Raw genomic sequence first — 72,089 nt, forward strand, 5'->3', positions numbered from 1 at the left:
GTCTAGAAAGGGGACCATCCCAATGGGAGAGGTCAGATAAGACTCCCCAGAAAAAGTAACGTCAATATTAGGACCAATAAGGTAAGAGGCAGTTTGATCAGCCAGAATAGGAAGAAGTTTCCTGGGAAAGACAGCAGCCAATGAAAAGGCTCTGAAGGCACAAGAATCTCTAAAGGGAATCCAGTTTGGCCACAAAAAGCATGGGCAGAAAGAAGGGCGACTGCTGCAACCTGGTGGCAGTCATGCCACTTGTAGACTGTGTTGAATATTTGGACTTCCCTAGCTCAGTCAGGCTTTATTGGGTGGCTGCACGTGACTGTGCAGGTTGCATACTGCAAGGGTGCCTGGCCAAGTGAATGGATGGGCCTTGAGATCCTACCCCCTGGCCTCTGCATCCACCAAGTGGTGTGTCCTGGCACAGGACTACACGGATCTCCCAAGAGAGGCCACCTTGATCACATATTAACAAGGTATCATCTACTGGCCATGCCCTAGAATTGTATTAGCCCGGAAAGTACCATTTCAAATGGCCTGTGCAGTTCTAGCCTTCTACAAGCTCTTGGAAGAAGTGAGCGGTTGTATTATGGTGGGGGACATTGAGGAAATGAATCCAAAGTCAGCACAGCATTCACCAAGTCAGCACTCTGTCTGCACCACCTAGCTGTCTCTGCCTCCCCAGAGTTTCCTGAACCCTTCTGAGTTCCACGGAGAGGGCATAGAGGATGTGTCACTTGGGAACAGACTGGCTATGGAAGCCAGTTAGGGCTGCCCTGGGCAGACAGTTTTGTGGGTTGCACTGGCTTGAAGCCCGATGCTGTCATTTATTTAGAGTCCTGCCCAGGGAGAGAGAGCCCCCAGGGAAGAGGCATTGTTTGCACAAAGTGTCTGTCATTGCCTGAGGCCTGCAGCTCACCTGGACTCTGTCCCCAGCTGGCTGGGGGTTGCAGTCTCAGTACAGGGAGAGAAAGAGGACACTGTCAGACCCCATCCATCAGGATGTCATGGGGGCACTGCAGGCACAGGTGGCCCAGGGCTCTGCCTGCAGCCCAGGTACTCAGAGACAAAAGATGGCTTCTTCTTGTCTCTTACTCCATGATCTTGCCTGGCCACAGCCCAGTGCCAGCCTCTGTCCCCATCAACATCACAGCACTTGTAACATATCCGAAAGCTCAAACTTCCAGCCCCCACTGGCAGCCTAAGCACGTCAGAATTGCTTGGTCTGGTTGCTGGCGCGACCATAGTAATGACAATTTGCATCAATTGAATCTACCAAGTGTGGGGCACTGTACCAGGTGTGAAAAGTCAGGAAGGCTTCCAGGAACAAGCCGACAGAGCCTTGCCCTTGGGGCATGGCTGGAAAAATGTGTGACATTTAGCAGATATGTAATATGTGGGGCCTCAATTGCCTTAACTTTAAAAAAGAAAAAAAAGGAACTTTTTGTAAGGGATATTGGGGAGAAATAAGTGAGATAGATGTGGAAATGATATGGTACTGAGTCCTCAATAAATACAGACTGTCACTACCAACTCCTGTGAACTGGGTATCACTTGCACTCCAGGTACCGAGCTACAGAACTTACAAACTATGCCATTCGATGCTCGGCACCTCCAGACCAGGCGTGATGCATCATCTCACCTCGGTGGAGAAGGAAGCACAAGCGGAGAAAATGGAAAGCCAGATGTGTGCAGCTCTAATGTTACGCTGTACTGTCCACGAGAGCTGGGAGCCCACAGCCTCTATCTGGGTTCCGAGGCAGCATTGTTTTTCACCCCGTTTGATGTAGCAACCCCAGCGAGAGGACCTCCAGAGTGAAGAAGAGGGCCCAATCACTTTGGACTTTCCAATGAGTATCTACAGCGAGAGTTGTTACTCTGAAAGGATTTTAGTCCCTGTACATCATTCACCTTGCCCACATCTGAACCAATAAACAAGTAAGGAAAAGTCTGGAAGTGGGAAAATCTGGGATTCAGAGTCAAATTCTGGGGCCCCTCCCTGTTAGTCATATGACACTGAGCAATATATTCTTACTTTATCTGTTAAGCAGGCTAACATTATAACTGCATTCTCAAAGTTGCTCTAGGAAGAATGAGTTTAAATATTGTCTGTGAAAATGAGCTTCTCTACAATACAATTCAATTGTGGGCAATTTTCATTAAGGGGTCTGTCATGGTTTATGTTGGTGGCCCCCAGGCCTCATACGTTTGCACTGTGCATTTGTGATGGGTTCATTGTCTAGTGCTTGGATTGATGGTGTCAGCGCTACACCTGCCTAGGGGAGGAACCAGCACACAGTGTAATGGCTGGAAGAAGGCATGTCTCTCTCTTATTTCCGCCTTGCTGTTTGCAGCCGCCATGAACTGCGGCCCTGCCATGCCACCCTGCCTCGGAGCCGACTGAATATGGACTGAAACCTCCAAAAACTGTAAGAAATAAACCTTTCCTTTCCCAACTTTGGGCATCAGATATTTTGTCTCAGGGATAAGTAAAAAGTAACCAAGACAAGTCACTTTTTAGAACAAATAAGTTAACACTGCATGAGGACCATATTTTAATGTAACCTGATTATCGCATCACTCCTATGTCTTAGGCACATATTCAGATTCAAGGAGGTGACAAGGAAAAGGAATGCAATGCCTTTTAGTGTTGTATAGGTCACAGGACTGGGTTGAACGTGCGACAGAATTTCCTTGCAGAGTGTTGCACAGAACTTTTAAAATGAGAATGAGAAGGTGGTTGATAGGCAGATTAGTATGTCAGAGTATTGCAGACAAAAGACACGTTGGGCAAAAGTGGAGGCAGAAAAACAGGACCAAACAGAGCCCAGAGGGGTAAAGGCACAGAATACAAGGGGCAGACTTGGAAGCTGGTGCAGTTTGTACTGACATGGGACCAACAGAGAAACTGAGTCTCAGGGTAGCTGTAGAAATCACACACTGCAAGTGAGCAGTCACTGAGAGGTCTGGTTTTCAAGTGCATGCCCCTAACAGTCCAGGGTCCAGTCTCAGAGAGTGGCTGTGGTCATGAAACCAAGAATGAGAGCTGAGGAGAGCAGGGTACTTCATGAAATAAGAAAACCAAGAAGATGGGGAACTCAAGTGGACAAGCCCACTGATGAGAACCGATCACCTCAAGTCTGACTCAGCCTTTCCCGGCCTTCATGTTCAAAGCCCTGTCCAGCACACCTGGGCAGTGTCCCCGGCTTCTGCACACACAGTCTAGTGGGAGCAGCCTGGAAAAGGGTCAGGGAACAGATACCAGTACTGCAGTGATATCTGGTTAGGGCCCAGCTCCCTGTGAGTGGTTGAGCCTGGGCCACTGTGGCTACATGTCCAGATAGTCCCTCACTCTTACCCTTGAGACGGTAGCCCTCGTGGAAATGCCTCTGTGTTTCTGCTGTTCAGGATAAAAGATGTGCCACCCTGCAGGGCATCTATGCACTTTTCCAAAGGATGGGCCGAATTTGTCTCCTTCTTACACGGCAAGGGAGTGTTCAGACAAGCGGACCTTGATGAGAAGAATACAGGCTTTGGAGACAAACCAATGGGGATTTTATTGCTTGCTGAGTCACTGACAAACTGTGTGACCTGAAGAAAATTCCTTCACTTCTCTGGTCCTCTACTTCCTCATCTGTAAAATTAGTGCTAATGATGCCCATCATGAAGAATAGAAAACTTCAAGATAAAAATGTAAGGGGCAAAGGTCTTTGCACAGTCCTCTGTACCTTCCAGTCCACACTCCTAAGCCTTCTACTCAGATCAGTGTTTAGAAAAACTCCTCAGGAGCACTTATTCTTTGCCCAGAGCACCAGTCTGGATACAGACCTGCGATCCCAGTGCTTGCCTCTAAAGGCCCAGGAAAATGGAGAGTTCTCCCAGCTGTCTCCAAAGACCGCAGCTTCATCTCCAGCTCCCAGAAAAACTGATGTGGGTGAGACCCTGGCCCACAGCCTCATTGCCTATCAGGAAAGTGCTGCAAGATTCATGGTGGAAATCCATGTGGGATGCTGCAAGAGAAAGGCAAGCCGGAGAGCAAGAAAGTACAGGTGCCCGGGGACAGAGCAGCTGCAGGGAGTGGTTACAGACCGGTCCGTGTTAACAGAGACACAAGTAGGTCTCTGCACACACCGGCCGGCCGGCCAGCCAGCGGGGAGCAAGCCACATCTACTATCAACAAGGGCCCTTACCTGCAGTGCTCACGGACCTGCAAGAGAACTGTGTGTAGTGGTTAACTAACTGGCCTAGTGCCATTCAACATCCCAGACTTTAAAAATGAAGCCAGTATTTGTGTGGGGTCTTGAAAGACAGATAGGATTCCCACAGGCAGGGAAGGAGCCCCTGACCTTCTGGGCTGGGGCTTAGCCTACGCAGAGGGGTAAGGTGAGCAGAGACACAGAGGGTCAGAGATCCCCAGGTGTCATATAAGGTGGCCTCTGCAGAGCACACATCTTGGTAGGGAATGCGCACACTTTAGGAACAATTTAAGACAATGAAGCTCGGAGAATAAGGCTTGTAAAATCTGGTGACCAAAGAGTCTCTTCTGGGGAAACGGTTGAGATTCTCCACGCCTGCCCTTCTGCGGACTCCTCCTGCTAAGATCTGGTCTCCACGCCCACCTGACTTCACCCTCGCACTCATAGCCCGGTCCAGCATTGCCAGGGTCCTTGCTCCACACGGGGCTCTTACTGCCCTCCTCCCTGCGTGTCCCCAAGCCTCGCTTCCACTCCTCTCTTCTGGCTGAGCTTGCCATCTCTTTCTTCATTTACAAAATGCAACTGGTCCCAAATGTATCCCAAGATTGTTTCGGGGTTCAAAACATGACTCGTTCTCGTAGTCCAGAATATCGCGCACCTGCTGCATCTCAGCACTTGCTAATCTCAGGGACCCCACCGCAAACAACATGGACTCTTCGAGTTCAGGGAGTTCTCATGTCTTTGGGAAAGGTCCACTTGAGCATATTGATAACTTCCACCTTGTAGTGCAGGATCAGGAGACGTTTCCTCGGGGAAGTGACACCAACACTAAGATTTGAAGAATAAGGAGGACTCAGGGAAGGGGAAGGCTGCTCAAGGTGGGAGACTTAGGATTTTCAAAGGCTGATGGCGGTGAAGACCATGAGTTGGAAGAAACTCAGCTGCGTATGGGTGAAGTATAGAGTCACGGGGGCAGGGAGCCAGGGAACCCGACGTGAGCCACGGTGGAAAGCGGGGGCCACACTCCAAAGGCCCCTGCTTCCATACACAGCAGACTCCTCGGGCGGGCTGGCAAAGCCTTTGGATTTCTTCCCAGCAGAGTGCCTTTAAATGCATAAAATACGATACATAGAATTACACAGGAAATAAATTTTATTGAAGTGCAGTTATGAAAATATTTTTTAAAAACTAATTTGAGATATAGTAATATATGAGGTTTTTATTAATGCATTAAATAATAACTACTAGTGGCAGGTCTAATTACATGATTTTGAAGTAGTGTGAGAGAAAACAATATTTCAAGGTAACTGTAATATGATATAAGAATACCTGTAATTTTTATTGGTGACAAAGTCACAGTTACTCCCCCAAATTGCTATGGATTAGATGCTATGGATGCTGGCTACATTCATAATTAAAGGAAATATGAAACTTCAGATAGAGATTGGTTAAGAGGAAGCTGTTTTTCTCATCTGTGTTTATATTTCTTTATTTTAAGGACTTGTTAAAGAGTGTGTACTTGATTTTGAGCCTTTACAAGGTCCCTATCATGACCATAACCCTTGTCCTAAGCATTATCTCCTAAAATCTGCCCACCAGACCACTCTTTTACAGCTGTGTCAGCCCCTTTACTGAATCCTGAACACATCAAGCATGTTGCCTCAGGGCCTTTGCTCATGCTCTGATTTGGTTACTGTTCCTCCCTCTGTTTCTCCATTCTTTCAGAACTAGTGCAAATGTCACCTAAACTGAGAACCTTCCCTGGCCATCCTATTAAGTAACAACATCCCCATCCACTGCTTTATGTTTCTCAGTCACCTGTAGACAATCGAATGACTGTATGATTTTGTGTGTAGTCTTTCTCTCATCGCATCCACATTAGTACAGGCTGTGCCTACCAGGACTACAGAGAGTTTCCTCCTAGGAAACTGCTAGTTCCTAACCTCTTCCACTTGCCCAAATCTTACAAAGGCTACACGAAGCTCACCAGCTCCATGAAGTCCTCCCCGCGACCCCAGTCTCTTGTAAGGGGCCTTGTTCAGAAAGACAAGGCTGCTGAGGATGGAAACCTGGAAGACCTGCCTGGTACTTCTGCATCCTGCTGTGCCCTGGAGCGAGCACTTGTGAAGAGGTCAAAATTCAGAGCAGCAGGCCCAGAAGGTTGCGTGCATGGATGCAGACCCCTCTGTAGTACACTGAATGGTGGTTCCCCCAAAATATATGCCACACCACAATACCTACAGCTTCTGAATGTGAACTTATTTGGAGAAAGGGTGTTTGCAGATATACAGTGATTCTGCAACTTACAAACACTCAAGTTGCAAACCCTCACAGGTGTACTGTAGATAGCACTGACTTTGCTGAGTACAGGTGAATGGGATTTACAAATGTTCTCCTGGAATGGAACTTGTTCACAATTTGGGGACTTACTCTAATCAAGCTAAGGAAGCTGAGAAGAGGAGGCATCCTGGATTATCAGTGTGAGTTTCGTTCACCATCACAGTGTCCTCATAGGAAAGATGAAGGGAGGAGACACAAACACACACAGGTGAGAGCCATGCGAAGATGGAGCAGAAACCAGAATGGTGATGCCACAAGCCAAGAATGCAGGAGTTATCAGTAGTGGAAGACACAGGGAGAGAATTCTGCCTTAGAGCCCTCAGACAGAGCATGGTCCTGGCAAATCTTGGATTTTTAATCTCCAAAATTATGAGAGATTAATTGTCTCCAAAATTTAAGCCACCCATTTGTGGTTCTTTATTATAGCAGTCATAGGAAACTAGGGAACTAAATCTAGTTTCTGTGAGGTGAACACGGACCAAAACCTGGAGCTCTTGTTTCCCCCTGGAAAAAAGTGGAAATTCAGATTGTGATGTGAAATCTCCTGATTTGTAAGAGCAGCAGTCTGGGTTATTGAAACCATAGCAGCCAATTCTAGCTTGTAATAAATACTTTATTGCAAGGTCTTTGATGAGATCACAGAATTGGAAACAATGCCAAATAAAACTGAAAAATAGACAGACCCAAGGGGTGCTGGGCTTCCATCCCCTGGCCACACTGGCCACACTGACATCCCTTCAGGACACTGATGCCACGGCATGCATGGCCACATCTGTGACAGCCACTGAACATTAACACTGAGGTCACACAAAAGACTTGTGGCCAAGTGGGCTTCAGTCCTAGCAGACAGCCTCAAGCTGAGCTCTGCACCAACAGGATGAGCACGTCAGGGGCGGGCGGTCTGTAATGAGGTGCTGGGACTCCAGGTGACACAGACACTTCAGTGTGCTGCTCGGGACCTGCACTGTCCCCCACAGGCCAGCACATAATGCTGTAAGAATGACTACCCTCCTGGGGGAGATGGCAGCTGACATTTCTCTTCCCTCCCCTTCCTTCCCTTCCACCTTTTTCTTTCCTTTCTTTTTCTCTTTTCTATTTTATCTCAACTCATTCCATTCCATTCTATTTCATTCCACCTTTATTCTGAGCGATGTCTTTGTATGAAAGTAAGAGAAAATTACTGGTCGTAAATTGAAAGACTTAGAAAACGCACTGCTTAAGAGCTGGGACCATAGTTCCTGTGCCCGGCAAGCACAGGATCCTGAGCTCCACCCTTAGCACCTAAATAAATAAATAAAGCTCCTTAAGAATTTACCTAGGGCCAAGAGTGGTGGTAGACACACTTAACTTCAGCACTAACGGAGGCTAAGGCAGGGGAATTGCAAATTCAAGTCCCACTTAGGGGACTTAGCACCTTGGAGAAGCCCTACCTCAAAATAAAGCATAAATTTAGACAAAAACTGGAGACGTAGCTCCGTGCAAAGGTCCTGAGTTCAATTCATAGTACTGAAAACATAGATTTTTCTCCCAAATAAAAATTTAAGAATAGGCTATATGGGGTTCCTTCCAAGCTGATTTTAAGACCCACCAAGGAATCATAAACCACAGCTTCAAAAGCACTGCACCAATGCAACCAATTCAATTTAAAAATTTAAAAAAGAGGAAATCAACTGTATTCAGTACAAATGAAGAATGTCCTCAAGCTGAATATACCCATGGACTGCCAGTAGATGGTTTTTTCATTAAAAACACGATACACTGATGAATAGACTGACTGAACTGCGGTGGGGAGAATGTGGGAGGAGCCTCCTCAGCTCAGATTTTTCATGACAGCATTAACTCTAAGCATCTAATCCAGGGGCTGGCACACAATAGGTGCTCAATGAACTCTTCAGTGCAGTTAACAACTGATGGTTTTCTTCAGGTCCCTTGTGCCTGGCCGGGCCCCTGGGATACAGGGTGTGGCAGTGGCGATCAAGGGATCCACGCTCACATGTGACCAGGTGTTCCGGCCTTCCTCATAGCTCTCCTGTCTGCCTGTACCTTTCAGGGTCCGCATGACCATTCAATCAACACCCAGACAGGTGATGCTGTGTTTTCACATCTACAGCTTGGCCATCCACCCTCTCTCACCTCTAGCCTGGCTGTGCTTTGTCTTAACCTGCCAGAGCACACAAAATAAGGCTGTGAAGTTATAGGGTGCAAAGAGGGCAGACATGGAAAAGGAGGAGAGGAAAGATGTGGCCTCTAAGGTCTTCGTTAATTGAACTCATCAGCTAAAATCATTTGTAGAAATAAAAAAAGACAAGAAAAGAAGAGTGCAGAGGAACTGATCATATGCAGGAGAAATAACTCAGATGTGAAAATCCTTCAGACTAGGAGATTGCACTATTTATTCACCCAAGTGTCCTGCTGTGTCTCTGAAATGCGGTGATTTAATGAGGTGCTGCAAAGGTATTTGTTATTAAGAAATTCTGTCTCTGCTTATTCTCCTCCACGTGATTAGGACGGAGCCCAGCGGAAGCTCCTAACCAGCACGCTATTAAAGATTTAGGAGGCTGCTGCTCTCCCCCTGCCCCCTCTCACAAACGCCTTTTGAAATGGTTCCAAAATTAAATATTGTACAAGCCGATCAGCCTTGTTTAACGCAGATGCTGAGTGAGATTTAAAAAGAAATTAGAAGAGCATTTGTGTTAACAGATGTTCCTCCTTCTCTCTCTTGGAGTTGGGTTGATTGGGACTGGGTCCCTCCCGAACCATGCAGGAACCAAAAGGGATGAGCCCCAAGTTGGTGGAGAGAGGAGCGAGGAGGCCAGAGCATCCTGGGAGGGACAGCTCTGTCTCTCTGTTAGTGAGGCCCGGGGACCCTGGAAGGAAGCTGTGGGCCTGGTGGGCTCTTCCCCAAGGCTCCCGGATCTTGCTGGAGCGTCTCCCGTTAGCAGGTGTTCACTGGAAATCTGCAGCCATGCTAACACCATTACTCCTAGTAGTAGGGAATCAGCAAAAAACAAGCAGGTTTCTCTCCCTAGACTCTCTAGGCCGTCAGCCCCAGCCGTCAGCAAGTCCTCCTGAGACCTCCAGTCCAGTCCCTTCATCCAGACAAGACCAGCTCTGACCCAGCTCCTCCACAGGTTGGGCACCCCACTTCCCTGTCCTTCCACCATTCCTTCCCTTAACTCTAGCTCTGATGTCTACTGGGGCTAACTGTTGATAAGATCCGATATGTAAATCGTTCTTGAGTAGATTTTTTCCCCTGCTGAATCAAAATCAATGATGCCACCTTTCCTATGGATGAAATCACTGGAGTTGGGTACCTTGTCCTGCTGTGCAGAGGGACCTCATGGCCACCTCAGTAGCTGCAGTAGGAGTAGAGCCAGATCTGGGATCCTTGAAACTCATCAAACGGCCCCAAGTGACAGGCTTCAAGTGTTGTGATGGTCTTTGTGGATTTATTCTTGCTTGTTGGTGGTGAGACACAAGAATCAGAGTGACTTTTTCATGATCCCCTAGAGCATCACGGACAGAATCAGATGAGGAGCTGCCTCCCAGGAGTCCAGCTAAATTTTTTTTCTGTCTATAACTTCATCCACAAAATGTATTCAGGCTCTAAGCAAGGCACTGAGGATTCAGGAGGAACAAATTGGAGTTTCATGGAGGCCCCCGTCTGTCAGAGGACACACACAGTGGACCTGTTATTGCAGATAAGTAAATATCACCCAGAGGACTTCCAAGAGGAGGTATGGGGGCTTGGGGACACACGAGAACAGAAATGATCCCAAGGTAAGGCCACTGCTTAATGGGTTTTACCATTGCCAACCTACCAAATACAGATATCGGAGCTCCTGAATTCCTCCTGCCACCCTTGCCCCATTAACTGTTGGACACCGCCCTTCTTGCCAAATCTCCAGCTCAGCACACAGATGACAGAAAGGTAACCCCAATCCTCAGTCATGACCAGCATGAGCCATTTCTTCTGCGGTCTCACTGTTGCATATACATGCCAGAAGCAATCAAAAACGAGAACCAGGTCACTTCCTAAAGTGCAATCCCGGCAACAGCCACGGCCAGACACCACAAAGAACACTGCAAACTAGATAGTGAGGCTAGAGGTCTTCCCTGGAGGCCAACAAGGTCCTCCTAGAGTCTTCTTTTGCCTCTACTACTGAGCCCTAGCAAATTTCAGTAAAAGTGTCCAAGCAAGCAGGTATTACTTAGCAATATGACTTCCAAACCTCCACCTGTGGTTTCTCCCTCTAGATCACCTCTTCCCTTCAATCTCTCTTTTCTTCAAAGACCTCCTCTGTAAGGTCTTCCACAATCCTCCACCCTGGCAAAATAAACAACCTTCGCGGCCACCAGCACTTACAGGTGTGTGTTGCCCTTCACGCCTTCTGTCTTGCCTTAGTTAGTGGCTGATGCATCTACATTCCTCTCTAGACTGTAAGAAGGGCACTGTGTCCTATTCTTGTATCTTCCTTAAACTAAAGCCTTTCATGGTGCTTTGAAAATATGGATTCAAAGCCTTTAGCTAGAGAAACGATAGCCACACACATGGAATAGAGTCATTTCATATATCTACGTCAGAGAGGCAAAATAGCTTTAGCCTAGGAGTCAGAGAGGTGGGTACTGACCCCAGCTCAGGCATTCTGGGCGAACTGGACCTCTGTGTGGTCATCTACAAAAGCAGGTGGCTGGATTCAACTATCCCTAGACTGCTTCTCCAGCTCCCACATTTTATTTCTCTCTTTCCAAGCCTCTTACTCCTGCAGGCACTCAAAGAGGCAGCCCTGGCTGCACATGACTCCAAGATCTGGTGCAAGAGCAAACTCACTGTTTCGTGCCTTTTCACCCAGGGATGGAGCTGGCAAAGTAACGCCCCAAGAGTAGACGTCCTCCTGCTGTTCTTAAAAAATATATCTTGCACACACAGACACACATAGACACACTGGTGCATATATCTAATCACCTCTACCTTTGTCTACCCTCTGATCTATGAAATCCAGGAAGCCTCAGGGGCTACACCAACAATCTCTGCAGAGTATACTGAAATGTAGTAGGACCAGAACCCTCCAGGATTACATTCTTGAAAATCCCATAGTGCCAACTCTTCCAGAGCTAAGGTTTCCTGCCTTTATCTAAAGGAAGACAAAAACATGGAAGCTTGTTTTTCTCTAATGAAGACCTCCTGCTTCAGCTGCCCTCTGTGCTGAGAATTCCTAGAAATGAAGACTGGGTGGTATGGTGTTGGCAACCAGTCTAGAAACAAACTCTGTACAGCTAAGGCTGCTAGCTGCTTGCTAATAGCTTCTGTCTCTTGTTTTTCTGAAGAGCAAAATTCTGACTTTTAATGAAGTATCTACATCAAAAATGACATTTTCTAGTCTTCCTTTTGACTAATGTGGTCATAGATTACAATATGGCTGTTATGGTTTGAAAACTAGTGGTCAACTTAATGCCAGCTGGATTACATCAGCATGCATTGAGAGAAGATGCTCCACCTGAGGACGGTTGCCAGGATAAATAGGTGGAGAAGAAGGGAGATGTGGAGAGGGATTGAGGCGTTATGGAGGCATTGTGGATTCTCCTACGAGTTGCTGTCTGAGTTGTTGGTTCTCCTGGAGAAGCTCTGGTCTTCACATCGAGCATTGCTTCCTGGGTCCGGAGGGGAAGACATGTGCTGCCTGGTCTCCAGGATGAACTTGTCACGCTGCTTCCTGGCTCGTACCGGACTGTGCTTGTCGTCGGAGGAGCTCGGGGCCTCTGTGTCGCTGAGGACAACTGTGGTGCCTTTCAGGACAGCCCCGCTCTTTGTTGTGAGTGTGACTTCTCGGCTGCAGTGTAGAACTCTCATCCCACCAGCACAGCTCCTTCATCCTGCTGGCATAGACTTTCTGGCTTCCACCGCTGACCCTTGGATCTTCCCGGCACGAATCCGTAAAAGAGACTGGCGTGAGTCCTTCTTGTGGGCTCTGGACTTCCAGTTGGACTCATGGAGGCATTGTGCTGAGTTCTGGGTTTTTATCTGGACTCACGTGGGACATTGCCGTGGGTTTAGACTCTTGACTAATAATTAATCTATGTTGTTGGTGTTGCGGATAGATTTCCTGCATTCTCCTGTATTAACTTCCGGTGACCATTATAAAAATATTATAAACTCCATGTTCTCATCTGAATTGTTCTCTGTGTACAACCCCTGACTACAACAGTGGCCAATAAGACAGAAGTATTATGTGAGACCTCTAAAAAAATTATTTGAAAGGAAGAATCCCTTACTTATAACTGCTAGATGCAAGAGCTGGCACTGCAGCAACCATCTTGGACCATGAGGCAAACATGGGAAGAAAGACCACATGACAAAATGACATGGCAGAAAGTGTTTTTGGCCATGGCAGAGTGATCCCTAACACTCTGAAGCTGCCATATTGTCTTCCTATTTATTTTACACCAGCATGGTCTTCCCTATTACTTATGATTTACCTCACATCTGTTTGCTTATTTTTGATTAATTTTCATCAGAGAGAAGTTTTAAATTTGTTAAGCCATGTTTTTTTGGGGGACAGGGCACTATGGTACAGCAAAACCAAGTCCTAATTGATACTGCAAATGGAATGGGCTGGCCTGGAGGTTCTTGGCTCTGCCATTAGAGAGCTGGCTATGACCTTGGACCAGATTCTTAACTTTCCAGCCTGACTTTCATTATCTAGAAAATGAGCCCAGGTGGAAGGGGGATGAATTACAGTCTCAAAAATGCCTTCAATTTCTCACGCACATACCTTTTTTAAAGTTCAAGGTATCAGTGTGACTTGGGATTGACCAGGTGAAGACTCCCGTGCTGGAGTGACCAGTGAGGGCATTTCCCATCACCAGGCCCCCCATGAATACTGCCAGGGCAAGAGGGCACCAAGTCCACTCCAGAAACCCAAGACTGCAAACTTCAGAGTCAGACACTGGACTTCAAGTGCCTGAGCCACTGTCTGCAGACTCCAGCACCCTGGACAAGTCCTCATCCTTAGCCTTAAAATGGGACAAATTACACACATCTCAGGGATGTCTGGGTAAACCCATAAACATGCAAACACCAAGCTCTCCTGGGCACCACAGTCACAGCACTGATCTGTTTAGTATGTGCCAGAGCAAACTGGAAGCCTAGGAAAAGGCCAGACACACTCAGCAAATGTCCTCCATCTTCATGGGTCCCCAGGAAGGGTACGACTGTCCCCACTGGGCCCACCCTAAACCACATTAATAAAGACAGCCCAAGTTTCATTTCTCTCCATAATGGAAATGAAAGAGCGAATCATACAGAAAGAGAGATAAAATTGAAGACCTGAGATTTGGGTTTGTGAGCACTTCGGCAAGAAAACAAATATCTTTATTGGCTCTGGACAGTCTGCCAATCAGCCACGAAATTACCAGCTTCTCTCTCCTCCCAGAAGGGCCTCCACGGCTGCACACAAAAGCTGCCAATGGAACCTCGGGACTAGCGAATAAAAGCCCCTCTCTGCCGAGCACGCGGATTTGCAATGCATGGCTTTTGCATAATTTCCAACTCTGCAGCCACACAAAAGCGTTTCTGTTGCTATCTGCGAGTTTAATAATTTCTATTTCCTCCATCTTGCATTCGTAATGCACCCGCCCAACCCGTGCATGGGCTGGGTGCTGGCCTCGGGCCTCAGGCATGACAGCTGCCTTCTCAGGAGCCCCGGCTGGAAAACCATTTATTAGACAGTGTTAGCCTCCTCCAAGGACACAGCCACAGGAAGCGGGCTGTCTGACCTGCTCTTGTGCCTACCTTGCCCTCCACAGCCTTTCTCTCGGTTTCATTAATTAATTTATTCCATGCGGCACCTACTACATTGTGGGCATTGTTCTGGGCATCCTAAGACCCCCTTCTTCATCGCCAATTGCACAGTACCGACAGGGTGATTTATACACAGTCATCTGCTTAACAATGGCGACACGTCCTGAGAAACGCTTCATCGGGCCGTCTCGTCATTGTGCTTATTGTAGAGTAGATTTCATGCAAACTCAGATGGTTATGAAGTCACCAGACATTATGATCTCCTGTCACAGTTGTAGACGCCTGTCATCACTGACTGAAACCCCATAGGCCGTACGTACCAACACACCGTGACATAGTGCAACCAAGTTTCAGTTTGCAAAGTGCACTTGACCGTAAGTCTTGGTGTGTCCTTTTGGATTCATCCTTGTTACCTGTAGGACTTGATGGTATCTGAACATAATATGTGTTCAATTAAAATTGATGAATGTTGAGTGAAAAAGTAAATGAGTGCCCAGACCTAAAAGTGTGATGAAAAGCAACTTGGTTCTATTTAATGAAGAGGGGAGCGAAGAAGAAAATTACATTCCATGAGCCCTAAAATCAAGTACCTGGAGCTGGCCCTGAAGGAATGTAAAAGTTTCATAGAGACAAAAGGCTGGAAAAAGAACTCTTCACAGAGCGAAGAGCTCCTGCAGAGGCAAGAAGATGGTGGAGAATTCAGGGGGCCATGAGGCTGCTGGAGTCTAGGCTTGGAAACCACAAAGCAGAGCACAAAATTAGGTAAGCACAGAGATCCCGGGCCTCTGTCGTGCCGGGCCGGGAGAAGAGAGTCAGACAAACCCATACCTCCAGCTCCAACACTGGTACCACTGAGCCCCGGTCTCCTCCTCCACAGGACACAGTTGGTGAGATGCCGACCGTCCAGATCGCTGGGAGGATGAGGGAAGACCCCCCACCCAGCGTGAAGAACAGCACCGTAGCAGATCCGTAGGTTTTGGGTGGAAGCCGGAACCTGCTTTCACCAGGAGCCTGACAATTCCGATTCAGGTGTGTGTTAGTCAAGGTTCCCCAGAGAAGCAGAACCAATAGGCTAGCGAGAGCTACACTGAAGGCGATTTATTATGAAGGACCAGCTCATGTGATTACAGGGCTGAGAAGTCTTGCCATCTGCCTTCTGTGCTGTGGGCCCCGAGAGCTGGCGGTGAAGCCCAGGCCAAGCCCCAAAGCCTGAAAACAGGGAAGCGGATGGGGAAGCCCCATTCTGAGCTCGGAGGCCTCAACATCATGAGGGCTGATGACGCTCAAGGCAGGAGAAAACAATATCCCATCTCACACAGAAAACAAAGTCACAGATTCACCTCGTCCTTTAGTAAAAGCCAGCAAGATCCACCAGCACATTCCAGCCCCCCAGGAAGGGCTGGCCCGGCCCACAGAGAGGCATCGGACACAAAGGCTCTGAGCAAATGCGTGCTGGGGGACACAGGAGAGGGAAGTTAGTGGGGGCCAAGCAACGGCTGCTGGACAGCTCGTCCAAGCAGAAAACCCACACTTTCTTTCTCTACTGACTCTTTGCAACAGCAAGAAGGGAGACCCCTCTTCTTCTCCTTTATCTTCTGGTCCCCTAGTTATACCACAGATCGTTTTCTGTAATCCCAGTGAGCTCTTTGTACCTTTACATCTCCTGCTGTATCTGTCCAAATGCTGAGCCCAGACTGAAACACGCAAAGTCAGATCTGGCAGGGACACTGTTCCTATCCTTATGGTACGGAAAAGACAACCAAGGCCCAGAAAGGTCGTGTGACCTGCCAGCATCACACACGGAATAGGAGGTGAAGGCCGTGGGCCCCGAGAACACCGTTTCTGGCTGTTCGTCTCTGCCTGTGTCCATTGGAAAGCTTTTGGCTGAGATTAAGAAAATGTTCACAAAGGGGCTTAAGAATGAGAACACTTATTACCTGGTTTAATAAAAAAAATAAAGCTTTGCTGCTTCAGTCAATACCAAGATCCTAACCCTTCCCTCCTGCTCTGCCATCCTGGGTGTGTTGGGCAGTTTCTCTAGGTTTGTTTCCTCCTGGTAGCAAAGTAGCTGCAGCTGCTCTGAACATCACTGTCTAACCCACTGATAGCATTCAAACTTAGAATGTCCTTCGCTTGTGCCTGTTTTAGGTGAGAACTCTTCCAAGACTCCTCTCCAGGCTCTGTAGTGCCCCACTGCTTAGAATTGCAAGTAGAAATCAATGTGATTGCAGGGCAGTAGGCAAGCTGGTCAGGATGAATGTCCTGCCATCAAAGGAGAAGCTGGGGACCGAGTAGGAGGCAGCTGGGCATGCTGCTCAGGTGTGATCCTGGATGCCAGCTTCCTGGGGACAAGGACACAGCTTTTCCAGGAACGCAGGGGTCTGGCAGTGGTTGTCACGGTCTCTTTTGCTTTGCTCCTTCTTTGCCAGCAGCCTGGGTGTAGAGCTGAATAGCCAGGAGGAAATGCTGGCCAGCCAATTAACTGAGCCACTGGCCCCTGGGCCAGTGGGAGCAAGTACCAAGCACCCTAAGTCTTAGCGCCCCAACAAGGAGAGAGGCGAAAAAATGCCACCATGAAGTCCATACGCTGGGATAATTATCCCTCTCTTCCAAGGCTGTAATTGGAATCCTGTGTGATAATGCAGAAAAAAGCACTTTTTTACAAGTGTGAGGAGGTGTTAATATCTTCACAATTCCACTTTCTTTTCTTCCTCTCCACCTCAAAAGTATCTGACTCCACACAGAAAGTTACACCCAGGACTTAGCCAGGCTGGCTCACGACCTGCAGGACCTCTGAGTGAGGAGAGGATTAATGAAGGCAAGCCGTGGGTCCTCTAAGTGTGTCTTAGTTGGCTCAGGCTGCCGTAACAAATGCCACAGACCGGGCTTAAAGCTTAAATAACAAGTCTATTGTCTCAGATTTCTAGAGGCTAGGGATGGAAGGTCCGAGGCCAAGGACTGCTCCCTAGGGAGGCTGTTTTTCTGGTTTACAGATGGTATAGATGGATCCTCCCACCGTGTCCTCGGTGAAGTTTCTTCTCTGTGCATGTGAGGGTGAAGGAGAAGGTGGGGGGAGAGACATCTGGCACCCTTTTTCTTTTTATAAGGTTGTTAGCAAATGCCCTATTTGCTAATACAGTCATATGGGGGGTTTATACATGAATTTTAGAGACGTGATTCAGTCCACAGCGTGAGAAAAGTGGCATGAAGGCCCATTCTAACGACTTTAATTCGATTGCCTCTAGAAATATCCTGTTTCCAAGTAAGGTTGCTTGGAATTCAATATATGAATGGGGGTGGGGTCAATTCAGTCCACGAGATCTAAGGACGGCTCTGGAATTGCCCTCTAGCCTTGAGACCTCAGACGCAGCCTGCCTTCCAATGACCTATGTGACAGCAGCAGGGCAGCACGGCACTGACACCTGAGCCAGCAGCACCCTCAGACTTCCCCGGCTCCTACTGTCACTCCCCAGGGCCCCCTATCCCCGGGTTCATGTATCAGCATTTGCTGTTGGCTTTGTTTCTGCCTAAACCACTTGCACACGGGTCCAGTGGCCATCCAGACTCCAGTTCCCGGTCTGCTAACCTTGACTTTCCCCACATCTCTGATTTTGTCACATTCATTAGGATAGATTAGATGGCACTACAGTTGCTATCACAAAACCTCCGTGACTTAAATCAGCCAGCCCATTTCTCACAATCCATATGGCCAAAGTTGCCGTCCATTGGCTTCTGATCCTCACAGTCATTCAAGGACCCTGAGTCACTTACATTTCATCTGATGACAGCGTCTCCAGTTGACAATTATCTGCAAGAGGATACGTGGAGAAATGTGCACCAACTCTTCAACATGCCACATCATCTCTGTCCATTCCACTGACCGGAACTAGCCCTATAGCTGTCCCACTCTTTCATGTGAACAGGAAAAAGAAAGACTTGAAAACATTGGTGGGCACCGATGATGTCTGTAGCTTAGACGTTTGTCTAAAATCTGAGCCTTCCCCAGAGAGAAGAGGTCTCATGTCCCTTCCTCGTCATGCCAGAAACAGAGTGTACACGTCCACATTCCCAGTAGAGGTGCCCAACAACATGCAGAGAGCCACCCACTGTCTCTGAGCCAATCGTTCCCACATTTATCGAATAATGAGGAGGGCTGGCTCTCCCTCCCCTCCGGAACCTGGAAGCTCCTCGATTTCCAGGAGAGAGGATTCCTCTGGCCTCTCTAGCACCCAGGAGCTCAGCGGTGGAGAAGACTAGCAGGAAACTGTCACTGCCTCCCACTTCCAAGGGAACATTGACAGAAACTCCTGGTTTTCCCTCCCACCGCAGACCTGGTCCCGCTTGGGTAAAGGGCCCAAAGATAAATAATTCAAGCCCAGACGCGCCACGGTGCTACTTTTGTTGCTGGGGGATTTAGAGCATGCATCACTCGTGCTCCTCTTGCTGCCGCAAGAAAAATTACAAATTGATCCACAGGACCTCTGCTCGTACTCCTCCTGGGCTGCCACTGCTTCTTCTCTCCATAAGGAACGCCTAAGCTGGTGATGTGCGATTAGGTCTGGTACGGGAGGAGGGGTGTGGCAGTGGTGAGGGGAGAGGATAGCGGGCAGTGGGAGGAGCAGGGTTGAAGGACTTGGACTTGACTACAGTGCAAAACGCTGAGCTGCCCAGCCATGAGCTACCACTGAGCAATAAAGCAAGTGCCTCACTGCTAAGTCTGCATTGTCTTCTGTTTCCTTTAAAGTAAGTTCTTTTTTGGGTACCAGGAATTGAACTCACGACCTTGCACTTATCAGCAGGCACTTGTGCTGCTGAGCTATATCCCCTGTCCAGGACAAAAATTAGTATTAGTTATAATTTCTCTAGCATTTATTTCATGCTAAGAACCGTTCTAAGTATTTTCCATGTAACTACTCATTTGAACCAGTTAGAATTAGGGTTGGCTTGGAGTGACAGCAAATTCAGAGTAACAACAGTTTACTCAAGACAGCTATTTTAGTTCCAGGCCTTGAGTTATTTAGGTTTGATGTGCACACGACAGAACCCAAGCTTCCTCTTATTGCTCTGCCTGCTTGGTCACAATTTCCAAAGTCCTTTGATGCGCGACTGTCCCAGCTCCAAACACAACATCTGAACTGCTGTAGTTGGAAACAAGCGAAGACTATGCTCTTCTCCTTAGGGACACTTCCTGCAAGATGCACGTGCATCTATTTGCGTTCCATTGGCTTGAACTTAGTCATGTGACCAGACTAGCAAGAGAAGGTGAGGCACATAGTCTTGACTCCAGACAGCCATACGCTCAACTAGCATTTGGGAATTCCCTTACCGCACAAGACAGAAAGAAAAGTGATGGGAACACGACGAGTGGCATCAATCATATCTTTCATTTTATGACAACTTTCAGAGGTAGTGCTGTTATTAAATACCTCTAACAGATCGGGTAACTGACGCACAAAATTTTTGCATGAAATTCCCTGCTCAGAATCATTCTTGTCTTTCAAGTTACATAAACATTAATGACAGTCTACCTTGTATTACTATTAAGTGTTTAACTATCAGCCACAAGGGAATACGAGCTCCTTGAGGGAAGGGCTATACATAGAATTCACCTCTCCCTAGTGTCTAATATTCTGCCTAGCATAAAGGGGATCTTCAGCAAATCAACATTTGTCGTGGCAAATCAAATGCATCTTTTCCTTTGCTATGTCGCCATCATCCTCATTATCAAAAACCTACCAATTAGCTGTTCTGTGCACTTAGCACTCATAACTCAGAATAAGCACACATTACCTCTAGCAGTCCAGAACTTCTAGTCTAAATCCAAGTGCATTTGAAACAGAAAGAAGAGCGTTCACCTCTCTCCGCATCCTCTTATCTGGAGCAGGGAGAGGAGCCCTCTGCAGGCTGGCTGTCTAACCAGGAGGAATGAATGCTCGCCTCCCTGGGGAGGGAACAGGCCTGCACCCAGGAATACAAAACTGCAGCTCAGCAAGCTTCCGAGACCCACCCCCACCCCGGAGCTGACGAAGCTGAGCAGTTCAGGCAGAGTTCATGTGAAGTGACTCGCTCCTGACCCCCCTCTCAGCCCACTCTTTGCGGCATTTGCAATTTCTCTGCTCCAGGGGTCAAGTCTCCAGTGTGCCCTCCCTGAGTAATTGTGAAATTATTATGGTTGGTGATTTTAATTTAAATTGGATGGAGAAATGTCATACTGCGGTCGACTCATTTGCTATGGATTTTCACTTAACCAAATTGATTAGTCAACCAACTAGACTTAACTTGAGAGTTGTAATCATTCATTATTAGATCTCATTTTCCCCAACACACCCAGATGATGTCAAGAAATTAAAACTGAAGCAAAACTTCAGCAGTGTCGTCTCATCAAGGAAGGGGGGTCTGCCTCAGAGTCGAGGCAGCTGTGAAAATCTGGGGAGCCACAAGGCCACTTCTTGGGCAAAATACCGCCTCAGAAGAATGGCCAGAAGGAATGAGGGGGGTCATTCATCAGCAGGAAGCCAGGTTCTCAGAAGCTGGTTGGTCCCTTAACCCTTCCCCACCACGGGTCTACTCAGCCTTCAAAGTCTTCTTAAAGTGACCTCTTTTCACAACTCCCACCTGTCCATTCCTATAACGATGCATCTCTGTTACAGATGTTGGAATACTTGCATCTAATTATTAAGCATCTTTTCTCTCTTAAATCATGAGTTTAAGGGTCAAGTTCACTACTATATTCTGCCTCATGTCACTGCACTCAGAACATGCTCAGACCCTCAGTGAATGTTTGCCACTGGATAGTGTGACTCAATCAATTGCCCAAGAAACAATCCTTTTTGCTAGTCGTGGGGATGCGTTTGAACGGCAAAGCAAGATTCATCACTATGGATTCTTAAACTGAGCCAGACAGAAACGGCTAGGTTGCCACTGTTTTGAATCAAACCTGGAGGTTCAGTGGGTGTTATACTGAGCCAAGACCCAGGCCCTTAGAAGGACCTTTTGATTTCATGCTGACCAAAAATTGTCACCGTCTTGAAATTCTTAACAATTATTGAAAAAGGAGACTTGCACTTTAATTTGACAGTGAGAAGCATCAAAAATCAGGTAGCTGTTCTCACACATGGTAGTGACTTGAAACCATTTCTTAGAAATGGTTAAAGACTTTTAGGATGTTTCCTGGAGGAACAAACCCTCAGCAGAGGCACCTTTTGCAGAAAGGTGGTCATGTGAGCAACGCACAAGGCTGCTTCTGCACTGTTGCAGGGGACAGACCCGGAGTCACTGTGGTAGAGCTCACTCGGGTTTGGTGCCGTGTTGATGAGCAGGTGGGCAAGTACTTTGCATTGACTGGAATCATTTGAAAAAGGCCCTTAGATTGGGATATGCAAGTTTTGGCCAGAGAAATTCAAATTAGGACCATGTTTGGCATAGGATACTTTACAGGTAGAGACTGAAGCATCAGGCTGAAGGACCCTATGCTTATTCCTTAGTCCATTTGTGCCACTATAGTAGGATCTCATAGGCCGGGTAATTTATAATAAATTTATTAACTTATGGTCTCATAGGATGAGAAGTCTAATATTAAGGTGCTGGCATCTGATGAGAGTCTTCTGGTTGCTTCCTAACAAGGAAAAGGCACAGCACAACAGAAGGGTAAACAGAGAAGGAGGAAGACACAGAAGAGAAGGAGACACAAAGACAGAGACACAGAAACACAGGGAGAGGAGGCCAATTCCCCCACCCCCATGAGACCCAGACACCTCTTAGACACCGCCTGATACCATTTGTAATGGGAATTAAATTTCAATGAGAGTTTTGGAGGGAGCAATCTAAATCACAGAAGTTTCCATGTCTAAGCAAGCTTATTTCTTTTTCTTTTTCGATGGTTTTAAAAATTGATTTATAGTAATTATATATTGCGTTTATGGAAAACAATACGACCATTTAATAAGTGAATACAACATGCAATGATCAAATCAGGGTGATCAGCCTTTCCATCTCCTTAAACATTTATCATTTCGTTGAACCAGGAACATGTAAGTCCTCTATTCCAGTGCTCTATAAATATTTGAAAAATTTCTATGAATCACAGTCACCTTATTGTGCTATAAAATATTAACTACATTTCAGTAGCTGTCATCTGAACTTCACACCTACTTTTTTCTGCCCCTGACACTTCCTGGCCTCTGGTGACCACTATTCTACTCTTTACTTCTGGAAAATAAATTTTCTAGCTTCCACACAAGGTCGGACATACAGTATTTGTCTTGCTGAGCCTGGCTTATTTTGCTTGATATAATGTCCTCCAGTCCACCCAGGGTTTCATCTCTTTTGATGGCTGAATAATATTCCATTGTGCTGATAGACCACATTTTCTTTATATGTTCTTTCATGATGGACACTTCAGTTGATTCTTTATCTTGGTTATGGTAAATATTAGGTAACCCCCTTTCTAAGGCAGAGAATTGCCAAGTCAAAAGGAGCAGAAAAGAAGGCAACATCTAGTGTCTGGGGTAAGCAGATACAGATCTCTAACCCTTGGATTATAACAGGTACAGCCAGAGGCAAAAAGTCAGGACTTCATGGTTGACCGTCTTTGCAAGGTTTTCTCAGCTATGTCCTATCATGTTATCTATGTAGGAGGTTTACCGCCATGGTCAGTGTTACTGGCTAGAGCTTTTCTACCCCACCCTGCCATTAAACACACCCCAAATAAATTTAATCACCCTCCTAGGTGTATCTTGGGCCTGAGAAGGGGCTAGCTAGGAGCCATTTTCCACGAGGGGCCCTCAAAGTTGTCTAAGTGGCTGTGGTCCAAAAAGATCTGGGGAATCTCAACACGTGAAAAATAAGTTCCAGACCAATTGCTTCCTTCCTGGCTCTTGGAATCATTTTTCCAGCCCTGCTGTCGGCACACCTCACGGGAGCTATTCATTAACAAGGGTGAGAAATGCCTAAATTACACCTCTGGTTCATGTCCAACTCATTCAGATGGTAAGAAAGTAAGATAACTCACTCCCGCATCATTTCGATTATTATCATCGAGTCATTTCCCCTCCGGCACAGAGAGCGCATTGATAAAAGAACCAAACCCACATCTCTCCCCCATCCCTGCATCCCACACCGCACCTCCAGGCCCCTCCTCTCATTCCAGTTTTCTTTCTAACGGCTCCTGTGTTTCCCCTTCCCACCTGGACACCTATCTTATCTGTCTCTGCCTTGTTACAAGATCAACAGCACTGAACCCTTTTCTTTGCATGGTCTTTCCCCCAGAGAAGAGCAGTTCCATGTTCCCCATTTGCTGGGGACTGGCGGGGCAGCTGGTGTCCGTCTCCTTTGCCCCCCACACCTCACCCCACTCCAACTTCAGATGAACTCTGAAAACAGCCGATGTTTCAGGCAAAGGCAGAGAAAGAGGAAGGGGAGCAGAACAAAGGCTTTATACAAACTCTTGCGTGCTAACATTTCCAAAAAGCTTTTAACAGAGACCATCATTTCCCTCCAAGAATCAATGCATTTTAATTCATACGGAGATATTTGTCTGCTGCTCCCTTCCTTCAAGGCGCAGAGACACGTTTAACAAAACAAGTCAGCCTCGCGTGGAGACAAACGCACTGCCTGCTCCCTGAAATTACTGGAAGTTCATTTTCAAAAGCCGTCCTGTTTTCTGGGAATCAATGCATATCAACTAAAATCAATAGCTTCTCCGTGCGGATGGGCTGAGACACCAAACCGATCTAGTGTTCCAGCACATTTATATCCAAATCTAGACATTCTCAACAAGTCAATGAATTTAAACGTCTGCCAGTGTCTTTTCACTTAAAACTAATCTGTTTGCTGATCGGACTGTATATTTCCAGAGTGCGTAGCGATATACTCTGTGTTTACCAGATCCAGTGTACATTAACTCAAATCAAAATATTTCCACTTAACTTGAAATCCAGTTTGTCCCAACTTCAGCAATGCCCCAGGGAATGGACTCCAGACCCGCTCCCCAAAGGAATGGGCTCCAGGGAATGGGCTTACTGGCATGAGTAATATTTTCTGGAAAAATTGGTGCCTGCTTCTATGGACCCTGAACTCCGTGATTAGAAAGGACACAGAAGCACTCATTGGATTTACCCTTCGGCCTCACAGACTCTAGGTTTTTGCTATGCTACTTCTCCAGAAATCACCTGTGAGGGTTCCCAAGTGGTCATTCATTCCTGCCTGGCATGATGCTTGATCAAGGACTGTTCTCTACCCTGCCATGTGTTGGGCACCTACTGGATGCAAGGCTGCATGGAGAACACAGAGGTAAAAAGCAGTTCCCACATTCTAGAAACATTTTATCTGGTGGGGTTTGGGGGTCCTCCACCCATGCTTAGAGGGTCAGTCAACAGATACTTGAGGAGCACCTATTTGTCCAGAAACTTTGCAAAGCACAGGAAAACCATGATGAACATAACAGACAAAGCCTTTTCTCTGTAATCCCTTACCCAAAGAGAAACATTCAATAAATCAGTGCAAGAAATTAATTGAGTGTATGTGTGTGTGTGTAAGAACTTCCAGGGGAAGATAAGGAGCCGGAAGAGCTAATAATAGCATCTAAATTGGAGGTGAGGCAGGAGACAGTGAGTCTATATCTGTGACGCACCAGAAACATGCCAGGACTTTCACCTCCAGTACAATTATTTCTTTGTGGGTGAAAAAACAATCTTAGAGGCTGTTGGACACTGTTACGGTTTGTGTCTAGATGTCCCCCCGCCACACAGCCTCATGCAGTCACTGGGAAGAACGCTTTTCAGAGGCAGCTGAATCTAGAGTTTGTGATTGATTCATTATCTAGTGCTCAGGTGTGAGTGTAGCACTCACACCTACATACAGTACAAGCAACAGAAAGAGACTTTTCTCTTGCTCCTCCCTTTTTGCTCTTGCAGTTCTTGGTGTTTTCTAACACATGAACTGTTGCCCTCCGCCATGAACCAGCCTGCCATGGAGCCAGCTGATTGCGGATTGACACCCTCCATAAACTGAGAGCTAGGTAAACCTTTCCTTCCTTAACTTTGGGTGTTGGGTATTTTGTTTTACTCTGTAAGATAACTGGCAAGGGGCATCCTTCCTCGGGGAGTGTATCAGCAAGTATCAGAGTCCTGACTCAAGCCCAGGACTATCAGACCCAAGGACTCCCATTGGCTAGCATGTCACCTGCTTCCCACATGCAAAACAAATCAACAGCACAAGTCCCAAGAAATAAGCCAGATTGCAAGAGCCTTGGGGTGCTCTCTGGGTTTAGAAGCAGATGAGAACTTGAGGGCTTGGGTTTGCAACAAGAAGACTTCCTGGAGAGGATGTTCTGGAACAAAATCAGAGCAATATTAGGAAGTTAAAAGCCCCGGGCAAGAGGCACAGATGGAGCACATGCACACAGGTGGGAGTAAATACTGCTATGGCCAGGGTCAAGCTGTGGTGCAGGTGAGGGACTCACAGGAGACAAACCTAGACAGCAAACTTGACCAGGTTCCAGAACATCTTGAATGTCCCGCTACAAATGTGTTTCTTTAATTGGATCTCGGGTCCCACAGCTAGTTCTTCAGAAGCAGAGGGGCAAAATAATCCTGCAGGCTCCTGAGCCAAGTCAATTCAGGCCTCCCTCGATGTAGCAGGGTCCTACTGCTCACCCTCCCCCGATGCTCCAGCTGGGGGATACTGGTGGTTGAGGAGGCTGGTCCCTAGCTCAACTCCCAACCTCAAGGCATCACCATGGAGACATTACACAGGCTGCCAGGCACACAAAAGGAGCTGTGAGACTCCCTAGCTCACCTGGGACCAGAGCTAAAGAGAAGGTGGTAAAAGTGTTTCATTTTCTCTCTTCTTGTTGCTCTCTCACAAAAAGAAGAAGCAATTTCCACAGGCAAACAAACCCCACCCCATGTCTGGAGAGAAGCCAGCACGCACATCCTTCCAGGGTGGCTCATCTCCCTCAGAGAGAAAGGGAAAGCCCTGGGTCTGGGCTCCACGGCAGGGAGTTCTGGAAGAGAACAAGAAGGGGTGGAGGGGGCAAAAGGAAATAGAGAGAGGCTAGCTACGAGCCCCACACACTTAACGTGAATGTGAGTCACAAGCTTCAGAGTCCGTCACTTTGGACTTCAGGAAGAGAACAACCTCTGTAGTTGACTATGTGATCCGGATCCCCTATATGGAGATAGCCATCTGGGTACACTGGGATATTTCAAACCCATCTCCACTCAATAGCTCCATCACTGATTAAGTATCAGTGGGCAGACAGCATCCACCCAGCAGCCAGGGTGTCCTGTGTGCCCGAGAAAGTGCCAGGCACATCCCCTGAATGATAAAGAGGGAAGAGAGAGGGACAGAGAAGCCAGGACATCCAAGGACAGGCAGGTCTGGGCCTGGATGTGGAAAGAAAGACTGTTGCTTCAGAGCTGGGAAATGAGGCTCTGGAGCAGCCCCAGCAGCAAGCAATCTTCGCACATGCACATGCATTGTCGTTCTCCTCTGCAAAGGGGTGAGAAGAGGGGCGGGGGAGGGGTGGTGCAGAGAGAGACAGAGCTGGAGAGGTGAGAAATCCAGCATCTTCAGACCTGCCCACACTGCTGGCTTCTCTGCTGTGTGCAATGCTTCATCTCACAGTCATTAGAGAGAACCCACAGGATGCACGGAAGCCGGACGCCCCAAAGGGTGGGAATGAAGAGGAAGGATGTGGACAGACCCACAAGCTCCTGAACATCCTGAGAGAGATGGGCACTGGCCTGGCACTGTCCCTGCCCCACCCCAAATCCCAGAATCATAGGAATGGCACAGGGGCTGGCACTATTGTTACTCCAAAGCCCCAGGAGCAACACTGGATAAGTCCCCGTGTCTCATCCAAAGTCTGTGACTCTTCCTCTGTCTTCTCCTGTAAGAAGCAGAGTCAACTTGCCCTCCAACTGGCCCAGCCTCATCTAGTTTATGAGCAAAGAGTTGTAAACTGGGAGGTGGGGGCCGGCGTACAGTCCCAGGAATAGTCTTGGTGGGAGAAACCCTTGCTACTACCAATAGGGGTCAGATCCTGACCGCACTCTACTTGGGTCCTGAAACTCCCCCATCCCACTTATGGTAAAATTCAAAGTGCTTGTAGCACTATAAAACCTGTGCATGCATGAGTAGGTGCTCACACACACACACACACACACACACACACACACACACACACAATCTCCATCTCATCTCTTGGAGACACTGCCTTCACCTGCCTTGGTCTGCTGGCCGGAGCCTCTGTAACTCTTCACTGAATGAGAGAAGCACCTCTAAGTCTGCTCCCTCAACTTCCACTCGAATTGAATAGCAACCACCCTTCCAAATGCCTCTTCAGGCACCAACCTTCCTGGGAAATTTCTTGTCCTTTGGATCCAGCTGAACCTGAACAGATGACAGTTGATTGCAGAATGAGGATTTACTCCTGGCAGGTCCAGAAAGTGTGAAATGGCATAGAATCCTCTTAATGCATCACCAGGTACAAGTGAAGACACACACGCACGCACCCGCACGCGTGCACAAGCGCATGCGGGCGTAACTTGTGTCCTCCCTGACTCACTGAGGTTTGAGGAAAAGAGCCACAGAGTCACTGCCCTCAAGATCCACAGCCTTCAGCCCCAGCGGTCACCTCCCTTACCTCTCCAGGCCAGAAGTTCCTGCTCATCTCCCCTGCTACCCAAATGGGGCGGTATCAGGTGTGCCCATTTCCTACATATCCCACTGAAGAACATCACTAAGCCCTCTCGGACTCCGGCTCACTTCTGCCTGTAACTGGTGATAGCGGAGCTGGGGATGCAAAAGAAGCAGGTACAAAACAGAGCGTGAAAGCAAACCATGCGGCAAAGCACCAAAGTGGCTGATCTGGGTAGACGCCTTTTACCAATTTACTCATAGTAAGCGCCATCGTGTTCAGGCCGCCGGCTCCCAGGCAGGCCTGCAGGGCTCACCCAGCCACCTCTCAACTAGGCTTGTGGGACCGAGGGCAAGGGCACTCATGTTTCAAGCCAACTGTGCAGGTGCCCACAATGCTATAAAGGTGGTTTGGAGCTGGGAGGCAGCCAGCGAGGCTGCCTGGCCGCGGTCGGCACTCCTGGCCCAGCTGGGCTGGCAAAGCATTATTTATAATTGAACTTACCGTGTGCAACTCTTACTGCTGCTGACGGTTAGAAGCATTTGATGTCGTGGAGCCTTTGGCGAAGGGAGAAGGGTGGGAGGGAAGAGGCAAAGGCGAGAGAAACAAAAGGAGCTTCGTAGCAGGACTTCAAAAAAGCCAAGTGTTTGAAAAGATCTCTGCTAAGGTTCTGACCTACTTTGCATGCAGATAAGCCATCTCCTTCGCTCTAAAAGAAAAAAATCCCGCATAAAGTGGCCATAGCTCTATTCAGGAAAGCCGGAGCTGCACTGCAGAGAGGAGTTTTAGTGCCGTAATCAGAGGCCATTTAGGAGCCATGATTTGGGTAATTATATAAGATTTCAACCTCTCTTCTTCCAGGGCCACGCGTAGCCATGGGAGATACAGCTGCCAGAACATGCTGGCTGGGGCTGGGAGCACCAGAGCCTTCGAGGTTTGCTGCAGGGAGCAAAGCTCTGCTCTGCAAGGAGGCCTGCCCGGCCCAAAGGCAGACTCTGGCTCCAGACTGCCTTCTCTCGTCTCTTGGGGTCCTCACTTAAACTCTGAGGGACCTACTTTTCACACCTTAAATGATAAATTAAGTCACAGCCATGAGTAGGCACCGCAAGCCCAGTGCCTGGCATACAGCAAGAGCTCAGTCTGGTGACTCTTTCCTCCAAGTTTTCTAGAATGAGCTGGGAGGAGGAATCCCTTCCTGTTCACAGATTCCTTGGACCAACCAATGGCAACTGACGTCTCCAGAACCCAATGACTAGAACATAAGCAAAATCAAGGCCTACTAGAGGAGAGGTCAGCTTCCCAGCTAGAGACAGCCAGCCTGAAGAAGACCGGGTGGGGGTCTGAAATCAGAGCTGTGGGTCACAGAGCAGCAGGCACAGGGCCTCAGGAAGGATCCTTATTCTTCAGATCGCGGGTGGCGACCATGGCCGTACTCCCCAGCCCAGCACTTCTGTGACAAGAGCCCCACTGGCCTAAAGGGTCAAGTCCCCTGAACTCAGCTGCTAACAGACACAAAAAGAGCTCCTTCCAGGACTGTCAGCAATGCTCATGAAAAAATGAGATGAGTTGGGATAGTGATTAGAAGGAATTTAAGGCAGATAAATTGCTGGAAAGTTGGGCTATGGATTGAATGTCATAAAAGTAATGCATCACATTAAATGTTATTATTAAACTTCATAAAAATCCTATGAGATGGGTACCACTAGGAATATTACCATTCCCATTTTACAGATGAATGGACTGAGGTTGTGAGAGAGTCAACTGTTTGGAGTCCCACAGCTAATCAAGGGGTCTGCATCTGAGTCAAGAGCCTGGGCTCCCAGAGACTTTGTATGACCTTTAAATCACTGCTTTCATTCAACAAATATGTGAAAATCACCCTCTGGGGGGTGCCAGGCATTAGAGATGAAGTGATAAATGTAAACAACTAGAAAAATCTGCCCTCATGGAACCTTGGTGGGTATTAGGGCTTCGTCACTACCCCTCTCTGTCTACGTCCCAACACTGTGTGGGATTCCTTTAGGAAGGTCCTGGCAGGGTGCAAATCATGTAACCTCAGTCCAGTTCAAGAACTGAATCCTAATCATTTCATAAATTCCAAACAAGGATGGAATTAATTGTGGGTTACTCTGAATGCAAAGAAGTCTCCACAGCTCGCTAGGCCCTGGCAGGTAAGGGTCTTAGCATTAGAATTTCCAGGGACTCCCTAGTGGTCATCCCAATTCAGGCAGCACTAACCCAAAAGAATCCTCCCATGTCTCAGCTGAAGGTGAGTAAAGACCTCCCAAGATAAGAAATGCATGTGCTTTTTGATCCCAAGTTTCTTCAAGGAATGACCATATAAAATCTGCACAAAGGCATTTGTATAAAGATGCATGACCAAGCATTGCTTATAACAATAAACTAGTGAAACTTATAAGTATCTACAGATGAAGGAATCATGAAGTGACACCACAGCGTGGTCGTACTGCAAAATACTACATGGCCATGAAAAAAGAATGGGGAGGGGCACAGAAACTGACATGAAACGTCTACAAGACCCCTTCATTTTTAGAAAGTAAGCCACAAAACAATGTGTTTGTACAGTTCACATTTAAATTAAACAAAAGCATGTCTAGAAATAGGGGAGGCAGACACAATTTCAATTAAAATGTAGACACCCTCACTTAGACACAGAGCTTGCTGCAGAAGAGTAAATGCAGAGCATTTGGGCTGCTATTCTGCTGGTCTGGGTGTCTCTCCTAAGGATGGTGGAGAAGGTTCAGAAAGTCCAAAACCAAGGGGCCACCTGGGCTGGCCCTCGGCCGTGAATGACCACCTCGCTTTCCCAAGCCCCCAAGAGGGAGGGCTGTAAGGATGGGATAAGTGGACAGGCAGGTGGAGAAGTTTAAGCCTCCAGCCCTCTTTTACCTGCAGAGCTGGAGGGACTCCTCTCGTCACTCTGAAGGGGGTCCCCTGAGCCCCAGCCTTGGCCCCACCCAGTTCCACCCACCTGTGGGAGAAGCAGGGAGCAGGCCAGGACCCGTGATCTTCAGCCGCTGGGCAGGGTTAGCACAGGGTCCTCTGAGGGTGAACAGAGCTCCCAGCTGCCTTTGGGATGCACCTGTCCTGGAAGGCAGTGAGGCGGAGACCTGAGCACCATTGTGGGAGACAGATCCTGCTGGGGGCCTTCAGAAGCTGGAAGAGCAGCTCTGGACTCAGACCCACAGCGACATATTCCTTGAGCAACTCCTGTCAAGGAAGGCAAAGTCAGGTCTCTGGCCTGTGCTGTTTTCTGTCTGCTCATCTTGGCCTAACGTGTGGCCACATGAACAGCTGGATTCTACTCATTATGAGTAAAAATGCTTAAAGAATGTCCAGTATCTCCTAAAACCGCCTTGTTAGCTTCATTGTATCTCACAGTGAGTTATGCTGGGTGGATTCACTGATCCCATTGACAGGAAAGGAAGTGGTCCAATGTCCCAGAGGGTCAAGGGCAGAGACACAAGCCAGAAAGCCTGACCCCCTTGGCTCCCGACTTCTTCCCACCAGTCAGGGCATGGCTGCGGATGGGTTTCCCTTTCCTGACGCCCACCACTAGACCACACTGCCAGGAGTAGCCCAACTGTTATTTAAAGCCACCTTTAAACGGGGCAAACCCCAAGGCATCCTTTAAAAGAAGTGAACATTTGCAAAGGCTTAAGCGCATAGAATATTTGAGATCCTCTGATGCTATTATTATGCACCTCAGGGATGCGGGGTCCAGAGAAGTATAAAAACTTGTCCAAGGTCACACAGCCAGGCAGAGGTGAGATTCACTGGAGAGCTGGCCCCAAGCACTGGCCATGAGCTCACATGTTTCAGGGTGAGCTCAGCTCTTACCCTCTCTCCTGGCAGAGCCCGAGCAAGGCCAAGGTGGGCTGTTTCCACGTCAGTCACGGGAGCACATGGTGGGATTTGGGGAGAGAGGCAACTTCACACTCTTCTCTCCCAGGCATCCTGCACCTGAAGAGAAGTGGGGAGGATCTGAGCCAGAAGATGACAAGTGTCCCCAGGCAGGCCTGCTCAGATAAGGCCCAAAAGTGGGGACAGAGAGGAGGAGGAGACATCCCACTTCTGTCCATCAATTCCATGGACAGTGCTGGAGTTTTCAGTCCCTAAATCAGTTTCTGTTTCCTCGGTTCCCATCCTGCATTAACCTGAACTCAAAGCTGCGATGCCTCAAGCAGAGCTCTGCACTGGAGTCCAAAAGACCTGAGACTCACACTGGGTCTGACCTAGTCTTGCAGAGCCTTGGGCAGGCCACCTGCCTGCTCATAGCCTACTATGAAGTGAGCTGTCGGACTAGGTCACCTCCACGGTGCCCCAGGTCTGCTGCATCACAGTATACAGCTGCAGAAAGAGGAAACTAGTGAGAGGAAGCCTGTGGGCATGACCCAGGCGTGGTGGCAATGTCTGCAATCCCAAGGAGACTGCAGAAGGAGAATTGCAAGTTTTGAGTCCCACCCGAGAAGCTTGTCAACTTAGGGAGAGCTTGTCTCAAAGTAAAAATGACCAGGAATGTAGCACAGTGCAGAGGCACTGGTTTCAATCTACAGTACCAAAAAGGAAAAGAAATGAAGGCATCAGGAAGAGACTGGGTGGAATAACAGTCAGAGCACATGGCCCTCTTTAAACACTGAGTGCGTTTTAGGAACCAGCGAGGGGCTTCACACATAGTCTCTCCTCTGGTCCTCACAACAGCCTTTCAGATTTTATAAAGGATGCAAGACGGTGCTAACTCCATCAAGGGTGGCCAGGGCTCCCATGTAACTACTAAGAGCAAGTACAGGTGTGGGACAGCTCATGGAAGGACAGGCAGTGTCATCAGAGCCACAGGGAAGCAAGAGAATGAGGAAAGGGAGGATCCCAGAGGTGGGAGAGAGGAAATGATGGTGATCTTGGAGAGGGCGGGCAGAGATGAGCAGGGACTGGATGGGAAGTGGCACTATGGGGTTGGGGAAAGAGGAAGATGGTAATCAAACACTAGCTGGGAGAGGTGGTCAGAAAGACCTCACTGGTCAGTGCTCTGCTCCACTCAGTGGACACTTACTCGTAAGTGTCTGTCCATCACATGCTGGGCTCTATGCCAGGCAGAAAGATTCAGGATGAACTGAACCACTGCATGGCAGGGAGGAGGGGCTCTGATGGGGACGGGGAGGCAGGGTGTTGAATGCTGTGATGGAGGGATGAGCTGGGTGTCCCTGTACATCCGGGGAGGCAAGAAAATGCCTCGAACAGGTCAGGACTGGCCCTAGAGGATGAGGCTGGCGTGGTGTCTAGACACCCAAGAGCAGGAGGTGACAGGATCCTCTCCCTGCCAGCATCCAGCTTCCTGGCACCTTCACCCACGCATCCAGGTGACACTACCGGCTTCCTGAGACCCTGGAGCACCCTGGAGCCCAGGAAGGAAGCGGGAGAAGGAAGCCAACTCTGTGCCACTCTCTTCCTCCTTGGCAGAGTTTCTCCAGGTTCAGTGGACACTGCCCGTGTGGCATTCCCTCTCCAACACACACACACACACACACACACACACACACACACACACACACAGAGACACACACCTGTGCAGTCTCCAGTGCAGCAAGTGTGGAAAGGCAGAGCCACTTCTGCCAAGGTCACACGGAGGACCCTGGATGTGGAGGGCAGGGAGAGGGAGCTGCTTTTGCTCGGACCCCCCGAGCTAGTCCCCTCTCCAAAGAAAGAAAGGCACCTTCCCTTCCCCTGCCTTTCCCCAAATCAGTCTTGACATCTCCTTAAATCGAAGTCAGCCACAATGAAAGGGTGGTGTGGAATTTTGTTTACCAATCCTGGCGTCTAATTAAAATTAGCTGATGGTTCTTCTAGTTGGTTTTTGTTCTGACTATTTTTAAGCCAGAGCTGCTAGATCAGTGCAGCCACTAGTAAGCTGTCAAATCAAATTTTCAAAAGCAAATTGCTTTTATAATTAATTTAATTATTATTACGGCTCCCAGTTTTGTGTTGCCTTAATGAACACAATCAGGTTTCACCCTCTGCCGTCCCCCACCACGCACTCCAAACCCCCTCGCTTTTCCAGGCCCACCTCCCACATCTCCAACCCAAGATGAGCCAATGCAAGGAGAGGAAAAGCAGAGCGTTTGAGTCCCTCCCCGCTCCCCACGAAGCCACCTCCTCACTCACGCCCTCACCCTCAGAGTGAGTAATTAAAGTTCTTCTCTCTGTTATGGAATAAACGGTACATGTTTTAATTACCCCGGAGCCTACCGGGCACCCTCACACTCCCGCCCAGGTCTGCGAGTCTGTGTGGGTTGGGGGGGGGGGGCACCGTCAAGAGAGAGAGAAAGTGCTTGTGTGACAGTGACAGCGGTCTGTCACCTGGGGTCTGGCATTCACTAGGGAACTGCCAGTTACTAAGGAAACTAGGCAGGAGAGAGGAAGGGAGAGAGGCGGTTAGATCCAATTTTGGGTGACAAGTGTGAGGCAGAAGGATTTTGGCCCTTCTGTGTGTTCCAGCCTGAGTGAAATCTTTGGGGCTGGGCAGGAGCAGACACGGAGGAGCCCGTCACAGAAGGCCACCCTCTCCCCGGCGCCCAAGGCGGAACACAGGCCAGACACAGAGTGTGTGTGTACCCGTGTGTGTACCCGGGTGTGTACCCATGTGCATGCACATGTGAGCTTGTGTGTGTGCACTTAGCTGTTCACGCCCACGCCTGTGCTGTCTACCTCTGTGTTTATCCTTTTCTGTGTTTGGGGTGTTTTGCTTTTTTCCTTTGTTTTCTTCCTTCCTCTGGTTGCAATTAATCCCATTTCCGCCGTTCCCTCTGTGCTGGTCTGTTCCGCCACTTGGCGTCTCTTCCCCACGCACCGCTCCCTTTCTCGGCCTCTTCCTGCGCCTCCCAGCGGCCTGTTCTCCCTGGGCTCCTCCTCCTTCCTACCAGCCTTCTCCTCCTGCCTCTTGGCTTTGCTTCCTTTATCTCTTGCAGGCTTCAGCTCACCTTCATTCCATGTGGAACAAAGCACAAGGGACCCAGGGACTCTCTGCCATCATTGCCCAGGCTGGTGACGCCTGCTCAGGAAGAAAGAATGGAGTCTGAAGGGATGGGGGCCGTGCGGGAAGAGCACCCACACTCATGCGATTGGGGTGGGGACGGGGTCCCCAGGGAGCATAAGTCATTGTGGTCTCTGAAGCAGAAGGCCAAAGCACAGCAGAGACTGCAAGAGGGGTGAGCACGGGGGACCAACCCAGACAAAGGGGTCCCAGGGCAAGGCTTCTTTCTGGACCTCTTGACTTTTTAGGAGGCCAAGAAGATGCTGCAGAAAAAGTGGTAAAATCATCAACTCTGGGTGGCCACAGGCCTGACTGGTGCCAAAGCATTATGGATGGCACTTGGGGGTCTCAGGAGGCCTCGGGCTCTGGATAGAGTCACCCATCCTGCCTGAGATGGAGAGTGCAGGGCATGGCTGAACCTCTTGCTTTGTTTAGGGGACCCAAGTCCTCCCACTCGCTCCCTGCAAGCTGGGTCAGAGTTGCGCCAGCTCGTTTTTCTCACCGCCAGCCCTTCATCCTTCCCTCTGTCTTCTCCCCTTCACACTGCTTGGTCTTTGCTTGTTCTCTCCTGGTGGGAGCAGGTACTGGGCTCGGCTGCGGCCAGGCCCCTGGCTCCAGGAGCCCTTCAAGGTGAACCCCGGGTTCTGGAGGGACCGTGCTGCATCTTGTGCCGGTCTGAGACAGGGCAAGGCGCATATCCGCACAGGCTGCTTCGGATGGGGCATCCGAGGGGTCAAAGCGTCATCAGGGGACAGGCAAGTTAGCTCAATAATCAAGCGTTCGTCATGCCTAAAGACAGGATCCGTTCAGTAAGCATTCCCTTTCTCTCCAGAACCAGCGTCCCAGGAATGCTTCCAAAATAGGAGGTCCCTTTCAGCCCCATCTTGCCAGATAGACACTCTACCCTACTCAGCCGATTTGGCCACCTAAAACCCAAGGGAAGCAAGTCAGCCCTCCTTGCTCCAGGGGGCGCTCTCTTTCCAATACCTGACATCAGCCCGACGGTGCTTCCAGGAGGCTAAGGTGCCTTTGGAGCCAGCATCCCAGCAGGAGCCTGGTGTCAGTTTGAGAAGTCTCAGCACTGTTCATGAAGCCACACATGCTGCTCTCAACAATCTTCGGACCGCGGGCTGTGGGGGCATCCTCTGACCCCTCCGGCCATTGCCAGGTAAATGCTCCCGCCACGGTCTCAGTATAGAGCAAGCCTGCCACCTGGTGGTTAGGCCTCCCAACTACAGTCCGGGGCTCCTGAGGGTGGTTCTCTTTGGCGCTTTGGGTCTGCAACCCTGGTCCCAGCAGGCTGGTAGTGTGTCCTTCAGTGCAACCTCTGAAGCCAATGTCATCACACCACTGAAAGTTTGTGGGGACAGAAAAGCAGAAGATAGGAGTGGGTTTCAAACGCTGGAACGGAACACCCATGGAGAGAGCCACAGGGAGAGGCTTCTAAGTGCTCACCTGTCATTTCTCTGGACCTGGATGACGCAGGGGTGCTTGGGACAGTGGAAGCCAGGAGCATGCATTCTATTGTGCAGATACCTGGGCACCACTCCTGACTCCACCACCACTCACCAATGGGCTGGATAAGGGTTTTCTCCATGAACACACAGCCCCTCCCCGGGAGCAGGGACAGGCAGACAGGAGGCATTCAAAGAGCTCACCAGGTGGAGGGAGGGCAGCCCCAACCAGGAGCCCATGGATGGATGGGAAACCAGACGACACTGGGGCAGGAAGGGCCTTTGGGGTCACCTAGTCCAGTGGAGGCTGCACTGGGAGGGCTGTGGAGTCTTTAGGACCCTTACCTTCATAGGCTTTTCCACCACTCACACAGAAATTTACCTAAGCCATGCTATGATTGCTTTGTTATAAAGATTAATATTCTGTATTAGAACATTTCCCTCATCCTAAAAGTTTGAGGTTTTTTTCCTTCTGGCTTTAAAAGAAATTAGAACATTTGTGTATGTCCACTATACGTAATGAGTAAGTCAGCCCTGAGGCCTTTTCCCAGGACAAATGACACTGGAGCCCTAATGAGGAAGAGGTCGGCCCGCTGCCACACAGGAGCTAGAGGCAGGCTGGGCCAGGAGCAGGACTCCGGGCTCCTCATGGTAGGGCTCTTTCCATGACCTGTTTAACCTTCCTCAAGAGGCAGAAAAATTCTTGCCAGCCTGAGTCCCTCACCCACCCCATGAGGTTCTTGGGTTTCCTACAGCATGGGCCCCTTGGCTGGGATCTGCTTCTCCTCTGTTCTTGGACGCCGGCCTTCCCTCCCCCAGCCCTGGCCATGCAGCCAAGGCGCCACCACCGAAGCTCTTTGGCCTGCTGTCTTATTAATTCCTAATTTCCAATTTGCAAGAAAAGAGAGCCTTAAACCTCCATCTCACCAGCCCAGCAATCACACAGATGATCCAAGTGTCTCTGGACAGCCTTTAATTTATTTCCCAGTGCACACGGGCTCTGCTGAGAGACTTGATGGCACCAGCTTAAACATAATAAATTACTCAAGTATCAGAGATTAGTTAATAAAGCTTGAGGCTCCCTCCCAGCCCCTGCTGACTCGGTCTGCAACACCAAAGGTTCCTTTAAAGATGCCCAAATAGAGGGGTGGGGAACATGGTGGCTAAGTGTCCCCAGGTCTGAGGAAGCGGTCCAGCCTCCTTAATAGGACCTTTGTTACCAGGCAGAAATTGCGACAAGGATAGAGAGCCAGAGGCCCCCAAAACTCAGACTTTTCCTAGTTTAGGTCTCAGTATACAGGTGGTAGTCATATAATCCAATGGTGCTGAGTCTAACCCTTGCTTGGGTACAGCTTAGAAGACTGGGTGTCAGAAGATGCCCACAAATGAAGAAAGATGTGATTACCTTTGCAGCCGAGTGAACGGGGTGGTGGAGTTTTTCTTGGAGACACAAGGCTTCAGGAAGTCTGAGCATCTGAATGGCCTAGCCCTGTCTCTCACCGCAGTTACCTGCTAGCTGTGTCTTTGCACCTGCACAGCCAGTCCTCACCCCCAGGCCCTGTGTCCCCCGTGGTGGCCCTGTGATGCTTTTGCCTCACCTGCACCTACGGGATCCAACCCCACTTCAGATTACTAATGTGACTCCCTTTGCATGCATAGTGAATGGCTCTGACACTTGGACTTCATCTTAATCTTGTAGTGGTAATAAAAACTAGGAGACTGGACAGGATATTTGAAGGTGAAGCTCACCTTCTGGGGAACCTCAAGCAGGAGGTTCTTGTCTGCTTGAGTAGCTCAGCAAAACCCTGAAAGAGAAATGGATGGGAAAAACTCAGAATTCAGTCCTAGCCCACGATATTGGGAATAGGGTTTCAATAAAGGGAAGGAGGGGAATGTCTGTAACATCCTAGCAGGAACCGCATCCTGCCTAAGAATCTCCCCTACTGCCTCAGCTCGGGTACCCCAAGTCTAATAACCATATCCTCATCTCTCCCCTCTTATGCCTGACATCAAGGCCACAGCTCCTGGCTCCTGGGTGCCCAGAACATTCCCAGCCCCTGACACATAGCTTAGAGCAAGGTCTTAGACCCCAGGTCTGTGTAGGAGCGCGGTGCTCCTGAGTCTGAAGAAGTAGTCACCCACTCACCTTTGTTCCCAGGCACTAGTATTGTTACCGGCAATAAAACCCTCTTTGGTATCTAATTCTTTCCTTCTATAATGCTCAAAATACTGCCTACATATGCTCTTGTTTATGCAAAGAGAGCCTCCTTTCACACAATGGGCAGTTGCTGAACATGGTGTAAATTGAATCACATTATAAACGCACTAGGGGAATCCTAACATGAATCCTTTATAAAGTGAATAATCAGCCCTTAATTTATCATTAGTAAGCCTGATTCTTATACAACAAGTTTGTCTGATGTGAGCAAAACCTGCTTGTGTACACACATACATGCATGCACACACACACACACACACACACACACACACATTTCTCTGGAGAGTGGACCCCCTGGTATGGTGCCAGGCACAAATTAATCTTAAGTATTTTCTGAGACAGATACTGGTAAACAATAGCGCTGAGATTAAGCCTATAAAGGCCTTGTTTCCATCCCAGACAAAGGACACAGATCCACAGAGAGGAGTGCTAGTTTTATTGCTAAAATCCCTCCCCATAAAGAAAATTATTTCTAGGTTTTGGAGAAATGTCCTGGGTGACAAAGGTGAGAAGTGGGAACAAAAGAAGTAAAGACTGGCAGGGTGGAAAGGACTGATTTCGCAGATTTCTGGGCTTCCCAGCAGAGCACACAGCCCTAGGGATGGACGGAGAGTGCGTCTGTGGCGAGGGAGGAGATGGGACGCTGTGATTTCAGGTCTTCTGATTTCTGCGTGACTCTGAGCAGGTCTTGCCCTGCCTCAAGGGGTTCGGGCTTCCCTCTCTGAGTCTTCTCACAGTGAACAGTTAGGGCACCATCCTCCCGGCCTGTCCCCATCTAGCAGTAGTTGGGACTGTCTGTGTGGACAGGTCTCCAGAGACCTCACCCCAGACTCCACAGCTTCGGCCTGTCAGAGACTCAGGCTTTAAAACACATTTTATAAAACTTTCTCCTCTCTGACCTCATCCCTCAGTGTCCTACAAAGTCCCCAGTTCCCCAAGCTGAGGTCCCTAGGACCTCCAACATGAACACCTATGTCCTATGTCCATTCTGTGCTATTTGCATGTGCCCTACTTACAGTGATTGAAGATCAATCCTGAACCACTGTATTCAGTCTTCGTCACAACACAGAGGCAGGTTTGGCTCCATTATGCCAAGGAGGAAAGTGATGCTCAGAGCAGTTGAGGCATCCCCCAAAACCTCACCCGATCTTTTAGGCAGGAGTCACTACTCCTGTCTACCTCAGGATCATGGTTTCCAGAGATCAGCCCAGTCCAACATAACTTCCTTTTCAGCACTGATATCCCTGCATTTCGGTGACTGAGAATTCTGCTGCTAATCCAGAGACACTGCCATAAGGGTGTGTTTAGAACCAGCTGTAAAGGGCAGAGCTAGCCTCATTGAAGGAAAGATTACTAGGCTCCTGCTCTTTCTGCAAAAGCACGGCCCAATGGACCCATTTCATGCCATAGTCTAAGAAAACAAAGAAAAATAGCAACTGATGGATATAGAACACTACCTTGGTTGCTAACAAAGGCTAAGTGAGTAGATGTGGCTGAGTGAGGGGTCCCAAGAATCAGGGGTCTTCCCCAAGCTGCCACAGCAGCACAGACTGGCAGACCTCTGTATGCAGTGCTTCCTGGCTGTGACAAGTGTCATGGGTGTGCTGGAGACTCCTTGGACTCTGTCGTGTAATCTTGTCAGATGACAGAACCAGCAGGAGCCACTCTCACATGCTCTGCGTACTGTTCCCCTATGTCCAGCCAACAATATCTTCTCTCCTTCCTTCCAACAGAGAGCCTGAGAGTGAGGCACAGAGGGGCATGCCTAGTGAGCTTCCTTCCCCTGGAAAGAAACACCAAGGGTAGTTGAGAAAAAAGCAGGGGTTGTGTGACATCTCCCAGCCCACAGAGCCAAGCTCACCGGAGTCCTGACCGAGGTGGTCTGCAGGGCCTTCTCCTGCCTCTGCCTCACCACAGGGCTATGAGTGTTATGGGTTTGGAAGGTGCAGGTGCTGGGGAAGGCAACCTTATTCACTGTCTGTTAGTGGGGAGTCTTAAACCTTCTTTGCTGAATCATGATTTAAAGTTCCATTGGAGCCAAAGAAGACCTGGAAAACCTAAGGTATGGGTCAGGTGACAGAACTTTCTTGAAGAAAGCTTGGATCACACCAGTGTTTAGGGACCTGCAGTGCTTCGCTGATGACTGCCTTGAATGCAAACCAGATACAGTCATGGGAATCGTGGGAGAATGCAGGGTTCCTAACTGTGGGATAGCAACACCCGGCACCGCATACTCAGCGGTAGCAAATGACGTTGTTACTATTAGTAGTAAACTACACACCGAAACGAGTGAATTCAAGATTTTTCTTTTTAAAGCATCCCTTATATTACTCACACTTCCATATGCCCTTGGGTAAGAAAGGGGTGATGTTATAGTTAGTACCACCGGGGTTGCTCACAACCCACAGCCAATCTTATCTATGCCTCTAATCTGTGTAAATTTAAAAGCCATCTGTCTTGGAAAGAAAGCTGAAGAATCACGGAAATAATGTTGCAAAATATCCTTGTAAATGAAAATGTGATTTTATAGGTGAGTTGTTTTGCTCTTCACAATCATGGCTTTAGGGAAGGAAAGACCTTTGCTTTGAGTCAAGGTTGGATGAAGACGAGACCCTCCTGGACCACTCCCGTCTGCATCTGGCAGAGACAGCCCCTGGGTTTCCCCTGCACAATCTGGCAGTAGTTAAGGCTGTAAGTGCTCCAGCTGTGGGACACTGTTTTATGTCTGCCCAGATGTTGGCAGAGTTCTCCCACTCCAACCCTTCCACCCCAAATGTAAGTGAAGTTGACCAAAATTGTCAATTCTCAGGCCATAGGAATCCAAAACCACCTCTAATTTCTATTAGTTCCCCGCAGAAAGGCCACAGTGGTCATGCAGCTTTTGGTCCTGCACCCCTATATGCTTCCCCCATTCCCCTCTGTGCCCCCCAAGGCTCTCCATGGGGCTTCTGGGAAATATGCATGTGCCCCGAGTGCTTCCAGAGCTTAGCAGCACTCCTGGAAATGTGGCATTTGGGGTTACCATGGTGGACACGGTCTCCATTCATGCCCCTGGGGCTTTACCTCATCCCTACTTCTCTATCCCCCTTTGAAGAAGCCCCAGCCTTCCCCTAGTTCTGCTCAACAATTGCTCCAATACCCAAGTCCTTTGCTCTCTCAGTTTTTTCCTTCCAAAAACTAAGGGGGGAAATGCTGCTGAAGTGGCACAGCCAGGGAAGAGAATCAGCTCAATCTGATTATCAGCACTGTGAGGTCAGGAGCAAGGCTTTAAGTACTGCTCAGACCCAGAACTCAGCCTAACAGGTGCTGTAATGACAGTCAGTTCTCATTGCTCGTGGTAGCTGTGGTCCATCAAGCTGCCATGCACATTGAATGAGCAATACTGAGCCATTGCTCCTGGGGAAATGAAGAAGGAGGCTATCTATGCAAGGCTCTTGTCATGACATTTTCATCAACTGGTCAATAGGTGACCTCGTTTTCTGTGTGTTTCTGCTTAAAGACAACTGATTCAACGCACGCCATTGACCCATTCGCATTGAAGTCAAGATCAACAGCCCTGTAACTCGCACCTCCACAAAACTTACCTACCATACACTTTCCTTACAAGGTGAGAAGAGTGGGCAGCTCCTCAGCATGATGCATAGGTCCATTTCAGGCTGCAAAATCGGTGACAAAAGCACAAAGTGCAACAAAGGATGCCACTAAACAGACCACGAAGGACACATTTTTACGGTACGAAAACAGAAGCAAGAAGGCTGCAGGTCACTGTTCAGCTCCACATGGGAATGTGTATCTTAGGCTACTGTAATTTTCCAGCGGCTTGTACAGGTCTGTGCTAGACTTGAACCCACCATCTGTCTTGATTTGTAGGTTATAAATCTTAGCAAGTAGGCAGATTTGCAAATACAGAGTCATGGAGGAATGAAGATCAACCTTAAGTGAACACTATGAAATACTATTCAGCAGTGAAAATGAAGGGACTGCAGATACAAACTCCAATCTAGATCAATCTCAAACACAGTGTGCTGAGTGGAAGAAGCTGACAAACTGAATGATCTCATTCATACTACATTCTTGAAAAGACAAAACTAGAGTGAAGGAGAATAATCAGGGGACAGAGGTGGCAAAAAGTGTCTCCATGGTAAAAGGATAGCATAAGGAAATTTTGGGAGGTGATGAAACTGTGCTGTGTCCTGATTGTGGTGTCAAAGTTCATAAAAATGCACTTCAAGGGGAAAGAGGTGAATTCTATTGTATGATAATAAGACATAAAATACATGCACCATAGTAATAAGTCACTAGAGATGTGACAGCCTGAGCACCAGTTGCTACATGGAACAGACCCTGTGGGAGGTGACTGCGGCCACCTAAATCATTGTGTCCTCCTGGTGGCTCATCAGAAGATTGGAAGCTGCCACCTGTGTGCTGGGACTATGGCCTTGTGCCACTCTCAAGTGACATGTCCTGCTAGTCACCAAAACAGGACAATCAGCAGAATCCTGGTGTATCTCAGCCATTTTCCATTCATCTATTCCTCTGTGGAGGAGCCCCACTCTTCCAGAGAGCCCAGGGCACTGGTTTTTATCCACACGCAGAGATCTCCCCTTAGAAGTTACTGTTGCCCCTAGCAACCAGCTCGGCTCTCCAAACTGCTTTGAATACAGACTGCTTTGGGAAGACTGCTCCTCGGAACTGATTTCTAAAAGACCTCCTATCACATTGTGAACAAAACATTCTTAAACAGAAAATTTAACAAGATTTTAAAACAAAGATCCAAAGTATTTTTATCATATTCCAACTACATGTTTGCTAAGTGTCTGGAGGGGGATGCTCTGTACTTTGTAAAGGAAGCAAGAGAATGATGGGGGCAGATCGTGAAACGCTATCTATTCTGAGGAACCAGAGAGCTAGAACTGAGATAATGTGATATCCCCATTACAGCACCAGTCCAGGGCTGAGCCCATAGTAGGTATATAACAAACACTAGAGGAAATCAAAGTGAACCCCCAGGCATAAAACAGTCGTTCGTTATAATTTCTGATCACCATCTATGTAGTAGGGTCTGTACTGAGAATACCCAAGCAAAACAGAAATGAATGAACTATGGCCAACAATGGCCCCCTTCTGGGGGTTTAAGTGCTTGGACATACACATAAATAAATTAAATCATTAATTTTAATTAGCTAAATTACAATTATTGTTATTGAACTCCGTAGTCATCTTTCACCTCTACCATCTTCTCTGCTAGTTCTCAAGGATCATTGTATTATCAGGCAAATAAATGCAATAGAGTACAAGGAGCATGCCATGGAAAAGCGAGCAAGGGAAGCATACTCATTGAGGCCCTTTGGTTGCCAGTGGCACATGAGCATAACACAGTCAGTGGATTCCTTTGCAAACTTTGGAAGAACACAAAACTCAAATGGAAACAGATGGGCAATTCTGCTCTTCTGTGGTCCTTTGTCTCTGATTTTTCTGGGGAAAAAATAGTAGATTTTCTCCCCAACTAGCACCAAATGCCTTGGACGACATTTAGTTCTTTCCTTATAATGAGACTCCACTACCTTCGCAGAGCCAACAATAAAAAAGTTTTGATGCTATGGTGGGGAGCAGGAACTGGTCCTTCTCAGGACCCCATGTATTTGGAACTTTCAGAATGCTAGACTCACTCAAGGAAGAGCCAAGGAAAGAAACTTCTCCCTGGATTGTGTCACTGATGCTAAGCAAGATGATGAACTCAAGACCTGCACGTGCCTTGCTCTCGTAGACCTCTGAACACAGACAGCCGGACTCCAGGAAAAGCTGACCTGTGGGTGTAAGAATACCTTGGAGTCACCTAGTGAAGGAGCAGTAAGATCTAAGGGAGCAGAAAGTTTATTATTATTATTATTATTATTATTTAAAGAAAGACAAAACAAATTAGAAAATGGGCAGAAGCAGTACATACTTTCAAAGAAAAGAAATAAACAGTAATAAATCACTAGTTGATGTATACATATTGTCCCCCCACCAATAGTTGTTCAAGATACAAAAGTGAAACATATAAATGGGAATTCAACTAGGAAGACTGCAAACAGTTCTGTTCAACTATCTGACAAAAAATAAGTAATATGCCTATCAATCCTATACACTTAGACATGTACACATTTATCCGTATCTTCATTTATGTTGAGACTTAACAAAACTTATTAGATTAAAATCCTTCTGAAAAGGGGCTGGGGATTTCGCTCAGCGGCATAAGCACTGGCCTTGCAAGCAGGCAGTCATGAGTTTGATCCCCAGTACCGATAAAAAAAATCATTCTGAACAAAGATTAATAATATTTCTGGATTTCACATCATAACACTCTGGAATCAGCACTGGGTACTGCAGTGCCCCTTTATTTCCTTCAAAGTATTTGTTCACTTCATTATGTGTCATAAGATCAGTTCTCATAAACTGTTTATAGGTTTTACGCAAGCATGAGTTTTAACATGTATTTCTATCCTTTCTACATTAGAAGGAGAAACAGAACAAAGCAGGACAGAACTAAACATATTCCTATAGACACATAAAACTAAAAAGACATATAAAACTGCTGTATAAGGATTTCTACCATGGTCACTGTGCTGTTTCTTGTTAACATCAACAGAATTGGCTATATCATCAGATAAAGTATAATTGAATGTATCAGTACATAACTGAATTAATAGAAATACAACTTTGTAGATAGTGTAGAGCTACAAAAACAGGTAGTAATTAAATCAGAATGGATATCATGTTGAATCATTGTCATTTTCAGTATAGTTGTCTATACTCCTCAATTTGATACCAGCAATCTAACAGTTTTGAATAAAATCTGTCAATAATAAGCAGCAATCAAATAAGTCAGATTTAACTAAGATCAATCATGATACAACAGTATAAGTTATACAGGGATCCTGATTGAGTTAATAGGAAATTAAAGATGACCACTGTGCTATGTCCTGTTATCTTTGGGACAGCTCTCTGTGCCCTCAGATCCAGTGCTTGTATACAAACTAGGGCAGAACAAGTTCCATCTGAGCAGGGTGGTGTGAGTAATAAGGGCTTTAATTCCTAATACACTATTAGCTATATCTTCTGTTTTTTTAAGACTATCCCTCCCCTTTACTCCTCCAGAATTAATGTGTATTTTTGGGTCTCCCCAACACTCACGGTTTTATATTGGGGGAGCAACCTGCTATTTACCTAAGTGTTTCTGAACTTTCTTACTTCTGGACTGGATTTCTAGTTATATTTCTTTATTTATTAAAGCCTGTCTTCTTCATTTATTAAAACCTATCCATAAATACTGGTCCAGTTACCTCTATTACTCTCTGGTTCCCTATCACATCAAGCTCTGTTTTCTCATATTTGATTTTGGTCCATATAACCTTTTTTTATTTAAAGAGAAAGAAACAAAAAAAAAATACATGGAGAAAAAAGGGTAGAAATAATACAGAATTACAAAAAAATAAACGGTTGATAATTTACATGTTGTCATCTTAGAAATAGTTGTTCAGGTTACAAAATTAAAGTATGTAAAGTGACATTCAAATAGTGACACTGCCAACAGTTCTGCTCAATGATCTAACAAAAACTTAGTAATACGGTTATCAGCCCTACACATTTGTTGATATAATCTTCTTCAGGCTAAATATATTTCCTATAAAGAGCCTCTCGGTGGACCCTACCTCTTGATCCACCCTGACTGCGATTCTCTCTTTCTTCCATTAAGATAGTGTATCTAGGCCATCTATATTAGAAATTATATCCAACCTTCTCTGCCTCATTTCTGTTGTGCTCATTTTCTGTCATTAGTTGTCGGTTTGTCTTCTTCATTTCACTTTCTGATTCATTCATTGGGGGCTCTCTGCCACTGTTTCTGGAATCCTGGTGCTTTTCTCTCTCTTTAGAACGTCCTGCAGTATTCTCTGTAGAGTTGGATTGGTGGTTGCGAATTCCCCCAGCCCCTCTTTATCTTGAAAGCACCTTATTTCTCCATTAATTTCTAGGGACAATTGTGCAGGATATATCAATCTTCACTGGAGGTTATCGTCTTTCAAGGCTTGGATTATTGCGCCCCACACTCTTCTAGATTTGATGGTTTGTGCCAAGAAGTCTGTTGTAATTCTGATGAGTTTTCCCTTGTAAGTGATCTGTTTCTTGTCTCTGACAGCTTTTAATATTCTGTTCTTATATTGGATTTCTGGAATCCTGATTATTATATGCCTGGGTGTAGTTCTGTTTTGACTGTAGGTGGTTGGAATTCTGTATGCCTCATGTATTTGAGCATCTTTTCCTTTTCCTATGTTTGGGAAGTTTTCCTTGATTATTTCTGTGAATTGCCTTTGCAGTTCCTTTGTTTGTACCCCTGCTTCTTCATTCACATTTTTTATTCTTTTTTGGTGTGTGTCTTTTTCGTTTTTATCGGTACCAGGGATCGAACTCATGACTGCCTGCTTGCAAGGCAGGCGCTTATGCTGCGGAGCTAAATCCCCAGCCCCTCCACATATTTTATTCTTAAATTATAGATCCTCTTGTCATCTTCTAGCCTTTGTATTGTTACTGCTTGTTTCCTTGTTATTTTTAAGAAGTTTTTCCTTTCATGCTCCCACATTACAAACCTGTCCTCCAGTTCAGATAATCTATCCTTAGTATCTTTCAAGCTATTATACCAGCTTTCAATAAAGTTTTTAGTTTCCTGGTAATCTCTTGGAACCTGCTTCATGTATTCTGTGTTGTCTCTATTTTCTCCATCAAACAATTCTCCCCTTTTTTTGGTTCTTCCATTCTACCATCTGTTTTTTCTTGGGAAGTGTTTAGCATTTCCTTAATTATTCTATTTATATCTTACTTTACTTGGTTAAATACTTCACTTTTGAACTTGTCTATGAGGTCCCAAAGATATCGCTTTATGTCTATTTGTGCCATGCCTCATTCTCCTTTGCATTTAACTTTCCTGGATCAGTGTTCTCAGTATTGGGGACTGAGGACTCTTTCTTGTTGCCTCCTCTTCTCATATTTTTTGTTCCTTCCATACAAGCATATATAGAAAGCCCAGTTTCTTTCTTTGTGAGTTTCAGTTTGCCTTAAGAGCACTGACTAGGTGGTCCCACCCACTGCAGTGTACTAGGAGGTACAGACCCGGGCAGCCTATGTTGGGCCTGCCCCTTCAGGTCAACCTACTGAAGGCTTCACTGCCTTAGGGTGCACTGCCAGGTGCAGGGACCTGGTTTGGGCTAGCCTATTGGGTTTCAGTCCATGGCATCACCCAGGTCAAGTGCTCCCCACCAATCCTGCTTGAGAGGGGAATATGTGACTGAAATCACTGTAGTGCCATGTTCTGGCCAATCTGCTCAGTCCCAGAATGTCCTCTGTTGGAGCCTGTTTGTCTATGGAAGGGTTTTTATTCCTCTCACTCACCGCAGGTCGATGCAGGGTTCCCCGCTAGCTCTGCTCTCAATTCTGTTAGCCAATTCCCACTCTCAGAGTATTCACGTCTCCAGTGAGTTGAAACTAGTGGGCTCTCCTGGCTGCACCAATTCAGGTGTGGCAGCGACTTCAATCCACAAGTTCAAGCAGTGGCACTGAGACTTTAGCTGTTCCAATTGTAGCACCAGGACTGTATTTTTAATTGGTTTCTCTCAGCTAATTCATTCCTGGATCAAGAGGGTATATCTCCCTCTGTTTGGAACTCCTCATGCTGTATTATTTTTGGAATCTAAGTTGGCTATCTCAGAGAGCCTCTGTAGCTGCTGTTATCTATCTGCCATCTTTCCTCCCCTAGGAAGAGCAGAAATTTTAAGATTGAATGTCTCATACTGTTGACATGATGATGGTACCATGGAGAAAGCTTGTATATTGAAAATGGATCTGGCTTCAATCTCAGCCCTCCTAGTTACTGGCTGTGAACTTTTCTGAACTGAAAATTCCTCATATGTTAAATAGGAATAGTGATACCTGTGAGGGCTAATGAGCCAATGTAATTTTAAATGTTGTTACTGAACTCTGTAGCTCCTTTTTATCACTGCTATCTTCTCTCTTAACTTTGAAGCATCATTTTATTCATTTATTTATCCATCAATCTAATATTTATTATCTGTTTTCAGTAAATACAGAACATATTGAGACTATTGATATTAATAAGATAGACCTCTGTATGCTCTAGTTAATTGCAATTAAGTCAAGAATGGTAAGGTAATTGTAAAACATAGAATGTGGAGAAGTACACAGAAGTACAAATAGTTTCTTAAATCTGTATACCACTTTTTAAATTTTTGTACCCAGTACAGTAGTCCCCTACTCATGGTTTCAATTTTAATGACTTTAGTTACTTTAGTTATTTCCAGGTGGTCAACTATGGTCCAAAAATATTAGACTGAAAATTTCAGAAATCATTCATAACTTTTCAAATGAGCACAATTCTGACTATCATGCAAAATCTAGACCTGTCATGCTTCTTTCTAGCAGGATATGAATTCTCCCTTTGTCTACCTATCCACACTGTACACAGCACCCACTCAATGATCATTTAGTAGCTACCAAATCCACTATTAGTGTGTCACAGTGCTTAGGTTCAACCAACATTTATTTTGCTTAATAATTATCCTAGTATTGTGTGATATAGGAAATTCAGGTATGCTATAGAGAAGCCATAAAGTGCTTCCTTTAAGTGAAAAAGTCAAAGTTCTTAACAAGGAAATAACTCATATACTAAAGTTACTAAGCTCTGTAGTAAGAATGAATCTTCTGTCAATGAAATTTTGAAAGAGGAAAAAGGAATCTGTCCTAGTTCTGCTGTCACACCTCAGACTACAAAAGTAGTAGCCACAGTGCATGATTAAGTGGTTAGCTAAGATGGAAAAGTCATTAAATGTATGGATGGGGAAAACATGATATCTACATCATAATAGTGTTCAGTATTATTTATGGTTTCAAGCATTCACTGGGAATCTCGAAATGTATCCTCTGCAGATAAAAAGGGACCACTGTAATTCAATAACTTTTCACCACAACAATATGAGATATGTTGTCACTCCTAATTTTCTTGGAAATAACTGAGATGGTATATCAGCAGCATACCTAAAATGCATAGTTGGTGAGACACAGAAACAATTCTTACTTTGCATGTTAGAGTCTCATGGGTATCAAGAGTTTACAGATGAGGGAGGGGAGACATGTTTGCTTTGACATTATTTTCAAATAGCACAGTGAACAACAGAGAATTTTTGACTATTGCACCCAAACCATTAGCCCTCTGAAATAAAATAGGAAGGAGTGAGCCAGTTAATACAGCACAATGCAAGCATGAAAACCAGTAAAGAAGTTGGCTCAGAAGACTGCAGTTTGCCATCTGGGCAGAAATGTCTAGAGTAAATGATGAGTAGCTGAGCTATACCAAGGTGCTCATAATTTTTCTTTTCAATGTTACTGAGGCTTTTGCAGTTTGTTGCATTTTCAGAAAATCTCTTAGAACTCTGATATGTCCCTGGTTTACACAATGAATCTCAAGTCAATTGCATGCCTCGCATTTATATCCTATCTTTGGGCATTAGGACGGTCTTTGGCTTGCACTCCCTCAATCCTCACACTACATTTACTTGAAGTAAATACTATCTGAGATTTGCCCGTAGTAATGTAGCCAGCATGCTGGAAAATTCTGCAAGGGGAAGCAGATCTTGAGATGTCAGTTCTGATACCAGATGATCACATTATGTTTCACCCTCTATAAGATGCTGGATTCAGGGCATGATCCCTTAGTTCCTGGGGGTCCTACATGGCTCTGACCTTCATAGAGAAATCTCCCTTTATGATCTACACTTTTTTCTCTTCATTCTCTCTCTTCATCAGGGCTAACCTAGCCCATCTTTAGGTCCCTTCATTTTGAGGAGTAAGATAAACATGTGCCTCCCTATTACGGTAGATCAGGGGAAAAGTGATATGGAATGGGAGGTAGGGATCCTTCAGGATCCTAAGAGGTTGCCTAGACCACCCATAGGCACAATGATCTCCACTGATGTGCCAGGGAGACATGCTAGCCTTCTCCAAATCAAAACCACCTTCTGCCATGGGGGAGACCCTCCACCTGGACTAACAGTGGGGCTTGGAATATTAGAATAGAGCCAGACCTTGGAGCCGATTGCCTAGGCTGGACCTCCTAAAAGGTGTATGTTCTAGACAAATCCTTTATTCCCTGAGCGTTGGTTTTCTCATCCACCAAATAGGAATGCTCATGGCAAAAACACATGATGCAGGATTGTTGGAATCCACAAATGAGTTCATTGATGCAAGGATATTTTGTCAGCTGTGAGGGTAACTAGTGCTTGTTCTCATCATCCTTGTTATTTTTATTGAAAAGTGAGGGTCAGGGAGAAGGATGTGAATTTCTCAGAGATCCTACAAGGCATGTTCAGAAATTCTCTGGCCTAGAAGCTGGAAAGTTTTGTGCAAAGTAAAGTCATAGAGAGTCCCACAGCAGAACACTTTGGCCTCCGAGATTGGGTTCTTTTTAAATCCCAGAGAAACTCTAAAATGGTTGTAGAAGGAAGAGTAGGTAAAATGGGGGAATAAATGGGGCATTTTCCCAGCTGGGCAGGAGGATTATGATTGAGTACAATCAGTGCCTCCAGTCCGCTAACGAGACCCAATCAGGCGGGGCGATTAGAGATATTCTTCAAGGAAAGAAGCCTGACAGCTGCAGGAAAGTTTCTGCTTTCTTAGAAGAGAGAATGTTAGAGAGAAAGGCAGAGTACTATTGCAGAGAGGAGAGGAGGGAGGGGTATCAACAAAGCATGAGCTCCATCCAGCCCTTCCTTAAAGTCAAAGAAGAGAGGGTAAAATTCCCGGGAGAGCCTGCTACTGTCTCTGAGGCACTGACACTCAGGGTCATTTCCTCTGCTCTCCCTCATCCGCCTGAATCAGAGAGCCAGAGTTCTACGGCACTTTTCCTTAAGATAGGCGTAGCTTCAGTCCCTCACAATGATCCCAGCTCACATCTGCAATGCATATTATGACTTACAGAGCTTCGTAATGTACATGATCTCATTTTGGACCCCCAGAAACCATTGAAGACAAGAATTTTTATTACCTTCCCAATCTGAAAGGTGAATTTAGTACATTTCATTTCAATTCGTATTTATTGAACATCAACTTTGCACATAGCGTTCATGCTGGAATTAAATCTTATACAGTGTCTGGTCTCAGGGACTTCAGAGTCTAGTGAGAGACATGTACTACAGTATTTTAATAGTCTGTGGTAGTTCTTCCTTGCAGTAAAATGGCAAATTATAAGTGTAGGAGAAATTATTCAGTGTAAAAATTCACTTTGCAGAATATCAAAATAATCATTGATTGAGGCAAGAAGCATCAATAGATGTTTAAAATCAATGAGCGCAAATTGGATAAGAACTAGGATATTTATAATCTTAAAACATCAATCTCAAAACATCTCCCCAAGGACTACTAATTAATTACCAAGAAGGAAATGATAAGCTTATAGTGGACAGAGCAGGAGGGCAATACAGAATCAAATTATCAAAGTAAGTAAGGCCCAGAGTAGGACAAATTGATACTATGTCCCCCTTGGTTGATGCACTGAAGAGGACACAACATAATTTATGTAGTTCTTGTATGCCAAAAAGGCTTAGTCTGAAATTAACCATCACACGTAGCCAGACTGAGTGACGTTCTACGAAACAAATGGCCAGCACTCTTCAAAACTGTCCATGGCCGTGAAAGGAAAAGGCTGAAGAACTGTCCTGTATTAAAGAGATTTAAGAAACACCATGCTTAACAAATTGGTATTATATTGGGCCATCTAGCCAAAACTAACTGCTCCCGAGGATATTTTGAAAATAATTTGGCGACATTTAGATGTGGACTATATAATAACAGAAACCTGTTTGGAGTAGATGAATGAGTGGCAGAATTAATCTATCTGTTTTACATCTATACATTGATAGCTGAAAAGCATACCATGCTTAACTCATGATTTCTCCTGCTCCAAAGCCCCAAAACCTGTTACTCTGTTATTGTCCATGTGAGCTAATACCACCACCATGTACCTAGTTTCTCAGGCCAACTAGGCGATATCTTTGATTTTCCTCTTCCTGTCACTCCCATAGCCTAACTATTAGCAAATTCTTATAGTCAAAAAGCATACTGAGACCTACTAACATGGAATTAGGATCCTTAAATGCAATGAGTGTAATGGACTGTGGGTCACAGGACCGATATAGTGGGTGTAGTTAATGTACTGCACAGCAGAATCAAAGCAATAATCAGTACTGACTTCAGAGACCTATGGTTGATCATGGTATCCCTAGGAAAGAAATAAATATGTACTAAACTTACTACCTAATACTAAGTCATTACCTAATCTCTACAAGCAGAAGAGTTCTAGGGCCAGAAAAGAGAAATTTGATTTTAATGAAAAAAGTAGTCAGTCAATTCCTAGACTTGAACCTATTTATAGATTCAGAATTCTTGGAATAAAAAGGACTCCGGATCCCTTTAAAAAAATATTTTGCTATATTGCCTGTATACTGTTGTATAATTGTATACTGTTATTCTTTCTCCCAGCCTTCTCCAAAAGAATCCATAACCATTTGCCAAGGTAACTGCATATTGAGGAAAAAGAAATACTCACAATATTGAGAGACTATTGGGCTTTGGCTGGTAACTGATACTAATTCCCAGAGAACCAGAAGGTCACTGTAGTTAACAAACCAGAGTAGGATCTTATGTAAGCCAAATAATCAATCAGATTTGAGTGCCAATCCATCTCACAGTGTAACTAGTAGATTCTAGAACTCATCTTGTAGATATATTAGTAGTTTTGCAATGCATAATTGGAACAGACATACTCAGCAACTGGCAAAATGCCCTGTCATGTGGAGGGAAGGCTATTATGGTAGAAAAGGTCAAGAGGAAGTCCTGAGAACTGCATATACTTGAAGAAGCGATGAACCAAAAGTAATACAACATTCCTGGAGGAAACCCAAGATTACTTCTATATAGGAGAAAGGAACATCTTTTCATTACCCATGACAAGGGTCATAACACTCCTACAGCAAAAAAGATTAACAAGAAGCAAGCACAAAAATATATTTAACCAAAGTTTTACAAAACATGAATACTTTAGAAATGAACACCTGGTGCCTCAAGGAAAACTATATCTTTATGCTAAATTTCAGAGAAGAAGTAGATAGTTGTAAAGAAATATAACTGGACAAAATGATGGTTTGACTGACCAGTAATAACTGGAGGGAAATGAACAAGGCTCAGTTGTTCCGATTCTTCTTGGTCTCCAGATATGAAACAAAGCCTCTCTGAACCTCACCTATGACATACTTTTAGCCAAGGTAAATCAGATAATTCCTTTATGATCATGCTTCAGGAAGAAAGGGGAGAGGTCAGTGTTATGGCTTGTGTCTAGATATCCACCCAAAGCCTGATGCAATCATAGGTGGGGCTTTTTCAGAGACAGCTGAATCTAGCGTGTGTGATGGATTCATGCTGAAATGCTGGGGTTAATGGTGCTAGGATTAAGAGTGTGTGGTTACTAAATCATCCACTGATTGGTTAGGCTGTGCTCTAGTTCCAGTAGCCTAGATACAGAACAAAGGGCAGAAAAAAGCTTATCTATTCTCTTGCTTGCTTTGATACCTTCTGCCTGCCATGAACTGTTTCTCCTTCACAATTTTTTTCTGCCATATCAACCTGTCTTGGAGACACTCAAATATGGGCTGAAATCTCTACAAACTGTGAGCTAAAACTTTTCCACCTTTAATTTTATCTTAGCAATGAGAGGAAAGAAACTAAGGAAGAATTCAGTACCAGAGAAGTTGTTGTGACTATACCTGACCATGCGGTGTAGGAGCCTTTGGGGCTGGCTTGTGAGAAGAGAAAGAGTTAGAAAAAATGCAGGCTGGAGAGGGAGGGCTGAATTGCCGGAGGCTGATGGGAGACTCTGGCCAGAGCTCAGAGGGCCAAAATGCTGATAGAAACTCTACTAGTAAAGTCCAGAATCAGGAGGCTTCTTGCTGAAAAGAGCTACATTAGTGCTGTACTCTAGATGATATGTGCTGTGGCCTGGCAGAAACTTTGCATTTTTCTCACGTCCAGAGACTTTGCCTGAGATCAAGGCCAAGAGTAATGGGCTATGCATCGTGTAGAAGAAATTTCAAAGCAGTCTAAAGTTGAGGCAGTGGCATGACACTGTTGGGGCTTTTATCCAGATTTATGTTGAGAACCAAGAGCAAAGAGCCCAGCAGAATTATCTAAAATATTGTGAGTTTGCCCAGAAAGGAAGTTCCAATGAAGTTGTGGACTACAAAGATGGAGCAAAGGAGAAACTGGTCGCTGAAAAGACTAGCAAGAAAAAAAACAAGTATTTCAGAGGAAAACAACAGAAAAGATGACCCAAGGATATCACACAAGAACCAGCAGGACTCCAGACTTTTCAGCCTCGAGGTTGAAAAGCTAAAAGACTTTGGTTTGAGAGGAGAGCCTCAGAGCACCATGTTTCAGAATGACAGCAGCCTAGAGAATTTCTTCCTCAGGATTGGGCTCACAGTGCTTGGGGACCCAGTTATTTAATCCTTACAGGCAAGAGATAAGGACGCCTGGCTACTGTTCCAGCTGGCAACAGACGTTGGCATTATCCATGTAGTGCTGACTTTAGGTACATCCAGAATGCAAGAGTTGTGGAGTTGGGGAGGTTTCCACCAAAATTTCAGAAGGCTTGGAGGCTAGGCTATGTGCCCTAGCAGGGCAGTGTGTGAATCTGAGCATGTGAAGCTGAAGTTGCGCAGTAGAAACTCAGAAGTTTGGAGGAAATAGGAAAGTGGATCATTTGAGGAAAACTGCAAGGAGGGAGCAGAGCCAGCCCAAGAGAGAATCCATAGTAGCTACCCCTATTGGAAGTGCTGTCAGGGAAGAACCAAACAAGCCCTCACAACTTAGCACAGATTTCAAGGAATGCTGGATATGGAACAACAAGATTTAATGTGTGCCCTGCTGAATTTTGAACTTGCTTTGTTCCCATTATTTCTATCCCTCTCACTATACCTTTGGAATCATAATATGTCTTGTGCCACTGAATGTTGGAAGTATTTAATTTTCTTTTCATCTGTACAGGGACTCATAGCTGAGAGTTTGTCTTAAATCTCAGAGGAGACTTTGGACTTGAACTTTTCAGCAATACTGAAACTGTTAGGACTTTGGCAACTTTTGGTGATAGACTAACTGCCTAAAGGAATATGCATGAGTCATGGAGTGGTGGGGGTAGAACCTTACGGCTTCTGTCTCTATGCCTCTCCAAAGCCCCATGCAGTCATAGGTGGGGCTTTATCAGAGTGGCTGAATCTACATTGTGTGATTGATTCATGGTGCAATGCTAGGATTAAGGGTTAAGGTGCAATGCTAGGATTAAGTTGGTTTAGCATCACCCTAATCCAAGTAGCCCCTCCAAGTAGCCCCAATGTAATATAAGGGACAGAAAGAAATTTGTCTTTTCTCTTGCTTGATTTGCTACCTTCTGAGAGCCATGAACTGTTTCTCCCTTACAATTTGGGTCTGCCATGTTACCCTGTCTTGAAGCCACATGATTAAGGACTAATGCCTCTACAAACTGTGAGCTAAATCAACCTTGCCCCCTTAACTTTATGTGTCAGGTGCTTTATCTCAGCCACAACAAAAAAATGATTGAAAGTCAGACTGGGCTTCTTGCTTCTGTAATTTTCTCAATTCTAAGACACCATTTCCTGGGGTATTTATTCCAAAACCCAACAATGCCACCATTAAGCATGTGAAAGATGCATGGAATGGTGATTCTTACCAGATTTCTGTTTAACATCATTGCTGAACACAGAAAGATCTCAGAGAATGATAGTGAATTAGCAAAATTGTCATAAACTTGTTTTATCGTGTCAGCTAGGTAGTAACACCATAAAGAACTAGGACAAAGGTCTCTAGAAAGCAATATATGTTGTAAGTAAACACTAATATATGACTTTATTTTTCCTGTAGCCAAAATTGAATTTATAAGTGGGCAACCATGAATGGCTCCATTAACTATTAGTCCAAGTGATCCATGAAAAACTCTCTGCTTCTCATCCCTATGACTTTAGGCTGTTCTGGTCTAGAAAGCTTCCACAGAGAGCAATACTTCTACTAATAGCAAAACAATGATTCCACAGAGACTGACAACTGTAACCAGCCACTTTGTGTTTATGGTTCCCCTGAATCAACACACAAAAAGAGGATTACTATGCTAGCTGGAATAATTGATCTTAGTTACCAAGTGGAATTTGGATTGTCACTGCACAATGGAGATAAGAAAAAGTGTATCTGGATGATGTAAGATCCCATGGGCCTCTCTTAGTACTCTTCTCCTGTGATTACAGTCAATGAAAAATTACAACAACTCAATTCAGGCATATGTATCTGCTAATGTTATAGACACTTCAGAAATGGAGGCTTGAGTTACTTCACCAGGCAAAAGGCCAAGATCAGCTAAAGTACTTGCTTAAGACAGAAGAATGTAGACTGGTTGATGGAAGATGCATAACAGCAACGACAATGTGACTGTTGTATAAATAAAAATAGTAACAGTTATGAGTAGGTTTTCCTTATTTTATTATGAATATGAATGCATATGCCTTTATAAATGCATATACGTTATAAAGTGATTTGTCATTGTACAAACATCATAGAGAGTGCGTAAGCAATCTAAGACACCTGCAATGTAACCAGGCAATCTGATTCAAGTCTGTTGTCGACTTAAATGCTGTTTTACAGAACCTGACTGTATACTGGAAACCATGTTGTAACAGGAATTTTATAAATGCTGTTATGTAGTACCTGACTATATAGCTATATACTGAAAACAATTCCAGAACGAGGGGAACTGGAAAAGTTAACATACCATTAAAGATTTTTAGGTTATAGGAGAATAGCCTACATCATGGCCTTGTTGTAATTGATCTATCTTGACCCTATGAAAAACTGGTTGATTGTGATAGATGCTTATATACGTACTGTAACCAGATGGTACCCCCAAAGGCAGCTAATGGGACAGATATGGTAGCTACACAGGATTAGCTTAGACTATAACTACTGATCTAACAAACATGTTTAATCCTCATTAGTAGAAAAGATTTTTTTTAAGTTTGCATTTACATGGTAAAGGCAACAGTACAATAACAAAATCTTGTCCAAAAAACTGCTAAGTCTTTGCCATAGTGTATTCCATAGGATTTTGTTCATCCTAGCATTCTGCAGGCCATCAAGGACACCACACTGATGACCATGCTTGGTGAGTGGAAGTAGAAAATACCCCAACATGAGTGCTTTTCTGTGAATGGCTAGTTCATTTTTTCAATTTGTCATTGACTGACACTTTTATAAACTTTTATAAAAATGAATCACTATTTAAATGAAAATTTTAAAACAAAGCAATTCTAAATGCCTAATTTGAACAGATATAAAATCACATTTCAATAATAAAAAGTAATATGAGGAAAAAATTACAAAACTGCATACACTGTTCAAGGCATGGTTATACTCAAAACTTTTTTTCATCTTTCATTAACAAGTAAACAAAAAGTTACAAGTAAGATATTGATTTCCCCATATGAAATATCTTTAATCACCTTTGCTAGTTGCTTATAAAGTCATCTAAACTGGATTAGATTGATGATCTGGTTCACAGGGAATAATGTATACTTAAACCACTTCTATGATTTATTTCAGTGACAGAGTAGAGAAGCCATTCTAGATGATATAGAAAAATGTACCCGGGAATAAAAGAGATTTTAAAATGATTTCAAACAAGCTCTAGATTATTTTTAACTTTTATCTCAAATGAAACAAACGATACTATATTTTCATAGTTGCTCTTGTTTTTCATCAGTTAGTCCCAATACCTTCTCCTGTAAAATTATAATAAAGCTTAGATTCTTTTTTAATAAAACCAGTAAGTTCATGATTTTACACACGGAAATTTTATATGACAAACTATCCTGAAAATGTCACCTGTCATAATATATAACTAATACGCAACTTACACATCATACAACTCGTGTGAGTTAAATAACAGTTAAAGGATTTAACCTAGTTAAATAAGACACATCCACTGATCATGAACTTAGACATCAAGATGGTGTCATATTACAATAAAATTTTCTAAAACACTTTTTAAATTTGTGCAACAAATACAAGAAAATATTCATATTCGGATTTCTGATATGTAAGTGAGCATATTAGAATCCAGTGGCCTGAGACACATTGGGACATTGTAAGATAAATGGCAAGTTCTTGCATCTTGTAACATTTACCACCAAGAGAAAAGCATGTATTTGAGATGCAGATTTTACTGAGAATATTGCTTTGATCCATGATTGGTGACTTAGAATACTCTCAACACAGAACAGGTTCCACGGTGTACACTGGCTGTGGGTACAAGCAATCATACCACTCAGGGGCCAAAAGAAGTACACAAGGTATATACAAGGATGTTTAAACACCAAGTGGTAAGACTCTTGACATACTACAGAGAACTAATACAAAATGAGCCTATGTACAATTAAGGAAGTATATATCCAGTGATGTCTATTGTGATCTGAGTATTATCAGACCCACCAACTTATAAGTTAAGTGGGCATGAAAGCAATCTATCACATAGTGGGCATAGAACACTTAGGACTGAGCAGAGCAGATCTAGAAGATCCACGTGAGTGACTAATAGAGAGAAACAACTCTTCTTTCTCTACTCAAATTTCTAACACCAAGTGGATTTCTTCCCCACCAAAACCCAGTTATCCAACTCTCTGAACACTGAGCAGTATCCTCCGACTGAATTCAATTCTGACACTATCTACTGAGAGTTAGCATCAGATGTCACAGGTTAAGGGCTCAGTTTCATAAGACTGTCTACACTTTGGACGTCAAGCAGCTTCTGAGGTATCTGACCCAATTAGCTACAAAGAGAGGATTATCACAACTTTTCTTCCAGTTAGATAATTTGCTAGAATAGCTCACAAAACCCAGGGAAAGGCATTCTTTATTGTAATTATTTTATTATAAATTATATAGTAAAAGATAGAAATGAACAATTAGGCAAAGAATTACACAGGATAAGGAGTGTGGGAAGAGATGCAGAACTTCTGTCCTCTCCAGGTACCACTCTTCTACTACTTTGATGGGTTGATTACTCAGAAGCTCTCTGTTTAGGTTTTTTGTTTTTGTGTGTGTTGTGGTTTTTTGTTTTGTTTTGTTTTGTTTTTGTTTTATTTTTGTTTTTTGGTAACGGGGATCGAACTCACAACCACATGCTTGCAAGGCAGATGCTTGTACCACTGAGCTAAATCCCCAGCCCTCTGCTTAGGGTTTACATGGGGCTTCCAGTATGTAGATACATTTGATTAAGTCATTGACCTGTTGATGAATAAACTCAGTGTTCAACTACTCTTCCTTCTCTAAAGATCAGGGCTGAAATTTCCAGCCCTCTAAGCACAGTTAGGTTTCCCTGTCTGTCAACCCCCAACCTGAGAATATTGTTTGCTCACCATTATTTTATTCACATTTTTAAAAACCTACTCTTAGCACTCTGAAGATTCCAGGGACCTTAAATGTTCTATAACAGGGACTCAGGGAGGTGACAACATATGTCTTTCCAATTATGTTACAATTACATTAACAGATAGGCTACCCTTCGCTGTCTCCTAACTTCTATTCAGTGATATCTGTCCCTCAGTGCACACTTATTATTGGAGGTTCATATGAACTATGACCAACTAGGGAAAAAGAAAGACCTGAGGCTTGTTTGTAAAAAGTGCAATATGTTAGTATTAGCCAAAAATTGTAGTTAGATTAAAGCCCTACTTAAGAGTGACTAAAGGAAATTTTCCAGTGGTAAATATTTCCAGGGGGCAGATAGGGAGCATTATCCTTTGTCATTCACTACAGATAGAGGAAAAGAAACCCAAGCTACATACACATATATGTGAATGAGAAATGGCTCAACTGTAGAAGGCCTGGAAGGGACACAGCTGGGAGATCAGGAACAAGGTGATCCTCGGCATGGGTATGTCAATGTTACAGTAGTAGGCATGAGGCATGCACATTTTTGTTTCTTTTCACATTCATCAGAGATAATCCAAAGAACTCTTAACACGGAGCAGACCTGTCCTATGAAACAAGCCACCCCATCTCCTCAACCAACCAGTTCTGATGCAATGATTCCAGGAGCAGAGTAACAGTGATCAAAGGGGGGGGGGCTATACACGGGATCCAAAGCAGAGGCTCCTTCTCACCATGACTGATTTGGTTATTTCCCCTGATTGGCTGCATGATATACCAGCAACAGAGACACACCCAGAACCCTTGCTATGGGACGACCTCTCAAGGAGAACAGCAGCCACTCGCAGACATTCTGTAACATCAGATCCTTTATATCCTAGAGGGGATGTGGATTTGCTCTAACCAGAACTGATACTCTAGCTTCAAGCTTGCCTGCTGTCTTCATGTGCTGTCTGCTATTATAACAAAGTATTATAGCGTGGGTAATTTGTAAAAAACAAATGATTACTTGGCTTAGAATTCTGGGTTCTGGAAGACCAAGCGTGGCACTGGCATTAATCCATGAGTCCTTCTGCTCCTAGCTCTTCCCTCATGTCCTACCCATCTCTGAAAAGTCTTGTCTCTTAATACTGCTACAAGAGTAATTAAATTTCAACATGAATTTTGGAGGGTCATTCAGACAAAAGCATCTTCCCTTGACTTTGCTCTTACCCAGGGATTTACAGAATGCTCACCTTACTAACATGACATTACACACATTACTTTGGATCAGCGATCTCAGTTTATAACAGAGAAAGAGAACCAACTGGGACACGACCATGACCATAGAATAAACTGGCTTAACCAGGTATTCCATCACCCAGAAACAGCAAGTTTCTGAATACTGGACAGGCCTCTTGAAGTTCCAGCTAAGATGTTAGCTAAGGCTCAGTATACTGTGAACTAAATTACTGTTCTCCCAAGATGCATTACATGCACTAAAATAAAGGCCTGTATGTGCTTCTGTAGCTAGAATTTATGGAAACAAGGGATAAAAGTTGGAGTAGTCATCCTAACTTTCTGTGACCACATGCTGAGTTTATCCTTTCCTAACTCTGCATTATACCATGCCAGGTTTGAGGCCGGGTCCCAGGGGCAGAATATCTGTGTGAGGGAACTAAGTAGGGGTTCACTGAAAGCTGTGACTATTATCTGGCTACTTGAGGCTCTCCATGTCAATGGACCAATGAAGAGAAAAGTGCTAATTTAATGGCAGGATAAATCCACCCTGACTTCCATGAGGAGCCAGGGTTATCACCCTACAATAAACGTAGGGAGGACTGATGGGGTGCTGGGAGGTGGTGACAACTTGTTTAATGGAATGTGTAGAAGGAGCAGAAGGACTTTTCTCCCTAAATTACTAAACTTTTCCCCCTTACTCTGAATAAGAGCCATGGAGTTAGCTTCTGTTGATACAAAAATGTACACACCCTGCCACCCTTGAGGACTAATTTAAACTTGTCCTTAAGCATATATTTTCAAGTGAGAAGAATAACACAAGGAAGCCAGATCTAAGAGCCAAAAAAATTAATTATATAGTCATACTGGGCTAGTAGAATTCCTAAAGAAAAAATACTTCCCTCGGGAGAAGCAGGTAGACAAGCGCTATCTGCTGAGTGAGCTTAAGGTTGACTTTATCAATACTCAACGTCTTACGTGCTGGAAGCAGAGCTTGGTAAAGGGCTTTCCCTGCAGGTACAGGGACCTTCCATGTGAGCTTGTATCTTGTGCATGCTACAATGCCAAAGCATATTCATGTGTCATGTAAATGCTCACCAAGAAGCATCCAGAGTAGATAAGGCTCAGAAGAAGAAATAATCATAGGGAGAACTAATTTTTTTTTTGAATGGTGAAGTCTTTCTCCAGCCACGTGAGTGCTTACTAATGATACCAGAATAGAAAGTGCCCATGGTAGCATGTTATTCATACGACTGACAACTTGAACTTCCTCTTACCAAGACTGACTTGCCTATCACTGTTGGCAGTGCCTAGCATGCCGGAACCAGAGACCAGCACTAAGCCTTCCATATGACACCATTTCTATCATGGAGGGGTAAGACAGATGTCTCCACTGTGACAGACATGTATTCTGGGTTATGGATTTGCTGTCCTTGCTTGTAATGATTCTGCTAGCACCACTATCTGTGGGCTTACAGAATGTCTTATTCACCATCATGGTATTCCTCACAACATTACTTCTAATCAAGGAACTCATTTCTCAACAAAAGAAGTGTGGCAATGGGCATAGGGCTGTGGAATTCACTCTTGTTACAGGCGTCATTGCCCAGAAACAACTGCCATAAAAGAACTGTGGAATGAGCTACTGATGTCTACACTGTGGTTCCAGTTGGGGGACAGCCCTCTGAAATAATGAGGTTATATCATATAGATCACAGTATATACTTTGAGTCAAGGACCCACATACAATAACATTTCTCCCAGAGCCAGATCCCATACATCTCAGATTCAAACAGTAGAAGCAGAAGTGACTCCTCTCATCACTGTACCTAATAGCTCATCCACAAAAGTTTTACTTCCCATCACTGCAATTTTTCAGCTCTGCTGCTCTGGAGGCCAAGGGATAAAAGCTTCTATCAGAAAATCCCAAGCATGGCACCACTGAACTAGACCTGAGATTCCTCTCTGGCTATTTTGTGTTCCTTGTACCACTGAATCAACAGATATTCTTAACAGCCTCATTCAGGGTGATTGATCTCAAGAGGAAATATGGATACAAGGTTGATTATGTCAGGACCCCAGGGAGTTTTCTGGGGCATCTCACCTACTTCCATGCTTAATAGTAAAAGTCAATGGAAATTACAGTAACCAAAAACACACAGGAACATTGTGGAGTCAAACCTCTCAGGAATTAAGCTTCAGGTTCCACCCAAAGAAATGTGTATCGGGCAGTGTCCTGGCTAAGGGTGATAAAAGCACAAAATGGGTAACTGGAAAAGGGAAATTTTGCACATTTACTCACTGTATGACCAGTTATATCAGCAAGGTCTGCAACAGTTATATATAGTTTTTTCTTCTTTCTGTATGTAGATTATTTTATTTTCTGCCTCTTTTCTCTTATTATGTTATGCAAATTGTTGTGAATTAACTTTTTGTAATTGGGGAGGGGGGATGCTGGGAATTGGATATAGCCAGGGCCTTTAACTGAGCTACATTCTCTCTCTCTCTCTCTCTCTCTCTCTCTCTCTCTCTCTCTCTCTCTTTCTCTCTCCCTCCTTCCTCCCTCTCTCCTCCCTCCCTCTTCCCTTCATTTCCTCTCTTTTCCTCTTTGTTTTAATTTCTAGACAAACGCTTGTTAGGTCAAAAAATTGCCTAGGTCGGGCTCAAACATGCAGTCCTCCTCCCTCAGTTACCCAGTGCAATAAACGCTTTATGGAAAATATATTCAGGTGGCGGAACTGTGACTTCCTTAGAGAGGAGCTAGCCCAGCCTAATAATGGATAGTGTGGTTGCCTCCCAGAATGGATAAAAGGTATGGTAAACTTTGCATCTCTTTGTTTTGGAAAAAAGATGAGAGCACCTTTCTTTGTAAAGATGGTTGCATCTTGTTTGATGACAGAACAATTGTCCTTTAGGCTGTAGGAAGTTCAAATCTGTGTAGAAAGGAGTATATGGGTGTTAAATATCCAAAGAGGCAATCTATTAAAACAATCATCTCTTCAATTTGAACCAATCTTTCTAAATTTTATTTCATGATACTGGGGTTTCTGCTGGACTACTTGGATTTCTGATTTGGCTCCCTATCAATAGAGGATCTGTTCATTAAAACTACTAAGGAAGACTGCAGAGCTAAAAAACAAAAATGCATAATTTGACCCTTGCTGCTGAAGTGCTGTTTGTCTCCTTTGTCTGTCAAGATCATTTGCCCACGGACAGCAATGCATTTCACAGCAGTAGCTAAATATAGTTTGACGTTTTCTCACTATAACCCCACTATACCCTCTCAGCCACCTGGAACCTTGACTCAGAAGGTTTGAGTCATTATGCAAACAGTGACACCAACTCTCACCAAGTGCTCCCCACTCACAGGTTTAACCTTCAGCTGGATGCATCTCCCCAGGTCTAAGGAGGGCAGCTATTTTTCTAAATTGCTATTTCTATGATATTTTAGTGTTCTTTCTTGCCCTTTTAGTGAGCCAGTTATTCGTGGCTATTTTTCAGTCTTTTGAGTGAATTTCTCATATTTAAAATGTTTGAAATATCTTCTGTCTCTTGATTAGACCCTGACTAATGCATCTCTCAAGATATAAGTTACAGTACAATGAGGCAGACAGACAAAGGTCTTGGCCATGTCTTCACAAGGCTCACACAAGGCTGATCACAGCACACCCAGCCTCACACACTGTGTTCCTGTAACCTTCCCTCTGCCTGCATGATACCACACCTGTAATTTCTGCTTCTCTATTATCAGATCTTCTGAGAGCCATTACAAGACTCTCCCTTTGGAGAAAAAAAGACAGGCAATGAAAATGGAATCAGAAACCCAGCTTAGGCTAGGCATTAAGTGGACCACCAAGAACATGGCCCTTTGTCTGTTGTTTTTTGGTTTGTTTGTTTTCTGAGATAGGATCTCATTAGGCAACTCGGACTATTCTTGAACTTGCTGCGTAGGCCAGGCTGACCTCGAACTCTCAACAAACCTCTGGCTTCAGGTTCTGCCACCGCATGCAGGCAAGAACATGGAGGAATTTTAGACTATAAAATAAGTTATATAGCAACAGCAGCACTTAGGGAGCTGTGACTGGAGGCCACACTGGAGCGCTCTTGCAGCTGAAACTTCTCCTGCCCATCCTATCATTCTTAGTAAAGAAAAAGTGTGCCCAGAACTGTAAGCCCTTCTTCCCCTCCCTAGCCTGCCTGTGGCCCTCACATCTTTTCCCACCCAGAGGAACCATCCTCCCTCTATCATCACTGCTACTCTTACCATCACTGCAGCTTTATAGGTCACTAGAAGCAGGTGGAGAGAAGCTGGCCTGGAAATGAAAGACTGAGCAACGAAAGAAAAGAGACTAATAGAAGAGGAAGCAAGAAGAGGCAAATTGGTGCAAAATAAGGAAATCCACAAGCAGATAAATGAGAGATGGGCCTTGGTGAGAAGAGGAGTGCTATTAAATGAATATCTGAATTCACTCAGTAACTCTAGAGCAAAGCAGAGTGAGAGATCAAAAACTGCTCAGACACTCTTCCAGCAAAATGCTATGCTCTCTTTAAAAGCAACATGATTGGTGCCTTGATACTGTGACTCTAAAGGAAATGAAGAAAACATCTCCTGGAACAAGCTCACTCTCAATTTACTCCATTTCACTATAAAAAGCGAAAGGTGACACTTAAGACCGTCTAAAATTATGGGAGGAACACAGGTTTGGCTTAAAGGTCCCCGTTTATAAGGACCACCACACCAGAAGGAAGACCAGTTAAGTAAGACCTCTTCTTACCCCCCCCCACTGACCCCTGACTTCTCATTCATTACACCAGCATTTAGATGAGTCTAGCTGTGCTACGTGCTAGTTTCATAGTATTTAAGGACACAGCAGTGTGCTTGCCTTCCCTGGGGTTACAGTCCATAAACTAAGCCACGCACACAAAATGTGAAGCGTCTTAGAAGACAAAGCAATGCAAGTTTGTAAAAAGCTGAGAAATAGCAGAAGAAGAGAATCAACAAAAGTTTTGTGAAAATACAGCATGTGATCTGGGTTTGGAAAGGAAGACAAAGTTTGGAAAGACAGAAGGAGCAAGGGCATTGAAGGGGTAGAAAGAGAAACAGAGGAAAAGCTGAGGAATGAGAGATCCCGGGACGTGGGTGGGCCAGAATCAAGAGGGCCGTCTGCATGGCGCGTGACATGACAACACCAGCCTCACCTGTCCGCCTCCACCCCGACAAGCTGGACCTCGCCCACTCCTCTAGCTTTCCATCTCTTGCTAGTTACACCTCCCTGTCTCTGTCCCCAGGGAACCCTCAACCCAAATGGCCAAATTTATGAGCAGCGATACTCCCTTCCTCAGATCAATGGCCAAAGATCAATAGCTGTAATGCGGTAAATTAATCCATATTCATTAGAAGTGAATTGAGCAAATGATATTATAAAATTTTCCTTAGGAATGTATGGAAGGGAATTAGAGAAGGCTGTTCTAATGTCGCTAGCGTCTGCACAGCCGCAGCTTTGAGAGATTTAGGCGAGGGGAGCTAATGTTCATTTTCAAAGACAGCTTAAAGCATTCTTCAGGGGAATAGCTATATTTACCACTTAGATGCGAGAGTGTGGAGATCGGCGAGATGTTTGCCTCCCCGCGGATTTGTAGATCTAGGAAGGATAATTGACTAAATGAATTATGGGTCACCTCCAGTCCTAAGTATTCTGTCACCCTCAGATTCCTCCCTGACATCACGAGGAGGCACAAATAGGTTTGAGGATGATCAGCCATAATCACTAATTCAGAAAATAGCCTTAGCTCCCGAAGACCATTCTGTCACGCAGCCCTTCTCTGTCCCAAGAAGTCACTGGCCTTTGTCACAGTCAACTGCTAAGTCTCTATCCATCACTCAGCTCGCAAAACAAGAGCAGACATGGAGTCACGAGGGAGACTTGAGCTAATGCAGCTGTAAAAAGTGGAGGAAACTCAGAGGGAAGACACAAGCATGGCTGGCTGAAAGCAAGAGAGGGTCTACACTCCAGGCCCAGCTTCACCTCCTGCTCGCTGTGAGAAGCTATATAAATAAACAGTAATTCATACCTCACCCGGGTTGTTATGAAGATTAATTAACACCATGTACAGTACAAGTGCTTCACAAACTTCAAAATGCAATTTAATATTATTATATTGTCCTGAAGGCTTGAAAATATTTTTCAGAGGTAGTATCTTATTAATGGAATCTCCTGATAGGTTTCATGAGGCCCATGTGTGTCCTGAAATTATATGCCACATTGTATATGTATGTCAGGCACACATTTTGAGAAGGAAGAGCACATGTGGCTTTTAAAAGATAATCTAAGAGGTGAATGACTCAGTAGAGACTGAGAAGTGAGGACCCTGACACAAAGAAGTGGAGAGGTGCGCCCTATCTCTGTGCAGAGGCAACTATTTATCACAACAAGAGACTTTATTTAAGCAGAGGTCATTGCAAGATGAGGCCTCAAAGCCGGGGAAGGGAGTTGAAAAGCTTAGCTGGTGAGCACAGAAATAGTCTGCTGGAATGGTGGAATAGCTTCCTGGCCTGGCTGCCAGTCCTCCAGCGAACCCAGGCACAGGGAGTTCTGTTCAGCTCGGTGTGACCAGAGCCCTTGGAGCACAAATACCAGGGTTACTATTCAGGTATCATACGTGTGTTGCACGGGGAAGACAGAGCGATCACCCTCCCTCTATGTTACACCCCTTCTACCTTTCACCTGTAGTTGCGTCTCTACCGCTAAAGAAATCAGAGATTCCCTGATAGCTTCTCCAACTCCAGCTGCTTCCTTCTGGACATTCTGGGAGATTCTTGTCTAGGGCGTATGGGGAGTAGAGACACCTAGAATGCATCTTACTTTATCTTATCTCATGTTTGGAATCCAGGCACTGAGACAGGATAGCATTAATCTAAGAAGCTTTCCTGACATCTCTCTGTGATCTCTGGAATCTTCCAAGGGACAAAACTGGTCAGCACCACACCTCGGTGAAGTCATGGGTAGACCATTATAGGGTTCTTCTGCTTTCATTTTTTCACGCCACTTTATTCCTCGTGGTTTCTGACCAATGTCTTTTGCGATGCCCTCAGAAGATGAGGGCTGCTATGATCTGAATATTTCCCAAAATTCATGTGTTAAAATGTAACCCCTGTATAAGACGTGGGCCCTTTAGGAAGTAATTTATGAGCACAGAGTCCTCACCAGTGGGGTTAGAACTCTTATAAGAGGACTTTAGGAAGTGGACTCACCTGCTTTTCTGTCCCTTCTGTCATGGGGGGATGCTGTTTGTCCCCTCTGGAGGATTCCCCAATAAGGTACCATCTTGATAGCAGACACTGGGTCCTTATCACGTACTGAACCCTAGCGCTTTGATCTTGGACTTCTCTGGAAATGTGAGAAATAGATTTCTATTTGTGTAAGTTACCCAGTCTGTGGTATCTTGGTATAGCAGTACAAACAGACCAAGACAAAAGCCACGGGGAGGACCTGACATTGAGAGGAAATGAAAATGCTATCTAGTCCTTGCCCCTGCCTCCAGCAACCTCACCCCTCTTTCCCTAAAGGCTTACCTGAAAGGATATACATTTCACTAACTCCTCTCATTAGAACAAGAACTTCCTCCAGGGTCTGATCCAAGTCCCAAGTGCCATGTGAAACAGAGCAATGGCTCAGCCCCTTCGTGCTCAGGCTTTCTGCCATTTTCAGGGACCAATGGACGACTGTGAATCTCTTTTCTTCATCTGGGATATATGTATCTCTTTCTGAGAAACTGCCAAGCATTTGGGGGAGGCAGTGTGGGTAGAAATGACCACAAAGCTAAAGGGAATGCTTAAGGAGTCCAGCAACCATTCAATAAGGATTTATTGAGCATCTGTCATGTTCCAGGAACTGTGCAAGACATGTGGGGGAAATGGGTTTTGCCTGGGCAAGCAGTTCCCACACCCAGCTCCTGAGGACCAAGCGTCTACCTTACAAATCCACTCCACAAACCTCTTCTATTTTTGTGAAATTCGCTTCTGTCTATCCAGTGGGTGGCATGGCAATTTGTGTAAAGGACTTACACTCAACTGAACTACAAATTCCTTATGGGTGAGGAAGAGCCACCAAAGTATCCTGCACTCATCTGTTAAATTAATTACAAACAGTTCACCCTGTCTATTGTCACTTCTTGAGGAGGGGGAGGGCAATGTTAAATAGAAAAAGAGCAGTGGCTGTGCACAATGCTCTCAGAGATTTCTCCTCTGTTAAGCACACACATCCAGGCGTAGTGTGCATATGCATGCATGCACACATACACACATTCAAGAGAGACTCTCAGTTCCCTGCTGCTTGCTTGAAAATGCAGGCTTCAAGAGACAATTAAATATTGATATCTTTACATCTCAGTATTTTCTTTTCAAATCTAAACTGCCCCAACAGGAGCCATTGCAGACACTTATTTAACTCCTTAGAAACATCCTTGAGGAGTTTTATCCTTTTAAAATTAAATTGTTAAGAGTAAAGAAGATGCAACAGCCTCTGGCGTGGAAATGGGCCCCTTCCCCAGAAACAAGCTGAAGAAAGTCCCCAATTTACTTTCTTAGACTCACACTGGACAGCCAGTGCTGGGGGCCCAGCCAAGCTCTTTTGGATCCTGAGTCCTGAGACCAGCTTCCAAGACTGTACCCTCTCAATGGTCTGCAAAAGACAAAAGGACATTTCTTGGCAGCTTTCTCCAACAGGCACTAGAGTGCCCTGCAATCAGAGGCTTGGCAGGGTTATGCAAATTGCCTTGCATAATGATGTCCTCATTGAATAGATTAACCCAGCAGGGGTCCGGGACAGGAACAAGCAGGTGCTGGCTGCTGGGCTGCCAGCCCTCTGCCACAACACCAAGAGTAGGGACAGTGCTTTTGCACCAGGCTGCTATTGGTCTTCTGACCACACCACATCTACCACCTTCCCACCTAACAGAAACCAAAAGCACAGTCAGGCCCAGCAGTGTGCCTTCTGGGATCTCCCAAGTTGAGCTCAAGTGGAAAGGGACAAAACCCTTTTCTAGGAGTTGTTTTAGAACATGTGTCAAATAGCTGTCCCTTAGTCCTCAGTGTCACTGACATACATGTTGGGCTTTCATTCCTCAACCTGTAGGCAGGACACGTTTCCTCAAGTTCTCCTTGAGAGCCAATCCAATAGATACTCAGCAAGGGCTTTTTGAATAGAATTGAATTCCAAAATTATGGAACTGGAAAGCATCTTTGAAGCAACAGATAAATTCTGATTGTGATTCATGCACTGTGTACTCTACAAACACTGGCCTTGGAATTCTAAGCAAGCTCTTCCTAAGCTCCTTGACATTATAGGCAAATTACACGATTGTGTGCTTTTCCTTAAGAAGAGGGTCTGTGGCTCTCATCAGTTTCTTCATGTGGCTATAACCTCCTCCTGAAGAATTTGCTAGCAACTATGAGTCTATGGAAGTACAGACATGAAAAACAACACCCAGCACAGCACAATATGCCCTAGGACAGAGGTAACTACAGAATACATTGAGAACAGAGAGCTGGGTCCAGCCAGCAGAGGAAAGAGGCCTGAAATGGGGACAATTTCCTTCCATGGCATATCACTAGTCCCATTTCACTAATAAGGAAAATGAGCCTTGGATAGGTTAGGCCGATCGCCCAAGGTCACACATCAGAGCAGCCAATGTTGAAATCTAAGTCTCTGATTCTAAGCTCAAGGCCGTCTTGCCTCCCCACCTCTCTGCAGCTGCTTGGCACTTTGGCACCCAGCCTGGAGACCCTTGTGCTCTCCCAGACATTGGGCCTCTGCAATGGCTGTCTGAATCCTGAATGGCCATGGCACTGGCTTGTTGGCCAGGCCTCCGTTCCTGGTGTGCACATCGTTGCACGCTTCGGTGGACTTTGTGGAGTCTATTTACCACATCTAAGACCAATTTCCTTCCCTTCAGTTGCTTTGAAGATAATTGAAGGTACTTGCATTGTCTGCCTGGGAATGTAAAAAGCCAGCTAATGCGGCAATCGATGCTTCCTGCTTAATGCTGTGCCTCCGCCGGAGCCGCCCTGAGCGGCAGCTAACTTGGCCTTCAATGATGGCTTCAGCGGATCTTCCCGGCCAGCTACTTTGTTAATCAGAAAGGGGCTGAGGGCTGTGGGGGCCCGCAGGATAATGGCAGGCAGATTGAGTTGTTAAGCCTGAATGAAATATTTAGTAGCACCATTTACAGGATCCAGGTGGGAGCAGTCCTCTCAGGGCTGCCTGGGGATGAAGTGGGGGAGGATGCCTGCCTTGAGCTCCCCAGGCAGGGCACTGATGAGGCTGCTCCAGCCTGCAGCGAGGCTGAATGCTGCAACAGCATCCCAGCCTCAGAAAATGCCGCAGAGAGGAGGGAGTTGAGGACCAGCCAGAGCACAGCCTCCTGGTTGGCACCATCTTCAAGGCAAGCTGGGATTGCTGCAGGAGAGCAGGATGCTGAGATCTGCAAAGCCTGCACCTACAGCCCCTAGAGGGATGAAACTGGAGTCCCCACTCCCACAGGGAAAACACCTATCTGTCTCCATCTATCCACACTTCTCCTGGGCCTCATTGC

The 72,089-nt window shown here is 45.5% G+C and overlaps 1 long non-coding RNA gene across 1 annotated transcript; it reads left to right on the forward strand.

Annotated features, from left to right (window-relative positions):
• The first annotated feature begins 34,301 nt into the window (after positions 1-34,301).
• Positions 34,302-44,691, forward strand: LOC134477616 (uncharacterized). Its single transcript, XR_010049653.1, has 3 exons — positions 34,302-36,189; positions 41,259-41,384; positions 42,193-44,691. It is a non-coding gene; the product is annotated as an uncharacterized LOC134477616 (long non-coding RNA).
• Positions 44,692-72,089: the final 27,398 nt, after the last annotated feature.

Source organism: Cavia porcellus, unplaced genomic scaffold (genome assembly GCF_034190915.1).
Source record: "Cavia porcellus strain 051 isolate PalLab524CR breed Dunkin Hartley unplaced genomic scaffold, mCavPor4.1 scaffold_9, whole genome shotgun sequence".
Taxonomy (NCBI): Eukaryota; Metazoa; Chordata; class Mammalia; order Rodentia; family Caviidae; genus Cavia; species Cavia porcellus.